General features: G+C 35.9%; 1 protein-coding gene, 1 non-coding gene and 1 pseudogene across 2 annotated transcripts; 1 reads left to right on the forward strand and 2 right to left on the reverse strand.

The window, feature by feature from the left end:
* Window positions 1–31,711: 31,711 nt before the first annotated feature.
* LOC112296556 (pyruvate dehydrogenase (acetyl-transferring) kinase isozyme 1, mitochondrial pseudogene) lies at window positions 31,712–36,718 on the reverse strand (annotated as a pseudogene).
* A 6,156-nt stretch (window positions 36,719–42,874) lies between these two features.
* Window positions 42,875–43,004, reverse strand: LOC112296629 (small nucleolar RNA SNORA31). The gene has a single exon (XR_002973951.2). It is a non-coding gene; the product is annotated as a small nucleolar RNA SNORA31 (small nucleolar RNA).
* A 955-nt stretch (window positions 43,005–43,959) lies between these two features.
* On the forward strand, window positions 43,960–44,595 carry LOC112296594 (synaptosomal-associated protein 23-like). Its single transcript, XM_053928881.1, has 2 exons — window positions 43,960–44,224; window positions 44,384–44,595. The coding sequence occupies exons 1-2, from the start codon at window positions 43,960–43,962 to the stop codon at window positions 44,593–44,595; spliced, it is 477 nt and encodes a 158-aa protein (XP_053784856.1).
* The last annotated feature ends 27,494 nt before the right edge of the window (window positions 44,596–72,089 follow it).

The raw sequence follows: 72,089 nt of genomic DNA on the forward strand, positions 1-72,089 counted from the left end.
TTCACACAACTCCACTCTAAGAAGACAAGCAACCCAATTAATAAATGGGCAAAGGACTTGAACAGACACTTCTCCAAGAAGGACATACAGAGGGTCCAGAGACATATGAAAAGATGCTCAGCATCACTAGCCATCAGAGAGACGCAAATTAAACCTACAATGAGATACCACTTCACACTGTTGAGAATGACCATCATAAACAAATCAACAAACAAGTGCTAGTGAGGTTGTGGAGAAAAGGGAACCCTAGTGCACTGTTGCTGGGATTGCAGACTGGTGAGGCCACTATGGAAAACAGTATGGAATTTCCTCAAAGTTCATTATAAACAAAAAGCAGAAAAATTTACAATAGTAGCTTATGCCAAAGCAAAAATATAGATCTGATGTATACAAACTTTAAAAAGCACAGGCACTGGGAATACAAATTACCTTTAAAATATTTCCCATGACATAGTTACAACTTAAATTTTAAGACAGATATAATAACATTACTTAATATGTTTACATATTTAAACTCTCATATTTATTTCTATGAGACAAAAAGGGATGAAACTATAGATGTCATTGCCTAGTAGTTCAACTATTGAAAGGACCACGTGATTTTTTTTAAGTACAGCAAAGACTGCTGATCTTTCTATATTATTGGGAACATGTACTGTCACTGTTGCAAGAGAAAAAGACACACAAAGGCAAAAATCAAAAGCGTTTCCTACTGAGATCATATCAATCTTCAGCAAAATCAAGACATGCAATTAGGGAGTGTCTTGTATCCTTGGCCTTTTAAATTGATACCTAAACTTTAGAGAGGAGTTTGTAGTATATCACAGAGCAGTTACATATATTGATATACTTAGTTCTATCCCATTAATGTGCCTTGTTTTACAAGGCAAAGGAAAACTTAATTAAATCTACAGATCCTTTCACACCAGAAAGGATTTTATTTACTTTGAAATACCCATATTACCTTTTCAGGTTTCCTTTCTTACTAAACCACGCACAAAGAATATGCTCTGTTTAAAATCTTTCTAAGACCAATCATTGGAAATACAAAATTAAAGAAAATGATACCTAGAAATTTAATATATCAACAAACTAAAGTCAAATTCATTTATACTGCATGTAAAAGGAAGTGAGAAACCTGAGTATATTTATTTTCTTCAATATCACTTTCGATTACCAACTTTAAGTGTCCAAACTCCGAAAGCTTATTTTGTCATATCATATCCTTTGTTTCAGAGTAAACCAACATTATCATTCTTGGATGTTCAATAAGTGTAGAAAAATGATTGTTGAGCATTTCTTTAAGGTCATCTACTAAAATTAATTGTGCTTACTCTGAGATAATCAAGTTTAAAGCAGTGCTAGGAATAAATAATGCTGGGGAAAAGAACCACTATTCTAAATCTGAATGTGGTCGTCTGTCCTCACGTTCCCTCACGTCGGCTGAGCATTGTCATAAAATGCCTTAATATGTTCATAGCTACTGAAATAAGCTTATGAAAACATACTAAGTCAAACTAATAAAATTATTTTAACAACGAAGATCTACATATAGTAAACAAGAATGCCATAAAGGAGTTGAAATAAATGTAATTGGTAACATGACCGAACCATTCCCTCGTTTCTGGAAAACAGGAGGCTGGTGATGAAACTGCACTTAATTCTGAAGCAGTACCGATACAGCCCCTCACTCCTGGCCTTTCCAACGGTGCTCACCGCCTGGTCCCTACCTCCTGGCGGACAGGCCCCGCACCGTGTCTTCAGCACTGGGGCGCCACCGCTCTGCGGGGTCCCACAGTCTCAGCCTCTCGCTCCAGCTGGTCTGCATCAGACTGCTTCGCGCCAGAGTCGGGCAGTCTAGGTTTACAAATCTAGAACACTCGGAATCTCTGTTCTGGTCCATGTCCGCACCCACAAAACGGCTCTCCCACTCCAGCCGGCTGCAGTCGTCGGAGGACGCAGCGCAACTTCCAGGCTTCCTGCCGAGACCTCTGAGCGCTGCCCGCGGGGTGTCCGCCTGTCTTTGACCGCTCCCTCCCCGGAGCGTCCCACTCGTTACTGCTCATCTTCCCACGCCAGACCTAGGGTTGAGCCCTTGTCAGTTCCGCTAGTTGATTCGTTCTGCTCAATAAATCACAACTGCTTTCCGTGTTTGGTGTCAAAACTGTGCCATGTGACGAGTGGCTGCTGCTTTGAAAAACTTTGTATTGTGACTTTACATTTCTTGAACAAGATCAAAGCCGTCTTCTGTACTGGCTTATCTTAAAGTTCACAGATCGGCATTTTCCCGAGCCAATCATTTTTTAATTTAAATAATTCAATCTTATTTCCAAAATCTGCACGTACTTCTCTTTTGTATTTTGTGTTACTGTTTTGAAAGTTCTTATCTTCTGTCCTTCATGTGTGTATTTTCTTTGCCTCCTGAAGTATAGTTATAGGAGTTGTGTTAATACCCTTTTCTGGTAATTTCGACATCATGCCATGTTGCAGTTGGCCTCGGTTGATATTATTTTCCCTCAGAAAGAGTCATATTTTTCTGCTTCTTTGCATGACCTTTGATTTCAAATTATAACACAGATGTTGTAATATTACATCATGAAGATTCTGCTTTCTGATATAATTCTGTGAAGACTGTTGCATTATTCTTTAGGCAAGCCATTTTCCTAGTTTATGCAAACTGCAAAACCTGTTTTACCTTGATGGGCATGGCAGAGAAGAAACCCATTAATCCTTTTACCCTCCTTGTTCAAGTCCGTCTTGGGGCCCAGTGGAGGCAAAGCTGAACGAAGATGACGTCAGTCCTGTCAACTAAGAAGCCGTGTTGTGAGCACGCGCAGTAGAGCGAGGACTCGGAATGCTGCAATCTGCTGAGCACATGCAGTACAGTGAGGTGGACAAGGGTGCTTATCTGAAGGATAACACTGCAGTCTCAGAGCACGCACAGTAGAGCGACATAATCAACTTGCTCATCCAGGTGATGCGAAACAAAATGTGTTTATCAAAGTCTGATGCCACACTGCAAGGTATTAGAGTATGAGAACAAAGGCATCAGAACAGAGGCTGCAGCTGCCCGGAGGAGCTAAGGCGGCGAGCGACCCTGCGCTGCTCCCTCAGCTCTGCTCCAGCTGACTCTGAAGCTGCCTGGACTCGGCCCTGCAGGGCGCTGACCCGCCGCCGCCTGGCCCCGCCGATCTGGACTCTGGCCGGCTGCGTGATGTTGTAGCTAGCTGTTTCTGAGTGATTATTATTTCAGTGGGTTATTATAGATCTGGATTGCACCTGCATTAACAAAAGCTGAGTGAATAGCATAGTCACCTGTGTTGTCTCCCTGTTCTTCCTTGGTACGGGTGTTGTCTCTAGGGCTGGTGGCCGCGAGGCAGCCTGGTGCCTCTGGTCCATGACGAGGCTGGAGGCTGGCTTGTAGGGAAGAAGATATCGAACAGACACTGTTAAGGTTGGAGTATCACCCAGGCAGGGTCCGTCAGAGACTTGGGTAAAATTGGTTTACAGAATTTAAGACTACCATCATACTTTTTCTTCTCCCCTCACAGTACCCTCTTTCCACTCCTCATGGGTCATGGTTGTCCAAAATTTTATGCCCGCTTTTCCTGGGCCACAAAGGTCATGGACTATCTCTCTGGGATCTTTAGCCACTCTGTATCACATTTTTAGGCTTTCCCCACAGCATCAGCTCACACCCTGCCAGCATTTTCCACCAAGATTCACACATCCTCCAAAATTTGCCTACTTTGTTTTGCTCTCCAAATTCCTCCCATGGTTTGTGTGTGTGTGTGTCCTGAGTTTACATTTATTAATCAGAGAATCATTCTGTTAAAATCTCACTAAGATGTACTAGAAGCAGAAACAATATTTAACCTTTTTCTTTCAGGGGGGAATACAATGAGAAAGCCCTGGAATAATGCTGGACATTTTCATGTTACTGTAGTGCCTCTGAACTACTAACTGCATGGAGAAAAAGTCTCTCAACAAGATTTAATTGCACAATTTATTCTTTCGGTGTTTTGATGGGGAAATTATCTTGTGCTTGTAAGAGAAAATGGCATTGGATATTGGTCACTCTAATTTCCTTATCCAGACATACAATAGTGAACTGGTTTTAGGCTTTTTGTTAATTCTGGAAAGTAAATCAATGTTAGTACAATGTCTTAGTGTCATATATGAAAAGGATTCAGAAAACTGCTTTAACTGTCTCTTACCTACACTGGAAATCATTGCCATTTCAGTGATTACTAACTGTGCTAATAAAAAAAATTACTGTATTATAAAATCATCCCTCAATTTCTAACCAAAAGCACGAGGATAATGCACATTCCATGCTCTAAGACAAATTATTCCATATCTCAAGAATACTCAGTAGATAACTGTGAATTAGTAGTCCTGCTATTTCATGTGCTCACCAAAAAGCTGCTGACTAGTGAAAATGTCTAGTGTTTAATGACTAATGAAATGAAGTGATCAAATTATACCTGAAACCACTGCAGAGTTTCCATAATTGATCTGCCACTGATTCAGAGAAACTCTGTCATTTTCATGGCAGAAAACTCTGCTTAACACATAACCATGTATTAGAAGCTTTTACCCTCTAGACAAGATGGTTATAAAATAGAAGATATTAGATGTGGGGGAGCTTTGTCCAGCAGAATCCCCCGGCCGTCATGGATGAGAATAAGTCTACCAAGACTTGATCAGCGTGGGGAGGAAAGGTGGCAGATCTCTCAAAGGAGAAGGGCCTTGAGCCTGTTCCTCAATGGGCTTTTTATTGGTTTCAATTTGCATAGGAATACAGGTAAAGCTCATCAATCATTGTCAGGCAGTAATGATCAAACAATAGATAACATTCAAAGAACTATGAGGGTTTATCCTGAGTCAGGGTCAGATAGCTAAAGGGTCATAAAACTTTGGGAAACAAGCTCATTTTACACTTGGACCCTTATCAGAAAATTGAGGGCATCCTTAGCAAAGCAGGTTTCACAGGAGTTTATGCATTCTTTCTTAGACCTGATTGCCCTTGGGAACCACCTGTTCCTGCCTAGGGCTGCACTGCTCTCTGGCATTGTTTCAGGCTTAAGTCAGGTGGGGGAAGTAAGGTAGCCAAGAGATTAGGAGACTTCTTGCAGACAGAATGAGGACTCAGGCTCTGTCAAACCCGAGGGGTGAGGATCCATCACCCCTTTTTCCTTCCCTGATGGTTCCATCACAACCATGCCTGTCTTAGGTCGTCCCTCCCTTGAGAAATCTTACCCATCATTGGCTAACTAGTCATCCACCTGGGGCCAAGCAGGGTGAGGTAAACTGGGCAGAGGTAGAGCCCCTGGGGAAGATAAGCCTTGTCTCCTTAGTGACTTATGGTCCCAAGGTCTTTTACTCAGCCTTAGCCATGGGGGGTTACAGCTTCTGAAACCAGGCAGGGTGGTTCCCAACAATTAGAAATTTTTCATTAGTGAAAGTAGATAGCAGTTAACATTGAGCCTTTGTGAGGCACATATCTGCAGAAGGACCCTTGAAGGATCACATTGATTCCATCACCAGAATTAACAAATTGTTTTAAATAACTCATAACATTTGCACATAAATATTGGACATTTTTTTAAAACATCATGCATTGTATTTTTATAGTAACAATTATTTTCATTATGCATAAAACAGTGAAACACATCAATAGAAAATTATCACTGTTTTGTTATAAAAGTGTACATAGTTCTAATTTTTATGTAATCTATCATATTCTACTCATCATGATACAAGCTAACTTCATATCTAACTGATATTCTTTGTTGACAGATGTAAGTAATTCTAAAATTATTTGATTTTATAGGCAATGAATTAAAGCTTGAAACAAAACATATAGAATATTAATTGGGTATGCCTTATAATGCATGACTCATCGAAATATAAACAAAATTGTAATTTTCAAATTTTGATTTGCCTGAAGAGCTGGTGTTCTACAATCAAAAGTTTTATGCTTAATTGAAGATCATTCTCATTTCATAACATATCTAATTTAGTAATCATTTACTCATAATTTTCTAACAAAGATCCCATAATTGAAATAGTAATTTATTTTAACATACATCCATCTAAAAATGACTTTTTAATTCTAAACAGAAATCCAAGTCATTTTATGACTAGTCAAATTTATATGCTCAAGACTTATTAAAAATTATTTAAACATTTTTGTCAATTCTAATTTTACATGACTAATTTCATCAATTATTTTTTGCCATTTGGGAAGAAATTTCTTATTAAATTCAAATGTGTTTATCGAAAACATCTTAATATTGTCTACACTACCTCCAAAGGAATTTGCACGACACACACCATTTTGTTTGTCACAGAAATTTGCTATTGTCATTTTATGAAATTTGTTACCTACGTTTTTCTAGTTCTTGTTTTTCTTTGATGTTATGGTCTTCATACTATCGCCTGCATTCCTGACCATTCAGCACCAGCAGTAAACCTTCACCTTAAATTTATACATGTGTTTATACTTATGTTTTTAACTATAAAAATCACTTATTTACATTATAATTAAAATAATGATTGTTTCATTTTAATTACCACTGAGGATTTTTATAGGTATCATTATAATTCATGTCTGAAAATAAATATTCAAATCACCATATGACAATTTTACATCAGAGTATAGAAAATATCATTCATACTAAATCAACCAATTGACACGGAGTAAGTAAGTGACCTGTTTCTGTGTATTACTGGAAACAAACTATTCATCTGACAGGCACGCTACAATACAGCAATAATATCTTATACAAACAGCAGTTAAAGTGAATTGCAGTCTTCCCAGAAAAGTAATATGGAGCATGATACAAAAGTAATTTTATACTGCTTCCCTTGTTAAATTTAAACTTACATTTCCTAAAAATAAAATAAAATAAAAAATTAAATGGCTTAGTTGGAATAGCCACGTAGTAAGTGCTGAATATTCACATGTGGCTGTTGGTAAAATGTCCTGGACAGGGCAGCTCTAGATTCCAAGTGAGCCCTGTAAGTATAATTTAGGAAAAGTTTCTTATTAAACATGAGGAAAATATATTTTCACTTGAAGCTTATGAATTAACCTGTTGTTATTGTGACAAAATACATATAATATTCATCATTGGAAAGTAAAAACTCATCATTTTAACCAATTTAAAATGATAATGTCATTAAGTATATTCTTGTGTATTTTTTAATGCTAAGTATCAAAACCTTTCATAATGGAGAATTATATGAATAAAATATTATACAATTGTTTCTTTTTCTCTTTAGATGATGGGTATTCAGTAACCATTTGTGCATTTCTTTTTTTTTTCCATGAAAATTCCATTTTAGTTTTTTTATTGTTGTTCAAGTACAGCTGTCTCTATTTTTTACCCCACCATGCCCTGTGCATTTAATTCTTAATAAAAAACATAATGAAACATACGGGGGGAGAACCAAAAATGGGATTAATTTATAAAAAAATTGTGTATTTACCCTTACATGTTTAAATTTCAGTCACCTTCAAATACTCTTCATTTGATGCAATACACCTATTGAGATGTTTTTCCCACTGCTCAAAACAATTTTTGAACTAGTTGATTTTGATGCCTTTTAGTGCTTCAGCTGTTTTTTGTCTCACTTCTTTCACATCAGCAAAATATTTCCCTTTGAGGACTTTTTTCACCCAGGGAAACAAATAAAAGTTGCTCAGGATGAGATCGGGTGAATGGGGAGGGTGGGGCACAGGGATCATGCCATTTTTGGACAAATACTGCTGAACACTCAGTGCACTGTGGGCAGGTGTGCTCCTAAATCACCCATTGTGAAATGGGCAAACACAAGAAAACATCTCCAAAAATAATTCACTGAAGCTGAACACAGACTCTCACAACAATGCCAGCTGGTGCACTGATACAGATGGGTTCCTAGAACACATTTAGCAAGAGAAGCTTGTACTACAAAGGGCCCACCATCCAGAAGATAATTCTAGTTTTTGGAGGGTCCACCTTCATCTAAGCAATAGACCAGTAGAACCTGAGCATCAAAAGCAAGAACAAAGGAATAAAAGAAGGTATCGCAGTTGTAAATGTAGGATAATGCTGTGTGAGGTAGTTAAATGGTTACAGGGCTACAGAAAAAATGGATTTTATAAAATGAAAAAGATCAATAAAATTTTATTGCTGGCTCTGAAGCATACATTTGGTATTCATAGTTGAAGATAGTTGTATTGTACACTAATACAGATGGGTTCCTAGAACACTCACCTGATGGGGGAAGCATGTACTACAATGGCACTGCCATCCAGAAGATAATTCCTATTATTTTGGGGTCCTCCTGTGTGTACACCAATGAAAATTCCTTCAAACATACTTTGCTCTCTCTATCAGTAAACTGCTCAGGTCAGAAAACTATTTTCTTTTTTACTTCAGAAGGTAAAATGCAATGAATAATATCATTTTTTCCTTTTTTATTGTTGACACTATTACAGATGTCCCATTTCCTCCTTCCTGTACCCCTCTTACCAGTTCCCCCTTCCCCCTTCCCTTTGACAAATGTCAGTCTATTCCATGTATCTCTGCCTCTCTTTCTATTTTGTTAGTTTATTGTGTACATTAGATTACCTTATGGTATGAGATCATATGGTGTTTGTTTTTCTCTGACTGGCTTATTTTTTTTAGCATAGTAATCTCCAAGTCCATCCATATTTGTCACAAAGGGTAAGATTTTCATCTTTGTTATGGCTGTGTAGTATTGCATTGTATAAATGCACCACCGCTTTTTTTTTTTTTTAATCCACTCCTTCTACTGCTGGGCAGTTGGGCTGTTTACAGATCTTGGCCATTGTAAGTAATACCACTTTGACCATAGGAGTACATATATTCTTTCAAACTGGTGTTTCACGGTTCTCAGGACCACTGGCTCAAAAGGCAGATCCATTTTTAATATTTTGAGGAAACTCCATACTGTGTTCCACAGTGGCTGTACCAGACTGCATCCCAACCAACAGTGCATGAGGGTTCCTTAATATAATTTTTTATACTTCTTGGCATTTGGGTTCGTTTCTTTGTTTTTGTTTTTGGCGTTTTTTTTACATAGTCAATTTCAGAGTGATGGATGACATTCGCACTACCTGCTTCTGATTCTCTTCTTGAATTGCTGTCACTGGAAGTTGTGTGTGTTCCCTATGGATGGAAAATGTATCTATGCTTTACCAAAAAAATTATCTCTTGTTTTTTCTCTGTATTTGTAGTCTGTCATTTATTTCAGCAGACTGACTTTTATTTAAAAGTCTACAGTAAAATAGCTTAAAACTCTCTTAACAGATAGTCACTGATAACTTCTGAAAACATTTTTTATGGCTTTGAGAATATAATTTTTTGCTTCTACCTGACAGTAAACTATTTTAAAGTTCATATACTACTATTTATTTTATTTATAGTCCATTGTTTTAGCAAAAGAGATTTCTGATCATTTGGGGTAAAGCCTGAAGACATAGTAAACTATGAAAATATTCAGATTAGAAGTGTCAACTGCACTGATCAACAAAGATTAATGAGCAAGTCTACAGGGCATAATTAAATTAAATTGTATTGAAATCCACTTGGAAAAAGAGACTAAACATATTCTATTTCCTCAATTTTTGTCAGTTATAGGGAAGACAAATCTTGAGAGCATTTTCAAAAATTACATTTTAGAAACAAAAGATGTTTTACCTGTTGACAAGAAACAGTCCATAAGATAGTGCAAGACTGATGGATGTAAACAACAAATGCTACTACAGAAGCAAAGGACATTGATCTACTTCAAAGGGGTATCTCCATCTATTCTCTTCTGCAAATGACAGTAGCCCCTGGGATTGGTAATTCCACCATGTTGCCACGAAAGAGTGGCAAAATCCTGCAGTGGTTATATGTGCCTTAGTCTTTACTCTTTATTTTCAGATCAAATAATTTCTATGACAAATAATATTTTTGTCTTTTCTTAAAGTCTAGACCTTGTGCATAGAACCTTCATAATATCTACAGCAGGTTTTAACCACCTGATTTTATTATGCATTTCCATCCTCTCATTCTGTTTATACTTACAGAAACACAGGATAATGAAAACCACTAAGCTGACAAATATCAATTATCAGAGACCATATTAAGAACATGAAACAACATATTTTTACAATAAGTAATGAACCAATGAAGAATAAATTATAGAGAGTTTGTAAAAAATTTTATCGTAGAACTATGGACCTGTGAACCCAGCCGTCCATAGTATAACGAGTTTTTCTTTTGATCTCACCAGGTAAGACTAAGTCTCTCTATGAGGCACAAGTGCGGCTGTCTGTTTACTTTATATTCCCATGAAACAGTTTTAGTGACCATGGTACTGAATAGTTATGACTATATAGGTCAAAAGAGTGGGATGAAGAAAATGTCACTTTTTTGACATCTTTTGACTCATTTTATCTTTTCATCCAGTTTTAAATGATCGGTCATATCACACTTTTTAAGACAGGGCCAATGATGAATTAGTAAACTGAATATTAACATTACTGATATTTTATTTACTGTACTGCTTATGAGAATTTTTCTTCTGTTAAAAAAAACACTGCAATACTAAAGACACTTAATATTAAAAAGAAAAGTTAAACATATTTAGAAAAGTTATAAAACTCAGATGAATGAAATAAAAGAACTAAATAAATAAATATAGAGATATTCAATGTTCATGGAGAAGATTAAATACTGTCAACTTGATTTATAGATTAAAATCCCATCAAAATCTCAAAAATTTAACTTGACTATAAAAACTAATTCTAATGTATATTATATGTAGAGGCAAAAGACCTAGAGTAGCCAAAACAATATTGAAGGACAAAAAAAAAACATTGAACAACTGACACTGAGTGATTTGTAGACTTAATATAAAGCTAGAGTAATGAAAACAGTGTAGTATTGGCAAAGAAATACCTAAATAAGTCAATGAAACAGTAAATGGAACCCAGAAATAGACACCCCAGAAATAAAATAAACTAATCTTTGACATGGGAGCAAATGCAATACTATAGAGCAAAAATAATCATTTTAAGAAATGCTTCTAGAAAAAAAATGCTGCTGGAACAACTAGACACTCACATGCAAATTAATGTAGATCACAAACCTTATAATCTTCCCCCACATTAACTCAAAATGGGTCAAAAATCTAAATGCAAATAATAACATATCTCATTAACAATAAGATAATGTAGGATAAAACCTAGATTACCTTGGGTATAGTGATGATGCCTTTTTAGATACACCAAAGGTATGATTCATGAAAGCTATGTGATAAGATAGTTTTGATTAATATTAAAAATTTGTGCACTGTGAAAGACAATGCCAAACAATTAAAAGATAGTTCACAGACTAAAAGAAAATAATTTAAAAAGACACACCCGATAAAGAACTGTTATTCAAAATATACTAAAAGTGTGAAAACTCACAGATGAGAAATAAAAACAAGTGAATTGAAAAAAATTGGCCAAGATCTTCATGGACACCTCACCATGCAGGTGGCAAATAAGTGTAAGCAAAAGTGCTCCACGGCATATTTCATCAGGGAAATTAAAATTAAACCAACAATGGTATGCCACTCACACCTATTAAAATGGACAAAATCCCGAGCACTGCCAACCATGCGCTGGCGAGAGTGTGGAGCAACAGAAACTCTCATTCATTGCTGGTAGGAATGCAAAAGCACGCGGTCTCTTTGGAAAATAGTTTGGCAATTTCTTACAAAACGAAACATACTTTTATCATACAGTTGGCTTCCTTAGTATTTAGCCTAAAGAGCTGAACCTTATGTCTACACAAATGGTTGAACACATGTCTATAGCAGGTTTACTCGTAACTGCCCAAATTGGAAACAACAAAGATGTCTTTAGTAGGTGAATGAATAAACCTGGTACATCCCCAAAATGGAATATGGTTTTGGGCTAAAGAGAAATTACCTATTAAGCCATGAAAAGATATAAAAGTACCTTAAATGCATATTAGTAAGTGATAGAAGCCAACATGAAAAGACTACATATTGTATGATTCCAATTGCTTGACATTCTCAAAAAGCAAAACTATGGAGAAAATAAAACATCAGTGATTGCCAGGGGTGTGGGTCGACGGAGGGAGAGATAAATAGGCAAAGCACAGAGGATTTTGTGGTATTATAATGATGGATATATGTCATTGTTTACTTGTCCCAACCTATAGAATATACAGCACCAAGACTAAACTTTCAGGTAAACTTTCAGGTAGACTTTGGAATGCCGATGTATGATATGTCAATGATATGTCCATGTAGTTTCATCCTTATTAAAAAATGTACCACTCTAGTAAATGATGTTGATAATGGGACAGTGTATGTATGTATGGGGTGGGAGGCATATGGGAAATGTCTGTAATCGCCTCTCAATTCTATTGTAAACCTAAAACTATTCTATAAAATTAAAGGCTTATCAAAATCAATTTATTAAATATTGATATTTAAACCATCTTTTCCTACTGGATAGGTTGTGCTTTATTGCTATTTATATGAAAATAGTTTGATCCAAAGTTGCCAACTGATTGAGTGTAGAGTTGTAGCTACTTATCAGTGGGACAGCTTTCCTTCCATAAAGGTGTGACATTTCACATTTCTTCCAATAATGTAAAAATTTCATAATCCACCAATATTTTTCTCCTTTTACATCTTTCTCACTCTGATGAATTTACACTTCAATTCCTTCATATTCTTATTTGGAGTCATTGTCTGATGAATATTCCCTCTTGAAAAACTTGTGATATACTTTTTAAATTCTTGCATATTTAGAAATATCTACCATCCACACTAAAAATAAAAAGATACCTTGTTTTCTACTAGACATTCCTAAAAAAGTATAGGACTTTTGTGTTCTACTTATCAAACTTTTCTTAATAGACTCCAGATAATATTCTAATGTCTTCTAGCTTCAAGTTTTTCAGACTATCTGGTGGTGATACTCTAAATATTTTCCTCCCAGTTATTAAGCTATTCTTTTATTTTTGGAAAATGACATGTTTTCTCTTTACCCTCAATTTTTTCCCAGGAATTCCATGAAGCTTTCAAATTTAATCATGAATTTACACATAAAAATATTTTTGAATTAGCTAATTTCTTTTCTCATATGTTTCCATTTTTAAACTCGTTTGCATATCAGACCTCCTGTATTTGTGAAGCTCCTAAGATCTTTCTTTCTTTATTCTTTCTCTTCCTATTTTTTGTTCTTATTTCAGTAAGAATCTCCCATTTGATGTTCTATTCTACTTTAGATCATTAACTGCAATTGAGTATTTAATGTCAGATCCTCAAAGGCAACATCAGTTTATTCATTAACTTGATTGTTTAAGACCATGTCATCTGCTTCCTTACAGCAGCTCTGCTTTAGGGACTTGGGGGCTTGTTTCCCCTGTCTAATATTGCTCTGTTGTTCTGCAGGGCTCAATGAGGGGGCAATTTCTCATTTGCTTCTTTGCTTAATTATTCATATATTCATTTATATATTGGGGTTCAGGTCTTTATCCTGGATCACTCTAGGTGTCTTCAGTATGGAAGTAGAGAAAAGAAATCAACAAGGGAAATCTCCATGGTGAGCCAATTCTAACAGAGTAAAAAGGTCTCCAGGCTCTTACTGAAGTCTCTTCTAGTTCATTTTACTCTTCTATAGTCTTTGCTCTCCAACATTCATGGACAAGAATGAATGGGAACATCCAATCAGCATTTCTTGTCCTGTGTTGTCCCTGGGGAGTCAAAGACAATTATTTGTCCTGTCAAAGCAAAAATGCACCAGACAATGTAAGGAAGACCTTATTCAAGGACATTGCAATAGGAAAGAGAAAGAAGACAATCTGAATTCAACTCTACCAAAAGAAAATGTGGGACAGTTTTTAAGAGCTATGTTGGGGGATAGCAGGTCATCTATTTGCTCATTGACTTTCCTCAAAGGAAAACTATACTTCATCCTACTTCATAAAAGGAGGTAGTTTTACAACTTGGAGCAAAGTGGGCACCTAAGTTAGGGTCCCAGCTTTCAACAGAGACTAGGAGATATGGGCGCTATCTTTCTTGATGATTAAATCTATTAAAGGGATGATTCACAAGTCCTTGACTAAGTCAGCCCTGGGTTATAAAGTTGAACAAGAAACTGTTAAAAAGATTTACATATTAAAGTGGTAGAGAAATAATTTCCCAGTTTTCTAAAATAAATGCTCTAGCCCTGGCCAAGTAGATCACTTTGTTAGAGCGCTGTCCCGATACACCAGGATCGCAGGTTTGATCCCGGGTCAGGGCACATACAATAACCAACCAACAAATGCATATGTAAGTGGAAAACAAATTGACATCTCTCTCTCTCTCTCTCTCATCAACAAATAATTCCAAAAAATAATGTAATTGCTCTAAGAAAACGGAAGGGAGGGGCACTTGTTGTTAGGCCATGTGGCTGAGGGGGAAGCACGTCAGGTGCCTAGAGGCAAGAAGAAGCCTGTCTAAAGTTAAGTCAAGCTGAGGGAAATACGAAGGCTACCTTTGTCAGGACTAAATTCCCATTTAATAGCAAGCAAGCATTGTAAGCATCTGAGAAGAGAATAATGTTTGGAGTTAATGGAGTAAGTAATGGAAGAGGTGAAAGCCAGATTCAGAGTGCCATTTGCTATCCTGAACTCAGCCAACACCTCACTATGGTTGATTTTTTTTTAAAGAACCAGAGGAAATCTTTAGATTCACAGACTGTATTAGGTGATAAATGTAAGAGATTCTTGAAATAAGAGAAACATTTATATGTCCAGTAGCTATATATCTAAATTTAATGGCAAAGTAAACTTACATGGTAAATCCAGAATAACTGTCTAAAAAATGTCATTACAGTCAACATAACACTATCTATGGTATTCAATAGCATATTTACATCACAGAATTCTCACTACTAATGACTTATGTAACATTTTGATTACAAAACAGTGGTTTTAATTAAGGATATATCTCACTCCTTTTAATTCTCTAATACAACAGATTGATTATATATGTTTGATAATGTCTTGTTTTTTGTTCTTTATTCCCTTAAAAGTGACTACCTTACTATGCACATAATTTTAATATATAATCCAAGCAAATGACATTCTTAGAGAGCTATGCTATACTGTGCAATGATTAAATTATGCAAATGTAACAAGACAGGATTCTTGTTACATTAAAAATGCTGACTCCTTCAAAAAATGCTAATGTCCAATTGTTAAGAATTTCCTCTGAGAATAACTTTCATGTAAAATTAACTGTTCTAACAAGATTCGACATAAATGAAATGTGCAAATGAATGAATAATTTATAGGTACGGTATTGGATGCCAGAAGATTTCCTGGATAGATTTGCTTATTCTGAATTGCCAGGATATGTTTCTGAAGGGAAATTAATCTTCAATCCCCAACAAAATGTCTGTTACCTCATCTATTTAATGAGTGAATTTAGCATATTTATCTCTTTGCCCCTTTTTCACTTTATACTCTTAGCCGAACATTTTGAGGATGCGATTCACTAAAATCACTGAATTATTATTCTTTTAAGCTATTTGGAATATTGGATAAAAATAGATTAAGAGCCATGAATGAGCAGGCTAGCTGAAAGTAAATGGCTTTAATAATGTCTCAATTGATTGATGTTTATGATGAAGTCTCCAGTGATCCCACTAAGGAAGGAAGTATGGAGTCATCTGCCTTGTTTCAACTTTACTTTCTTAAAACCTGCATAGAGGAATATACCATGAACACCAGTAAGTAAAACATCCTATTTTTAAATATTTTAAAATTAAAAGTTAATTTGTTTAATAGGGAACTTATAGAAAATATAGAAAAAATGGTAAATGAAGATAACATAACAATTAACTTGACAAAAATCAAAATGAGTAAAGGGGATAAATGTAAAACTAAGTTTTTAGTTATATGAGGTCCTATTTTATGTAATCTCTTACTTCGAAGATGAGAAATATTTTTAAATTAAAATCAATCAACTCTTTGGGAAGAAAAAACTTTTAAATTGATGTAAAGACAGAACTGATTGGGAGTTGAGTACAGCTTGCCATATGTCACGGGTTTTCCTAACGGAAAGGACCACAGCCATTGTACAGGAGTGGAAGCTCTGGCAGCACCTTCTCACCAGGAATGGTGGTAGAGGAGACCACCCTGATGAGAGTGGTGCCTCCAAGCCATTGGCAACTTCCACCCACAACACAATGTATGTTAGTATTTTCTTAGTATTTACATTTAAGAAAAGTTCTGCTCAAATAAACTTCGTGTTTCTTTTTAAAATATATTCTTGGGGGATAAAATATTTTATGTATATGATGGTTATTAGAGATAGCAATACTTATTTCAAAATTGCCAGGGACTGCATACTAATTAATAAGCAGTGCATATTTATGAACCAATTATAATATTTACACAGTCCAAACAGATCCCTGTTCATTTAATTATAATCTGATAACTCTTTCAACTAAACTTAACAACAGTGACAAACCTAACAGACTATATTTGGATTTTACAAATGAATTACAATTTGTAAAATAGAAAATTATTTTTTGAATTTAGGATTATAATCAAAATTCCATGTGTCTGAAGGCAGGAATAACTGGGATATCTTATCAGTTGTCATGTACATAGATAAAATAAATTATTTTACAAGCCATGCTACATAGTATTATTATGCTTTGACACATTATCTTGCCATCATATTGTTTATTTGGGTGCATTTTAATTAGTTAATAGGAAAGCATTAATTCATTTGAGACCTAACACATTTGAATATTTATTTATATTATGATCTTCAAATACTTACTTTTCTGAAAATATGTAAGGAATTAAAAATAACCATTAAAGCCAAGTGAGGAGGTAAGCAGTTATAGGATATGAGTACATACTCTTACCAAACCGAAGTGTGGCTCCAACTGTCTGCCACCATCCATCGGCAAACTCCGGAGGCAGAGGTTGGTGAGAAAGGAAAGAGGTCTTTATTCCAATGCTGCACAGTCTGGGAGAACGGCAGACTCGTGTCTCAAAGCCCATCACCGCCAGAGGAAACCCCAGCCGCCCTCAGCCAGACAAAACTGAAGGTGGTGTCGGCAGTGTCTAGGCAGTGCCACTCTCCCCTTCCTTCCCTTAGGGTTATATTAGTACTACACCATATGGTACTTTTTAAAGTACCATTCCTTGGGAATCACAGGCAGCCACTGAGTGGTCATGTTGGCAGCTCAGCCCTTTGCCCAGCCACTGTCAGGCCTCAGTCTTCCATCTTGACCGACACTGGCGGGGCCAGCGCCACCACTGGCCACGTGGCTTACAGGGCCAGAAGTTAACGAGGTGGGTTAGAGGCCATCCCTTCCTTCCCTTAGGATTATATTAGTCTTGGATATGGGAAAGGCCAGTTGCTTTCTCAAAATGCCCAAATAATTCATAGGCTTTCACATGCTCTGGGAGAGTCCAGCCCCCACCCCCGCCCCCACCGCCCGCAACCAATCCCTTCTTTTTCCCAGGCTAGACATACAGGATTCTCCAGTCCCACACCTCCCCCTGCCAACATTCTGACCTCTACGGCGCATGTGCCTGCCTTGCCCTGGTCCTGCCCCAAATCAGGTACTGGAGGGGGGTAGGAAGGCTTTGCCCCTATCCAATTATTTCACTAGCCTTGTGATGCCTGTGCAGCGCTTCCTCCTGCTGCCTATCTTGCTGGAGGGCAGGGAGTCAGCCACCAGGCAATCAGTATCAATACTAACTTAAGTACATCACTTTATCTTATGCAGATTTAAATAAAACAATTTATTAGACCTTATAAGAAAGTTTTGACTAGAGAAAAGCTTGGAATGCAGTTATTTTTTCCTCTTTTACTTTGTATAACTTATTTTTGCAACAACACTTTTGTTTTACTTTTAATGCTTTTTTAAAAATGTTAGCATGGTATATCTTTTTATATCATGTTGCTTTTAACTTCCCCATGTCCTCGTATTTAAAGTGGGGTTCTGGCTGGGGTGGGGTGGAGTGATGGGGAGAAAATGCAGACAATTGTAACTGAATAAAAATAAATTAAAAAATTTTAAAAAAATTAAAAAAATAAAGTGGGGTTCTAATAGACAACAAATTTCTGTTCAACACTTTCCTCTTCCTCTGCCAAAATCAGGGTTACTTTGGGGTTTTCACTGTGAGATCTGATGGATTCCTGTGGGTGAACGCAAGGATGTGTTAAGGTCCCTTAATACTGCATTCCCCCGGGGGTTCCTCACTCCCGGGAGAGTTTGCCCTCGCCTCCAGCAAAGTGTCCTCATTTAAGTTTTTCTACTACATATGACTTCAGCAGCCTCAGCCGCAGGTAAAGTGGTCTGGGTGTGACTCTGTGATGTTCTCGTCTCCTCAGAACTCAAGGTGACTTGAGAACTCAACTTGCCCTGTGTTCCCGATTTTGTGACAGGTGCAAAAAAACCATTACTTTTAAGTTTGTCCAAGTTTTCCTTTCTGTAAGGAATAGAAACATTTCTGACAGGAATGTATCAGAAAGGCAGATGATCTATTGAAGCCTTAAAAATAAACTAAAAAAACTTCACTTTCTTAAAAAAACACACACAAAATCAACCTATAGAAAGAGTAATTAAACCTGTCTAATTTAGTGATTAAACATTTTGAACTAAAAATGTAAATGATACATTTACAAATGATAAAGAATAGGAGATATGTGTGTGAGTATGTATGAATGTAATATCTGAGAGACTCTATTTTCTCTTTTTAAAGTAAACGGAATGCATGATCATGCAAAGAAAATGTCTAGGTAAACTCTAAAAGTATATGTGATACTGTGATTTATAGAAAGAAATATATATTTGGTCTTCATCACGTTTCTGGCACAGAGCTCCTAAAACTCTTGGAGTTTTTGTGGTGAGAGTATTAAAAGTGTCTTGTTGTGCTCAGGAGGTGACATTTAGAAATCCGCTAGATCATGTAGGGATGGGGCTGGTCACCAGAGGAACCAGTGATGTGATTAGATTACATAAACATTCTCAGTTTCTTTAGAAAGCACAGAAAGAAACCTGACACAGTATCAGGAGTTTGGGAAGGAGCTGGAGGAGAGCATTTCCACTGAAGGTGAACTGCTTACTTTCAAAACCATAATGAAGCATCTATCAAGGGGTTTTGACTCTGCAGGCTTTTTCTATTTCTACATGTTCATCGACACCAAAGAAATCAAAGAATCTAAGAGGATCTAACAAAAAGAGATGGCATTCATTGAGAGTATCTCCTGCTGCAGAAACTGTACTCTAACGGCTTTCAACAAAGCGAATGTTGATGCTGGAATTCACATCCAAGCATCTAACTCCAAACCGAATATATAATTTGCATTCTTTATTATTTACCATGTGTAAGCAAAAATTGATAGTATCTCCCCCATCAATATATTTATAGAAAATATAATGAAATGCTGGGTTACTTTACATGTTATATGATATTTAATTATAAATACATTTACACATTACCTGACAATTACTTTCTTCAATAAAATAAGTGTTAGTTGTCATTTCACTTTTGTTGCTGCTACCTGTTACAGGATTGTTTTCCGCATCCGGTATGCTGACATCTGTCAGTTGTGCATGCTGACAATTTATCTCGAAGTTCGAGGACTGTTCTTTTTTTTTTTTTTGATGGATAGATGCTCCTATTTTAAGATATCCTTAATTTTTGTATTAGCCTAAAGTTTACTAAAAAAAATTAAATGTATTCCAAAATGCATTTATTAAAAGTTAAAAAGAAAATATTTTATCTTTCATGTCATCACTTCTAGCAGTAATTACCATTGATCTTTTGGTATATGCTTTTCTAAATTTTTATAATTAAAGTTATGTTTTGTGGTACTCCATCTTCGCACATATTACTGATAATATTAATTATACATTTTAAATTTAACTCTATAGTCCCAAATTATAACTGGAGGGAGTGTTTATTTAATACAGTCCACCCATTTTGATCTGTTATTTCTCTTTTTGTGGCTAGAATGATGTTTGTTACAGCTAATATTTATCATGTAGTTTTAAGATTAATTCATATTTACGTTGGAAAGAGCACAGTAACAATTACACGCATCGTTGTTTTATTTTCCTGGTAAGCCTATGTGAGAGCTATGGTTTGCTGCAAGAGAAAAGGAGGCTGTGGGGTTTTTTTTCCCTAAATCAAGTAAGTAGACAGAAGAGGATGAGCAAATACATGTGCTGAGGGGAGCAGCTGGCAGCCAACCAACGGTTAAGGTCTACCTCCTGCTTGGTGAGTGTCTACATGGGTCCTTACTACAGTGGACTAATAACTAGATTGAACTAAAAATGACCTTCTCTGTAATTATATCTATAAAAATATTTAGGAGAAAATGCAAGTAGAAATACAAACAATGAATTTTGTATTGGAGATAGACATGGGCTACTGACAATTCAGAGGAGGTACTGATGTAGTAGGCAGACAGATATAAGGAGAGCAGGAACGATAGACCAGGTACACAATGTCACTAGGGCGGACAGCCCCGGGGGGCTGGCAATAGGCAAAACTGGGAAACAAGTATGTATGATGAGCCCTCACCCCAGCCCCTAGCATGTCTCTGGGCGTGTGGTTTAGACACCCTGACTTTTCATGTCAGTGGTCATGTGATTCGGACCCTCCCCTGACCCTTCCTCCACTGGCATGTCGCCAGTCATGTGGTAGACCTCCTTGGAGGAGAAACAAGGAGGCTAGAGAAGAGCATCATAGGAGTCCCATGACCATGCCCTTATATGACCATGCCCTTAAGCTAATCCCTCAGGACAATGAGGCTCTGGTCTGCATCAGATAATCTTAAGAACAAAGCCTGGGGTCTTTTGAGAACAGAGATGGACTTTTGCTCAAACTAGAGATATCATCTAGGCCTCAGTTGTTTTTCAGCTGTAGGTCCAGAAAAGCAGAAAACAAGATAAAGAGATGTCATGGCTGACATCAGGACCAGATGCAATGACAAATGACCCCCTACCCTAGAGCTGACCAATCAGTAACGACTATGACCCTGAAAACTAATACATATATGATTGAGAATCTCCCCTGAGACCTCGCCTAAAGTCCTCACCTTAGAGAACAGATAAAATCCCTGAAGACAGAGGACCCAGCGCTAGTGCTCCCTCTTGCTTGCCCTCTCTCTCTCACACTCAAACACACACACACACACACACACACGCACACACCTTTCCTCTCCCTTTCTTATCTCATGGCAAGTACCTTTGCTTTCTTTCTCCTAAGCTCTTTTGTCTCTGTAACTTGTCTTCTAAGTCCATGCAGACCTGCTGGCTTACTTACTCGACACAGCTCACTTCTTTTACCTCTGTGACTTTCTAAGTAAACTTTCAATTGTATTTGAGTCTTGCCTCTGAACTCTTTCTTAGCCAAACACAAAGACCAAGGTCTAACTACCCTGGTAGCAATACTACTTTAGCTAATTTTTTTAGCTAAAAAGCTTTTTAGATTTTAATCAGTAATGAAAGTGCATGGTAGTATTATATTATATATTATATGACCTTTTAACATAGAAAGGCAGGCTTCTTTTTGAAGAGATCTATATAAGAAGTATTTATTATGAACTGTATAGTTTTGAAATCAAGAGTTAGAAACTTTCACAGATCAAGAGCTGTGTCTCAGAGTAAATTGAAATTAAAGAAAAAAACTGAAATCTGACAGAATCCCATTTAGAAGCATCAACACCTAATCAAATACAAATGTAGAAAAAGGTTAAAAAATCTTTCAATCTTAAGAAACTGACAATGGAATTTATTTTTCTTCTGATGTTGAGTTTGACATATTTACAAATTTATTAAATGTTTCTCTTGATAAATTTGACTCAAAAAATCTAGCTCAGTTATTCTGCAGAATCCTGGCATATAGTAACCCATAGTGGAAATGCAGTTTCAGTTTGAATCCTCCAGTTCAAAGCTGATTTTATTCTAAAAGTAAAACCATACCTCTGTCATTGGATGAAAACAATAATAACAGTTGGAGATGTATTAGGAATATATGCAATATATAAATTATATAATTATATAATATATAAAGATATGTAATATTTTATAGTTATACTTTCTTGCAAAAAAAGATGTTTAACTGAGTTTTGCTCTTTAGGAGTTTTATTTCTGAACATAATAATTTCCTTAGTTCCTCTTGTTACTTTAAATATTTATGTTGATTAAAGTTAGTAACGCCTTAATTACTCAAAGGTATATATTCAGAGCTTTCACTTGTAGTCAATACTACTTAAGTGTGCAATCTTAAGTATTAAAAGTAAGGAGGTATACAGTGATTTTTATGATATTACTATTTCTTATTGAGACTGATATAGTGCAACTAAGCTTGTAGTTGATTTCTAAGTCATTTAGCATGATAATCTATTAAGCAACATCACAAAATATTAATCAACTCTTACCATAAATTTTGATTTAAAGAAGAAAAAAGAACAGAATGAAGTTTTAAATTTTATTTACTATCTATTCATTAGAAAATATTTCAAATAGTTAAAAATTACATTTTAGTGGCATATCAAGACCTTTATTAATAATATTAACACACTGGATACTGAACAGTAGGCCATAGTGTCTTAATTAAGTCCCACCTGGGATGGGTATAAGACATTCATAAATGTGCAGTTGACAAATATCCCATATACTTTAAGTTCATTTTCATATGAATATTCCTCACAGCAGCCACTATTCGAGTAGGCTTTGATATGGTGACAACTCTTTCATCATTTATGACACGGGAAGTTTTATAAAGCAGTCGTCCTCGTCAATGTCTTACCTTGTGTTAATTTGTTTGAGGCTGTTCTATTGCCGTATCTTAATTTTACAGTTAGTATATAACTGTATAGTTCTTCTTCCTTAAAGAAAGTAACCCAATAAATGACCAAGTCTGAAGGATAATCTATTATTCAGTTGGCTTTTTTTGTTAGAAAAGTCTTAAATTATCTTTACTGTTTTCAAGCTGATTTATCTCTTTTCATATCCATATTTATTTTCCTTTATGTAAAATTAATACCTTAAATAAGGTAACCTTTATCATAATCAAATATAGCAGAGTAATAATACATTTACATAATTGAAAGGTAACTTTTAAATATTAAACTAAGGTAGATCAATCATATAGAACAAATTAATATTATAATTTTTAAACAATGATTACTTTGATCACTAGAACCCATGGAGATGGAAAAACAGCAAAGTACATGTTGCCTTTTTTTCAAATAAGAAAATGGAAGCCTCTCAGATAAAGTGTGTTTCTGTGCGCCTGTGGGGTTAGAAGTTAACAAATGAACTACCTTCATAGGGTTTCTTTCATAGGCTTTCATTTTTTAAAACTTATGGTATCGATTGCTTATCTTTTTTTTAAATAGTGTGCCAACTTTGTAACATAAACATTATTCTTCAGATAGTAAAACACCAACATGGGAGACAAAAGTCACCATTCAGAATTCTCCTTATCCCCTCAGCTGAATTCAGGAGCTTCCTTTCTTTCTTTGTCCAGTTATGTAAGGTACAGTCCTCTTAAACTAAGAAACAGAGTGAGTGGTTTATAACAGTGGGATCAGAGTCATTAACCACATATACTGGGCCAAGTTTTAATATCTAGAAACCTAATTTTTAACTCTGTAACAAGGATAAGATAGCATTTTCCTTCCTATTTGAGGGAATATTCTGTGTCCAATGAAATAATCATAATTATAAATATATTTGCATTCACCTCTAATATTGGAAGATATTTATGTGCTCTCTCTTTTAGGTTAAAATTATCCTATTTGGTCCTTAGTAGAATAATAGCAAGCAGACCCAGCTGATATGGCTCAGTGGATTGAGTGCCCACCTGCAAACAAAAGGGTCACATTCCCAGTCAGGGCATATTCCTGGGTTGCAGGCCAGGTCTCCAGCTGGGGGTATGTAAGAGACAACCACACATTGGTTTTCTCTCCTCTCTCTTTCTCCCTCCCTTCCCTTTTCTCTAGAAATAAATAAATAAAATCTTTTTAAAAATAATTATCACAAGCATTTGTTTTGAATATTTTTATTTTCAAGCCCTTCTGCTCATTCCTGTCCATCTCGAGATCCATGCTCACCTTTCAGGCATCTTTCTACTTGCACCATAATTTCTGAACCACCTATACCAGCAGTACCCTCAAATTACTTTCAGTTTCCCTAGTGAAAAGTCCCATTCCCCAGACTGATGCTCTTCGTCATATCTTATGATTCTAATATTTATCTAAACTGAATGTGTTTCTTTTTTAAAATTTTACTTCATTGTTGTTTATATATCAAAGAATATTTAAAGTTTTCAGATATTACTGCTAAAACAAATTTTAAAAACTAAGTGGTTAATATCTAATGATTGAGTTCTGTCAGTTCAATAGGGCCAAATATTTTGTCAGGGTAATCTGCTCACATATCCTTAGAGTTGTCACACAGGAGTGAATAGCTACTCTGAACAATTATGATGTATTCATTTCAGTCACCTATGAGGTTAGTTCAAAAGATCCTTCAGGGCAATAGGCTTAGTAAGTGGATGTCTTAAATTATCTATTATTTTGATAGAACTGGTTCCAGTTCTGAGAGAGAGAATTTTATAATAAACAAACTAATAAGGTGTTCTTATATACAATATTTCTTACTTCTCAATGGTAATCACTGTTAGTATCTGAAAGCACATAATTTCTTATAACATTTTATAAAACTAAGAAAATTAAATCCAGCATTATACAATGGTTCATCAAAAATTACAAATACTAGAAAATGTCTTTTTGTATCTTTTAGTGCTTCAATTTTATTTCTGAATTTTTAAGCCTTAATGATTTTAGTTTGCTTTTCTACATAATTCATTTAACTTTTATTTATTTATTTTAGCATCAGCTGTATATCTGGAACCATCAAGATTGCTGATAATGCAAGGGCACCAATGTAGACAAGATGCGTGCTCTAATAGTGATCCAGTATAGGTAAGAGAAGCGTATACTAAACAAACAATCAAGTGACAGAGATAATTTCAGTTAGGAGTAAGGTATAAGAAGAAAATAAAAGATGGTGATGAAGTGTCTGTGGAAGAAAATTAGTTTTGGGGAAATCCTCTCTGCAAGAATTCATCTCTGAAGAAGTAACATCTGAACTGAGACATGTATCACAGAAAGATCTGTAGAGCTGAGTGTACCAAACGCAAAGGCCATAATCAGAAAAACATGCAGAATGTAGAGGAAATATAAAGCCTGGTGTGGTTGCACAGGAGTGATCAGGATGGACAGTGATAAGACCTGAGGATGGAGAATGATCCAGGGGTGTCCAACCTTTTGGCATCTCTGGTTCACACTGAAAGAAGAAGAGTTGTCTTGGGCTGCACATTAAATACATTGTGACATGTAATTATGAAAAAAATCTCATAATGTTTTAAGCAAAGTTATGATTTTGTGTTGGGCTGCATTCACAGCCATCCTGGGCCAGGGGCTGGACACCCCCGATTGTAGACATTAGGACTCATAGTGCCTGGGGAACAAGGCAGAGTCTTGAATTTACATGAATTTTAATGTAATGCAATGTCAAGCTACAAGAGGATTTTAGGTAATATATAAAAAGCTGTGACTGTCATTTTTTCAAAGATTACTCTGGATGCTCTGTAGACAGTAAATTTAAGAGAACAAGAATGGAAACTGAAAGACCTTTAGGTTCAGTGGTTCCCAGAGGAGAGAACAGTTGCTTCTACTGTAATGCTAGTAGAAGAGATGGAAGGAAAAGGCTGAATTGCCTACAGATTCAGTCATAGGTTAGGTGTGGGTGCTAAGGGAAATAAGGAAATCAAAAATTTGGGGCTTGAACCTGTCAGGGGAGAGGGGCGCCATGCCTGAAAGGGTGAAGAGGTGGGGAAGAATAATAGCTTTGCCTTATTCTTTGACCTCTCACTACTCAAATCTCATTTTATATGGATTTATACATGCTGCATTTTTAAAATTTCAAATCAATTCAATTAGTTGTATATTAATTAAAAAATTACTATATACCAGGTGTTAGCTTGATAAGAAATTGCCCTCTTCTGGCCTCCAAAATTAGTCTGCAGGAGGCAGACATGAAATTTTACAGTTATCAACAATTTTAAATTTTTATAAAGTACCATGCACACAAAATAATTCCTGACACTTGTAGCACTTACCAGAAATTTCTAACAAAGGTGCCAAATGATTGGTCCGCTCACATTTTCTCCCACAGCTCCATCCACATATTTTAACTTGCACCTACTACCACTTATGCTTAATGTGCCTCTATGATTACAGGTAAACTTTACTTTCAAACTCTGTAGAAATTTAATATAATATAAGCCACAAATAAAAGCCACGTATGCTGTTTTCTAGTGACAACATCAAAAAGGTAAAATACATAGATCAAATAAACTTAATACTTTATTTCATGTTCCACAATATATAAAAATATCAGTTCAATGTGTACTAATATAAAACATAAATGCAATTAAAGTTTTTTCTCTTTTTATATCTGTACTATGTCTTTGAACTCCAATGTGCATTTTACACTTACAGCACATCTTGACTTGGTTAACACATTTCAAGATAGTCTAGCCCCACGTGGCTAGAGACTATCACCATATTGATGGTACATCTCTGGAATTTTGGAACCATGCAAAGTAAATGAATAATATTAGCAGTTCACTCAGAAGAGAACTTTCAAATTTTGCTGCCATATGATTGTCTCAGGATAACAATTCCCCAGGATGGTACGAATCAGATGAAAATTTCAAGGAAATAACATGTAAAATGTCAATGACCTTTAAGACAGTATGTGATAACAGTTTGAAGAATGACTTCCAACAATAGACCTGTAGATGAGAAAGAAAGGAGAGACAGCAACGAGCCTGAAAAGCGACTGAACAATAGCCCATAGACAATGTTACAAAGGGGTCAAAATCAAACATCTCAATGTGCATTCAGGACACAGTGACCACTCTGAGAATAAAGACACAACATTTGGTGTAAGGCATCAAGGACGGGGCTGACACAATGACAACGAATGGAATGAGATGTGTTCTAAGGTTCAGGCCACTGTGACCTTAGTGGGAAAGCACAACAGTGCTGGGAGGTCGAGAAAGAGTCATACAAAAAAGTAAATAGGTAGTGTGGTATTGGAGATAACATGGATTTTCAAAATAGATAGCCTGTCATTCACTGTCATCAACTTCACATCTGAAAGGGAATAGAGAGATTACTCCTTTCCTGTAAATTCGTTGTTGGAATTGAGGAAAATAATAGTAACAGTTTATTTAGAGTTCCTAGGACATAGCAGGTGCTATGTAATAACATCATATTCTTCCTCTCCCTCCTCCCCCGCCCCGTCTCTGTCTCTCCTTCCTCACACACCATAGATCAGCTATGCACAGAAGGGAAATGTGCAATTGGTATTGTGACAAATGTTTAAATGAGCACATTTTGTCAGCTGATAATTTTGACATATCCACTTTGCCATGCAACATGCATGGATGGGTTCTGTCATTTTAGAATAGAAGTTAAAAAATACATTTTTCTCAGGAGTCAAATAATCGCTGGGGATGTGAGTTACGACCAACATTGTCAACTCCTAAGCAACCCACCTGGCGTGTTCTTACGTACGCTCTGATGCCAAGAGTCCTTAATAGCAAGACTTATTTTCTTTGATCACTAAGATGCATATGTGACAGCAATAGGCACCGGAATTCTGAGTTTCCATTGAGACAACTCTGTTTTAACAGGATCAACGCTGTTCATTATCTAAAAGATATGTGGATTTTTGGAGGCTGTTAGCTTTTGGCTTCGACTTTAGAAAAGTACAGCCTTCTGGGAAATAAGTACTTACTAGCTGATAGGGAATGAGCAGAAGTAAACTATATCATTAATTATACAAGGTATCTGTGTAAAATGTTCTTCTGGAAAATGAAATACATGATTTAGAGGACAGAGGACCTCAGATCTTTCCTTTTCCCACAAAGGCCCCACGCTCAGATCTCAGCCCATTTACAAGTGATCACAGCAAAATTGCCTAATTTTGTTCTCCTTGCTGATGCCATGTTTCCATAAATCCTGACCTCGTTTTGTTGCTGTTTCCTTAGTGAAAATGGCAATTTATTAAACAGTGGCCTAGTTTAATGCGCCTTGCCAAAGTGAGTCATTTGTTCCTTCTTTGCCAAAATGACCAGATTGATTTTGAAAAATTGCACGAAAGTTAACTTTCATTCTTATTCACTTTAGTTGTTTTCTACATGAAGACTTTGAGTTATTTGTTCAAATAAAAATCCAGTTGTCAGAACATCTGGGGAACATTGAGTCTTGGGATAAAATGAAACGTTGTTTTCATCATCTCTCAATGATTTCTTCTCTCTAGTTAGATGATCAACTTTAATGTAAGTTTTCATGTTATTTTTTAAAAAGCTTTTTTGAGATAACATATTAGGACTCTATACAAAAATAATAAAGTATGTTGTGATTATGCTTAATCTTGCTCTTCTGTAAGATGTATGACTTAATAACAGAGAAATTGCATATAAAATTGCAGGTTTAAAGTAGTACTATTATAGAAAATAATATACTTTCAATAAACAAAGGCTGGATATTAGTCTAACATGCCGCATGGGAAAACAATATTGTTTTCGGATTTGAAGAAGAGTCATTTTGTATAAAGTGAGAATAAGAGAAATCCTCTGTGAAGTTTACTTTTTAGATGACATTCAAAAAACATAATTCAATAAAATCTGCTGAAGTTAAAAAAATCTGCTTTGTATACACTGCATTTTTCATAAAAGTCTCATTATGTTTTATATACAGGTGATCATCTTTAATAGTTTTCTATTTATATTAACACACAGTAATTGTATTTGACCCTAATAAAGTGGAATAATGTTATCTGAGGAACCTAAAACACTTTACAGATACTACAAGTTTCCATTTGTTTTATTTTCACAAGACATGTAGAGATTATCCTCCACCCTCAATTATCCAAATTATTTGTGCAATATTTTTAATGACATTATCCTAATTGAGTCTCATTATACTTCTTTTATTATGATTGCTCCTTCTTTTTACCTTCTAAAACTTTTAGGATGTTTCTTAACTTAATATTTTATAAGGACAGATATATAGTATAGGGTAATTTTCTTGAATAATTCTCTCATTTTTCACTGCAAAGCTTATCTTCATAAGAAATAAACCTGAAGTTTAGATCTCATCATAGAGTCACACAATAGGTTTTACTAATTTAATCTAATTTAGAATTAACTACTAGATTGATTATCTTCTGCATAACAAACTACTCAAGAGCTAGTACCTGGAAATGACCGTTTTACTACTCAGGATGCTGTGGCTCAGGAACTAATCAGGCCCCCCCCAGGCTTGGCTGGTCTCTTCCTGGGGTGTTAGCCGGGGCCGCTTAACCGGGACTGAAGGAGCTAAGAAAACTTTACTCACATGTGTAGTAAGAGGTGACCCAAAAGTCCAGAGATTGGTTAGTCCCTTACCTTTTGTAATCTCACATCTTCCAAAGCATGTCCCTGTGTCTATTCTGAAGTGGGATTGGGGTGTGGGGTCTGAGATTTTTACATAATGACTCAAAGTTCGAAGGGGATGACGACATTCTATTACTGAAAGCCCAGTCACAGGCTAGCAAAGTGCATCAGGGGACAGGGATAGTACACTCATCCCTTGATGGGAGGAACGGCATGCGGATACAGAGAAGGAGGGACTTACCAGTGGCTCTCTTTGTAGACAGTCTGTCACAGCCACTACCAGCTGTATTCTACCCCACACAAACTGTTCTTTATTCCCTGTCCCTCTGCTTACGCCTCCTACTGTCTCCATCTGTTAAAATCTTATTTATCTCTCAAGGATTGTTTCAAACACCCTCTCATACATTGCCTTTTACATGATGGCTTTTACCTGTATCTTTGAAGACTTTTTTATCCTCAAATTGAAAAGAGTAAAAAGTAAATATGTCTTTTTTTTTCACTTTAGGTAATCCTTCTCGTCAACTGTGTAAACAAAACTAAAGCACTGAATCCAGTGGTCAACTATGTCATAGTTTCACCTGCGTTAGCAGTGGCATTTCCTTAAACCTTTCTTTACTTGGCTTCAGTGATAGATTCTGATTTTCCTGCTATCTCACTAGTCTCCTGCTTTTCACTGTCCTTTGCTGGATTTATTTCATCTCAAATCATTAAAAAGTCTCAGGGCTCAGTAGTACGATCTCCTCTCTTCTCTGTCTGCAATAATATCCTTGTTTTCATCTACACCCATTGCCATCTATAATCAGCAATCCAATTTTATGTCTCTTTAACTCTAGACGCAGGAGTGTCCCACCTTTTGGTGTCAATGGGCCATCCTGGAACGAGAAGAGTTGTCCTGGGCCACACACTGAATACACAAACACTAATGAAGCTGATGAGCAAAAAAAAAAAAAAAAGGTTTTAAGTAAATTTACAGTTTGGTGTCGGGCCCCATTCATAGCTGTCCTGGGCCACATGTGGCCTGCAGGCCGCGAATTGGACACCCCACAAGAGGTGTATATGCAACTGGTAAGTTAGCATCTCTACTTGTAGGTCTAATGAACACTCGGTATTTGCAAAATTAATGTCTTTATTTTCCCTTTTATTGACTTTATTGGGGTGACACTGGTTAACAAAATTACACATGTTTCAGTGCACAGTTCTCCTACACATCATCTGTACACTGTATTGTGTGTTCGTCACAAGCTAAGTCTTCATCCATCACCAATTTTTAAACTCCTCTTCCATCTGTTGTACTGCTAGCTTCCCCATGTCAGTAAATGGTACCAGTTGCTCAACCCAAAAATCTTATGATCATCCTTAAATCCTCCATTTTTATCTCATCCTACATCTCAACCATCATTAAGAATTATCCTTTAGCTTTACTACCCAAATATATCCTGGGTTACATATCACCACATTCATTGCCAATGACCTTGTCCTTGTGACCCTCATCTCTCAATTAGACCAGTACAGAAACCTGTAAACTCCTCCTGTTTCTACTTTTGTTCCCTTATTACCTATTCTTCACAATGAGTGGGAATAATCCTTTAAAATTTTATGTCATTGTTTTTATTCTTAGCTCAAAACCCTACAAAAACATTTTATTACACTGATAGTATTATCCAAATTTGTTTTTTAAAAGATTTTATTATTTATTTTAGAGAGGGGAAGGGAGGGAGAAAGAGGGAGAGAAATAGCAATTTGTGGTTGCCTCTTAAGTGTCCCCTACTGAGGACCTGGCCCACAACTCAAGCATGTGCCCTGCCTGGAAAACAAACCAGTGACACTTTGGTTCACAGGCCGGTGCTCAATCCACTGAGCCACACCAGCCAGGGCATATTATACAAATTTGTTATCACAAGATACATTGTTTCCACATGCTTTCAGTTCTCACTTATAAATTTATTGCTCATTTAATATGTCCAGCCACGCTGTCTGGCTCCTTTTCTAATAATATATGTCCAGCATGTTCTTGACTCCAGGCCTTTGAACTTGCTAATTATTCTTTCTGGATTTTTTTTAAAGTAGGCATCGGCAGAATTCAATTTCCACTTATTCTACCCAAATAGCTATGAAAAGGACACCTGAAGTATTTAATATAATATAGTTCCAAACACCATGCCTTCCAAATGTAACACAAAAGCCACATTTGGATTTCCTAGGAGTCCCAAGTGTATCTGAGCACTGTGAAACATTGTGATGTCTTTCGGTTCTCTGCTGGGGACACACCACTCATCAGCCTCATGGTGGACATTGTAATGCTTCCAGGCATCTTTGTTATACGCTGGGAGTCTTTCTATTAATTGTGTTGATAGAGCCTTAGTTGATCACTGCATGTCTCATAGCCCTCAAGGGAATACAGTTTGGGGTCTTCTTGGAAGGGCCTGCATACAGAGGGGAGATGGGCAGTCCACTGCCAAAACCAGCCAGGGAAGCACTTGGGGCGTCTGGACACGAGGTCAGGGTGCAGTTGAGTACACGTAGTTGAAGAGTCTGTCAGTTTTCCTCAAAGGAACACCACCTCCTCCTTCACTCATCTTCACAGTCAAATCCTCATTAGTGTGACATGGACTTGAACTGGTGGATAAACACCGTAGCATGGTGTTCCATGGTTGCTCTCATTGCATTCTTGAAAAGTTCAAACACTATGTGATAGAGACGGGGTGGCACATGAACCACTTGTGTGGCTCTCCTGGTGATTTTGCATTTAGTTCTTCAGGCTCTAGTTCAGGCGAGTTAATATGATATATATAAATCGCATAGACGCCTAGCATTTTCAAAGCCACCTTGAATAGCTTCCACTACATTGCAGTTTGGGTTTATGCTTCCCACGTGTTTCCAAGAAATGATCTTCTTTTGTCTCTCCCACCAAACAATAGTGTGTGTGGAGTAAGATTCTGACTGAAATGCGACTCATGAAGAAGTGATCCAAAAAGTACTGAACATTGTGGCTGGTGACAGGATCCACTGCCCCCCGCCCCCACCCCCAAACTCTCCCTGTAGTCTATCACACCCTGAGCCGTCCTGGGGGTGATGTCACTGCGTCGGTCTCTGATCAGTATCATGGCATCTATAAAGTCATGGATAGTTTTAGCATCTTCAGCCCTTTTGTACTTAAAATCAAGAAGCTCCTGAACGCTCTGGATGTACCAATTTGTACCAATTGAACTAATGACGTCCTGAGATTATCTGGAGAAAGACATTTCTTTCATTATATTTGCCAATCTAACAGGCAACTCTTGCCGCAGAAACTTAAATGAGGTCCTTTCACAAGTATTCACAGATCCTAAGTCCGGATACTACTTCATGGACAGCAGGGGGCCACGAGGGGGTGGGGGGCAGAAAGAAGCGCAGGTACAAGTCCACTTGGCCCAGAATGCCACAGTTGGGAGCCAGGCCGGAGCCTGGGTCCAGGTGAGGCCTCGCTTGGCTGGCAATGGAGCAGGGGGCACGCGGTTGCGGGGCTCACCAGCCCAGGTGCCTTCATACAGCAGCTGAGAACCAGGCCAGAGGAGCTGGAGAAGCCAGAGCCCCGCGGGCCAAGTGGCCGCTCCCTGGAATGTTCTTTTAAATATTTGTTAGAGCTTGCTCAATACCTCCCTCAGGTTTTAGCTCTTTAATTTCATAGAAAGGTCTTTCATGAATATCCTATCTCAAGTAGCATACCGTTCTTATCACTCTTTTTTACATTGTCTATTTTTATTTTTTGAAGCATTTAAAACAAATTGGCATCATACTTAATAGAAGTTAAGTTTTCAGGGACATATATAATCTCACAACCCAGAATTCAGGAGAGAGTTCTGAGCTGAGAAATGAGATTTTAATTGACTGTGCAGTAAATTAAAGTAAAATTTAATTTACTTAATAATTTTTCAACTTTAAAAATTCATTTTAAAACTAAATCATTCTACTGGATTATATATATATAACAAAAGTCTTTATTAACCCCAATCCCATATCTATATATACATTTATGTTAATTTTTTACATATGTATAATTTTAAAATTTATATACTTTATATATATATTTTAAATCAAGAGACTATGAGACTTAAAGTCTGTGAATAGGTGTGTAAATGCTTGTGCAGCATCATTCATTGGGGTGCAACGCTGGGAAAAATTTCTGAACTTAACCGGATGTCAGTTTACTGACATTTAAAATAGGACTAAAAAAACAACTGTTCTACACTGCTTTTTTAAAATAAGATTGTAATGTTCGGAGCACAGTGCAAATGTTATCATCACTTAATGACTACAAATCTACTTATATTCGCAGTTTTGAGCTTCCTTTCTATGGGTATAATAATAACAGGTGTCTGTGAGAATACTTGGGAGTGACTCTCTGCTTCTGTCTCAATTTAGTTCACTTTTAAAAAATATTCTTTATTTCTGTCTTTTGGGGGGAATAATATAACTCATTTTCAAAGAAAGCAAATGAGAATGTCTTATTTAAAAACACTGAGTTTTGCACATCAATGTTTACTAAATCAATTTACTGTTACAATTTTAGCACATGAAAATGTTATAAAACTGACTGACAAATATTTTGAATATCACTAAATAAATGGGTAAGAGTAAGTGTATTTAAACCCTTACTCTTATTTTCCCATAGCAACCTTCTCTAGAGACACTTTATCCTTTCAGGTTAAAATACAATCACAGCAAGCCATAATCCTCGCTTAGTATCTGACTCATTCATGTGGCCGGTTATTTAAGCTTGAAATACAATTCCATTGAAATAGTAACAACAGCACTATAAATGGATAAAAACCACTTTGAACGTTCCAATACTCTCCTGAGATTTAGGCCTTCCATGTTCCAAGGAAAGAAAATAAATAGGTTGGCATTAAACATCGTTTATACAAATAATAGTGAATTTTGCAGACTTCTGTGGAGATTGAGCAATGAAATGTCATTGAAAGTAAAAAGAATTGTTTTCTGTTGTTGTTGTTGAATTAATGAAAACTTTTATTCTCTTAATAGGAAGCTATAAAATACACTGCAGGTTGGCATCTAACATCTCCGATTGATGGAATTTAGCTACGTTATATTTGTAAAGAAGGTCAGTTTGAAATTAACTTTTCACTATTATATTATTTATCACTTTAACCAGACATGCAATTTTTCAGACATTTCAGTTCAAAATAGTATGATTTTTGTGATGAAAATCATGTATCACACACACAAAAATAAACCCTGGAAGGTGAGCGGACATAACTTGGTAAATGTGGCAACTGCATTCTTTTTGATGAACTTCAATCAGCTTCATAGACTGCAAAGTTTTCAGTGTTTCCATTTGTTTTCAAAGGAACAGCCTCCAAAACTTTTCAGTTAAATAGGAGTAGGCCTAATTAACTATCGTAACAGTGCATCTGTATTAATAGGACTCACCTGTTTTCAGCAATTCAGTCTGCATTCCACTGAAGTGGCTAAAATCTTATTTTATTTTCACTGCTGCCTCTCCAACGAGGTGAGTTTAATGTACATTGAGTATAATGAGTATTTCACATTGCATACGTAGTAAGTTTATCTCAGTTCATTTATGTTTGAATTTATCTATGACAATATATGATGGATATTTGGACTATTTAGAGAAAAAAGGCAAAAGTAGTATGGTAATAGAAAACCAACCATTGCAATGTAATTAAGTCATTTTGACCATTTTCAAATATAGTTGAATGTCTTTCCATTTAAAAAGTTGGGGGGGGGCAGGAAATTGGATGATATAGGAGACCGTTCCGCATGGTGTGGGCCCAGCTCCCACTCAGAAAGGCCAGTGGGGAGCGAGGTCCAGCACCCAGGACCCACACCCACAGATAGATTCTCCCGTGGGGAATCAGGCCTGCGTTGTACCTAGGCTGCTATGAGGCTTGCTTTTGCTAAAACTCCCCCACCCTGAATTGAGGCAGCAAACATTTATAGCATATCTTTAAAGTAACTTTTTAAAATCTATGCTAAACCTTCCAAGGAAGAGTGTAAGCAGTTCAACCACTTTTCCCTTTACATTTGCAAATATCCTTCCTTTTTGATGTAATTAGCAATGTCCTCTCTTTGTTTTCGGTGAAAGGTAACCACCTAAAAGCGAACCTGTGCATAGTAAGTGAGGACCATCCTCAATGTAATGTGCCCAGAAAAGCAATAAAAGCCTGTCAAGGCAAGGGTCAGTGGGCTCTTCCCTTGAGAGAGTGGCCGTGCCCTCCCTTTTCCTCCACAGGACTCGGTAGTCCGTGTGAATGTGTCTGGTCTCAGCCACAACAGAAGGATCCCACAAGGAGCCCAAGGATCGGGCAGGACGCACATCAGGATGACATACCTAAAGTCAACTATTGAAAGCAAAATTATTGTATATTTGCCACTTTTTAGTTACCACAGATCTGACCATTTATGTCCATTATTAAAACTTTATATTAATAACATATAATTTCAAGGAAAATGAGTGTTTAAAATGTTTTAAACCTAAAGTAAGTTCTATGTATAAGACATTTCTATATTATTGTATACACATATGTCATTTTATTTCCTCAGCATAAAAATGTATGCTGTGTGTCTTTTTGTTGTTGTTGTTTTAATCCTCACCTGAGGAGTGCTTATTGATTTTTAAAGAGAGTGAAAGGGAGGGAGGGAGGAAGAGGGAGAGAAACATCGAGATGAAAGAGAAACATCGATTGCTTGCCTCTTGTACACACCCTGACAGGGGACTGAACTCACGGCCCAGGCATGTGTCCTGACTGGAAATCGATTCCGTGACTTTTCTGTCTACGGGACTACACTCCGACCAACTGTGCCACACAGGCCAGGGCTGGATGTTGTCTTCTTATAACAGTAAATTGTAATCCTTTCAAACTGATAATGCAGGACACACTAAGATTTTCTAAAAAGTATAAAGTGGATCTGGTGAAATTATAAACTTATAAATACACCCTTTGGTAGGCTACAGCTGATTTATAGATGGACAAGGAAAAAACAAAACTTTCTTCATCACTGAAGAGATCTGGCTGTCTGGTTTTGACCCTTGGCCATAATAATAAGGCAGTGGGACTTACGGTATGCTTTAGGAAGTCTGAAATTCCCCTGGCAACCCTCAGGGTCGCTTTGTTCATTAACGGTTTTTATCTGACATAATGGCTTAGGTAGCCTGGCTTGCCTGTGTGGTGAGAAGGGCATGAAACTCCTGGGAATTTCCGCTCTGAGCTCTTCTGAAGCCAAGATTCCTAGCACAGATCTCTGTGGTTCGACTCAGAAGCAAAGCAAGATCTCTTTGCAACTAAGGGCCCTAGGGAACTTGTCCCTGGAAGGAATAAATTTTACAAATTCAGTGGAATAATCCATCAAATTTACATGAGAAAAGTCACTAGAGAAGCTGCATTTATAGAGGAGATTATTTAGCTACAAAGAAATCTACACAACCCGTTTTTATAAATAACAAAAGTTAAATGGCACTTTGAGATTGTTTAAAACCCAGAGTAAGTGATATTAAGGGACACTTGGGCTCAGATGTCCCCTTGTTACCTAAATGAAGATGTGTACTTGTTGATTATGATGGTCAAAATGGGAAAACCTGTTTCCTCTCCAGGAAACACACAGCTTATTCATGAAAGTTATTCTTCACTGGACGCTTAAACATTGAATGTTAAAAGAATTGCCAGCCTGTAAGAACTGAGCATTTCCTGATTTGTATAATCCCAGCCTAGCGCAGGTTAACTTGCTGCTGGGTGAACGTCCTGGAGCCAGGAGTCAGGGAGAGCTTTGCTAGGGTGGGCTGCATGTGCTCCGCTCTTGGTTAAGTGTCTAACTCTCCAGAAAATCACACCATACACTAAGTGTGTGGGTGGGGTCTCTTATCCATTCGCATTGCACATGAAAAGGTGCAGTGACATTCAAAATGTTATGCCAGGTACCATATTTCTTAAACTTGGCCTATTATATAATGAAAGAACTGTGGGAGGAAATGGGCAGCTTGGGAAAAGGGAATGAGTCAAATTATTTTTCTACCTATGTTTTATTTTGCCCCTTTAAATTTTACGTAAGTATAAGCAATACGGTTTCTAGAGGATGTGTTCCAGACGTGAAGCTCGGATGGAGTTAGGTCACGTGGACACAAGTTAAAACCACCTCAAAACTTATCCGTGTTTACATATGTACTTCTCAGAGATATAGAGGACACCACGAGACTCATTCCTTATACATCTTGACATTCTTTGGAGGTGTTAGTTGTTCTAGAAACACTCGACCCTCTCATCAAAATTTGTAATTCTCCATCCCCAACTTCTACAGCTCCATTCACTGCAAACACATAAAAACTGTAAGATGATAGTCTCTCCAGGTCTCAGGAGGCAAAAATGTTGGGGGGATAGTTATTACCAATAAATTTCATGTATTATCATTGAAATGTAAACAGTCCTATGAAACGACTGAAGAAAATGAATGGTTTAAATAATTTCTTCAATAAAAGCAAGATTATTATAAAATATACCAAATAATTTTCAGTAAGTGTATCCAAAGCTACATTATTGAGAAAAATTCTAGGAGAAAGCACAGTTCGATATGACAGTTCTTAATAGCAAAAAAGAAATATTTTTTAAACAACAAATAAAATTAGAAGCTTTTATTTAATATATCCATATTATTGAGCAAAATGAGAAAATGCTGTGTGTACCATATAACAAATGTAGTAAGCAAATTATTAAATCTAGTTTAAAACATACTTTTGTTCCATAATGTCAGCCAGATGCAATATTTTTATGCTCAATATTTTTGTGTTGAAACATGCTTTTAGCCTTAGGGAGCTCATTTATTGTGATTTGTACTAGTCTAGCTTGCTTTTTTTTAAAAAATAAAGTGCATTATTCAGTTTTTTGTACTCTTATAAATAACAACTAAGCAAGTGAATATTTAAATGAGAAAATACATGTAGTGTTATTTATTTTTTAACATAACATATTTACGTATAACATATATTTAATTACTATGTATAGTATAAATTTACTCATTTTGAAATTTGTCAAATATATTAATGTACCAAATTAAAAACTAAAATAATTTCTTAAATTTGGCATTGTAGTCTATATTTCCAGTCATTTCCTTCAAAAAATATGGTTTTTAGGTCAGGCTAAAATTGAGAAGCTTTGCTCATTAGATGCTGATTGCTTTCCAGGCTGAGGGAAGAATCTTCCTTCAGGTGCCACTGTGACCAAGGACTAGGACACAAAAAAGGCCACCTCTGAGATGGACTCCCAACTCAGCCTTCGGGACATTTTGGGCACTAGTCTATTTTTATTCATCTCATACATACATAATGAGTTAAAAGTCAGATTATAGATTTTTTCATCATTCTTGCTTTCCTTTTCAAGAAGCTGGGTATTTCTCAGTTCAATGCTTTGGAAAATTATTTGACCCCCTTTTTAAGTACAATCATTTGCTCTACCACATTCAGGCACAACATCAACATCGTCGGTGTATAGAGTTTCAGGAATTACTGGGCTCCCAGGCTCTGTAAAAAGTTCCTGTTCAGCTTTGTTATTTTGTGTAGTTGAGTTTCTGCTTAATCTCTATAATTTAAATTTAGTAGTCTGCAATGTTCTAGTGAATTTATTATTCCTAGAATTGCTTTATCTCTTCTTGTCTTTGCTTCCTTTGACAGGTTTTATTGTTATTTTGATTTTGGTTTTGTTTGTTTTGTGGGTTTTTTTTTTCCTTTTAGCCATAGAGTCCGTGTCCCTCCTTTCTTCCCTATAAGACATTCTAGTTTAGTTTTATTCAACTCGGTTTAAAAATCTCTTTCTGGCCCTGGCTGCTGTGGCTCAGTGGATTGAACACTGGCCTGCGAACCAAAGGGTCACCATTGTGATTCCCAGTCAGGGCACGTGCCTGGGTTGCATGCCAGGTCCTGGTCGGGGGTGCATGAGAGGCAACCACACATTGATGTTTCTCTCCCTGTCTTTCTCCCTCCCTTCCCCTCTCTATAAAAATAAATAAATAACATATTTTCAAAAAATCTTTCTGAAATCATCCATGTCATTATCCAACACACATCTTTATTTTTAATTACATGACTTATGTACACATGCTGCCCAATCTACTTGTAATTTCAACGCTACAGGAGAAATGTTAGGCAAATTGTCTCCTAAGGCCAGTGTTTGCTCCCTAGAATCATATATATTTTCTTGCTTTGAATTGGGTTCATATGTACGTTCTTCAGATATCACTTCTGCTTCAACCATCTTTGACTTCATCTGTGAAGGAATTAAAGAAAATAAAGCAGTTTTGCTCAAAGACATATTTTGGTCTGTCAGGGAATAGCAGATTAGCAGAAGGGTACCCCTGCTTCCAGCTATCACACAGCACTGCATGGCTTGTTATAACAGATAAATGTGTGTTCTCCCAGATCGTTAGGCACATTTGGAAGAGAGGCTTTGGAATTTGCCATTTTGAGTACTGAAAAACAGAGTACTAGATAGCAAATTAATACATAGGCAGTCATTTCACAAGTATTTATTGTTTTTCAAAAACTATTTTTTTAAATATGGCCATTGGACAAAGCTACAAGAGGCTTTGATACCCTCAAGATGATATTCTTTGACTACTCATTCTCTGAAAATATTTTTGTGGCAAACTACTTCAGAAATTGATTTTATTAACATTTTTCTTGCCTTAATGGAGATTGTTTAAGAAGTTTATACTGCAATTAACAGCAGGAACTGATAGAGTAATTATTATCAATATCTTGCATATTTTACTCAAAAGAATTTAATATATCCAATGGTCATATTTCAATAAGTATCTTGTATATTTATATCCTTATATTATTTCTCTCAAAACAGAGAATAGATGTTTTATGTGCATTCTCACTGTTGTCCATGGATAACTGCTTATGTGTTTAATGTTTTATTAAATTCTGTGTTTCCCATGGTATCATTAAAGAAATGTTCATTATTCTGGCTATTTCTAAATAATATTTGGGATGCTAAAGAAAGTCAAAGGACATATTTCAAGAAATATAAAAGTTTTTAATTGTATATCTGGTTTTAATAATAAACTGGTTTGAAGATAAATGAAAATTTAAAAAGATAATTTAAAAACACCATAAATTACTACTAGAAAGACATGTGACTCTTTTTTCATAAAGAGGCATTTTGCACAGTATTGTAATTTTCTGTTTATTCCCATGTTTGATCTATTGCTTTCTAAACTCCTTAGGTTAAATTTTTAAAAAGGTTTATTTGTAAACCAAACTCTAGAAATAACACATTGACCAGCCTGTGTTTGAAGCACAGGTATTTTTTAAATAAACTGAATAAATAGACAATTGACTTTACCTTCAATTTACCTGTTGGGTGGCAAAAGTGAATTTTTAAAAACTGATTTTCATTATGATGCACAGTGTTATAAATTAAATGGCTTTTCTTTTTTGGGTGGAAATCAGAGGGGTATTCCAGGCATAAGCCACCTGACTACTGTAAATATGAGGACAGTCTAGAATGGGTGAGGAAATACATGTGTGTGGTCCCGTACACGGTTTGATGTTGATACATTAGTAACTGGGTACTCTGAGACTGGACGTTTATATGCCTGACCCATTAAAGTGGACAAAGTTATACTTGCAGGATCACGGATATATTTCCTTGTGCCTCTGAGGATTGGATGTGATATCTGTCTCAAGAAATAAGTTACTTTTGGAGGTAGTTATATGACACCATTATTCTATTCCTACATCACAATATGCTTCCCACCTCTATTAGGTTTATCTCCCAAATATAAAAATCAGCTCCCAGAAAAATACATGAACACTCCCATACCATACACGTCGTGAAGCTCAGTTGTATTCATGATATAATATGTAACTCCATGGAATATACAGTTTAATTCTATCCCCTCAGTCACCATTTCTCAAACTTGATGAACCTCTTAACACTTCCCAGGTGGATTAGACAACTGAGTGCCTCAGAGTCACAGCTCTTACCATTGCCTGGGGCTCTTCACTGCACTTCACTTGGCAATTTCTTTTTTTAGTCCTTAATACTCGGCTCAAAATGGATCTTCCTCAAATAAACACTCAAGTAGCTGCGTGAAAGTAAATTACGGGACTCTCTTATCTTGTTCCTATAGCATTTGCCTCACACTTATAACACTGGACCTCCTGTGAGGCTAACACATCGTCCGGAACTGTCACTCTGCTCTGTGCTTTGAGACCTAGCAGACAAAGACCTTATGTTCATAAGCTTCAAAGTCCATACCTAGACTAATGAGACATTTAAAAACTAACAAATAAATAAAGACAAGTTTTCCAAAAAGGCCATAAATTATTTTTGTCCTGTTTTAGTGTCTGTTAAATATTTATAAGCTGATAACCGGTTATAAATTGTTTTTAACTCACCTATAGTATTAAAGAGATCATTCATTAAAATAAGTGACTATATGATCTACCTTTGACCTAGTTATAATTTATACGAATAAGAAAATTAAAGTATTTATTCATTAAAATATTAAAAAGTTAACTACTTATTTAACATTTGAAAGAAAAATTGTGTCTTTTTTGTAGCTCTGTTACAGAGTCTATCAGATCTATACATTGTCGTCCTCTTGTTCAACTTTCAACATCATATAAATTAATTTTTATTTTTACAATTATTAAAATTACTGTGTAGAAAGGCTGTATTCTATGAAGTGGAAGCTTGGTAAACGTAATTTCCTCAGACATATTCTTCAATCAATAATCTCTCAAACATCTTATACTCATGAATAAAACATGAGATAAAATAAGTCATAATTGAGGAATATATGCCTTAGGAGGAAAAGTATAGTAAACTTAGATTTTATGTGAATTTATGAGAACCTTAATATTTTCATTTTCATTAAAAAAGAAAACATTAAAGTCAGGTACTAATCATAGAACATATATTGAAAACACTTAAAATAATGAGTATTTTACAAATAATTTATATGTACATTGCTTCTTTCCTAAACATATTTTAATGTCAGTTTTGGTGTATTTTTAAAATTTTATTTTGAAGTACTTTTAGATTTACTGAAAGAATTCCCACATACCCTTCAATCGGCCTGCCCCAGTCTTAAAATCTGACAAAACCATGGCATATTTATCAAAACAAAGACCTTAACTTTGACATAATACTCACTAAACTGCAGACTTTGATTTGATTATGCAATGAATGTCTTTTTTTCTGCTCCAGCTCACAATCTATGTTCATCACGTCTCTTAAATCTTCTCTAACTGTTTTTTTTTGGTTCCTTTTTTCTGCATATGTTGTCCCCTATTCAGTGTGGGCTGCCACAAAGACAGACAAAAAGCGCAGGGATTTTTTTCTTTCGCATCCTAGCGCAACCCGAAAGAACAACATTAGATTGTTCGAGGTCTGTGAGTGGATGCAGAAATCTTCTCTAATCCTCGACAGTCTCAGTCTTTCCCTTGATCACTGTGACTTTGATATTTTTAATGAGTTTGGTCTTTTATAGAGTGTTTTTCCATTTGGGTTTATGTGACAATGCCTCATAATTAATAAAAGTACTTTTAAAGATAGGTTTGTAAATACATTCTGCTTTATTACTCATGTATCCACTGATTTTTCCTTTTATATAAATGTTCTACAGGGTCAGGCACAAATAACACTCTGTTTATTACACAGTCTTTTATTACAAAATTATGAGCATGTAATTCTGTAACATAACAATATCACACACACCGTATGACATTTTAGGTGGAGTGTTCAAATTAAAACTATAAATTATTACACCCATAGTATTACCCTACCAGCCACACTCGAGGAGGCCTTACCTCTGCTGGACCCTGTGTATTCAGGATGGTCCGTGCAGAACGTCCACTGAGTAACGCTGGAGGCTCCACGTGTCTTACAGGGCTGTATTTAGTTTTCACATGCTCAGAATGCGAAAATAGTTGTATTATGAAAGTTTGATTTTCTTGAATTACTAATCAACCTGAGTGTACAGATGTATTATGTTTTAACAAACTACTTGTTTCTATGACAACGACAACTTTAATAATAGATTTTTGTAGAATACCTCTGAATATGACTTCACCTTGTAAGAGCCTCTAGCCTACACATCACAGGCATCCTAAACAAGGGATAGCAGGATGCACTGCCAAAATTCAGTATTAAATTTCCCCAATTGGCTTTACCTTTCCAGGGCCTCATTGCAGAAATTTCTCGATTTCCATTTTGTATCTTTTTTCTAGTTAGTTCCATTCTCCTTCTTTACAAATCTGACTTGCTGGAATTGAAAATCTCAAAACTGGGGAGATGAGTGACCAAAATTGCTTGAATATACACATTTCAGAGTTGGTGCCTATCAGGACTTTTAATTCATCATGGATAATGTGTCATCAGAAGAAACTCAGTTGAGGGCTGACCAGGTTACTGATGAGTCTCTGGAAAGTATGAGGAGAATTCTGGATTTAGCCATAGAGTCTCAGGTTGCAGGAATCCAGACTATCACTATGCTGGATGAACAAAGGGAACAACTAAACCGCATAGAAGAAGGCATGGACCAAATAAATAAAAACATGAGAGAGGCAGAGAAGACTTTAACAGAACTCAGCAAGTGCTGTGGCCTTTGTGTCTGCCCATGTAACAGGACAAAGAACTTTGAGTCTGGTAAGGCCTGTAAGGCAACATGGGGAGATGGTGGAGACAACTCTGCTAGCAATGTAGTATCTAAACGGCCAGGCTGAGTGACGAATGGTCAGCCTCAGCAAGCAACCGCAGGAGCAGCAGGTGGTGGATACATTAAACGTATAACAAATGATGCCAGAGAAGATGAAATGGAAGAGAACCTGACTCAAGTGCGCAGTTTCCTAGGAAATCTGAAAATCATGGCCCTGGACATGGGCAATGACACTGAGGCTCAAAATCGACAAGTACAACGGATCACAGAAAAGGCTGACACCAGCGAAGACTGTATTGATATTGCCAATGCCAGAGCAAAGAAACTCATCAACAGCTAAAGTACCGCTGCACTTCTTTACCATTCAGTCACTTGCCCAGCTCTTCCCTCAGAGTCGTTGCCTTTTCAGAGTCAGAAATTTTGGTTCCACACTCTTCTAATCAAGAGAGAATGTGGAGGAAGGGCAAGGAGTAACAGCCCGTCTTTTCTCTTTTTCCCTTACGAAGACTGCTCCACCTCCCTTCCAGTATTTTCTTTCTCAGTTTGTATTCTTAGCTCGGTTTTTATACATCACATATAGCTTTGGTTTTCACCCTCCACATTTACTGTAGCAGGTCCTTCTGCTTTCAAGATTTGGAAGCATTGCCAAAGACAGCCATGAAAAGGAAGGGGGGGGGGGTAGTACAAGGAGAAACAGGAGAGAAGAGGTTGTCACCTCAGTAAAACCTTCAGGCCACTAAGCAAGAAGTTGCAAAGCCACAGTGAAGATCTAGTTGGGTTTAGATTTTAAATTGCAGTTATTGCCAATTGAGGCTGACACTTGGTTTTAGAGCTTTTATATACAATATTTTTGTTCTATGTCACAACTTTGCAACCTCTGCCTCAGAAAAGAATAGATTGAGTTTTCTTAAAGTGAGCTTAATTCCTGAACTCCTGGTGATTCATATATGTGCATAGATTCTGTGATCACATTTCATATTGTACCACACAGGAACACTTTGTACAAATGAATGGCTTTTATTTTCACATTATTAGTATCATGTTTGCAGTTCAAGCCTATTAACCTCATAAATTTGTCATTAGTCTTTGAAGAAAAATATGTAAATATGTATCTAACAGGAGACTTTCTCTAAAGCAGGGCTTAACATTTTTGGGGAAAATTTGACAAAATATGTCACGTGATTTCAGATTTACCTCAATGCCAAGAATTATGTTTAGATAGGAAAAATAAACTTTTGATCTCAGGTAGAAAAATTGTTAGACTGCTTTGAGTTTTATGTAGATTTAGACTTTTAAAAAGCTAGAATTCTGTTTAACTAGAAGTGATTTGGAAAATTATGCCTTTGGTTTGATTATTTATGATTGCAGTCTCAATCTCTTAGCCTTGTATATTGGACTATATTCGGAATCATGCTTATTTAGGCCCTCAGCAGTGTTACAAGAATCCCATTGCTATTTGTCACCTTTATTTAAAAGCTATCTGCACACTTCAAAGCTGTTAATGTGGATTTGTTTAACCAATAACCGCTGCTTGATCCTTACAATTAAATTTTGTAGCCAAAAAAAAAAAAAAAAAAAGAAAATCTCAAAACTGTAAAAAGTACGTATAGGAAGTACTTTTTATATAAAGTAGTACATAAAAGAAATTCAAATTTGGGGAAGAGATGAAAAGAATTCATAAATTCCTCAGGAAACTATAAGACCAAACATTTCATGGTAAAATGCATTAAGGAAAAATGATTATACTATTTACTATCTTTAGGCAATATGCATTAAAATCTTAAATAGATTTATGAAATAAACATCAATGAAGTCTTCCTATCCTTCCTCTTTTTATCAATGGTTGTATAGTTTATAAATTTTATATGTCAATCTTAGCATTAAAATTATGCAAGATTATGGCATTATAAAAGCTAACTTTTTCTTAAAACTCTAACATTCTGTTATTGCATGAAGTTTTGTAAATAGCTAATTGACAATTTGAACTAGAAAGCGGTAAAAACCAAAGTCTATTTCCATTCATTATTATGTCTATAGGTGAGTGAAAGATTATATACATATTAAAAGATTTTTAAGATTTTTAATATAATGTTTTAAATATTAAATATATTGGCTTTCCTAAGTAAAAAAGATGCACTTTTTTCCCCATTTTCTTTCTAAGTCATGGAGACTCAAATGAATGATTAGATTTTTCATAGAATTCTATAGCACATGTAAAATAGGGTACTACAATAGAAATTACTAGACTTTGCATTCAGGAAAATAGCAATTACCTCTAATTATTGTCACTTTGAACATTTACTTTTCAATACTTTTTTCAGGAAGTTTTGACATCTCTGTATACAAATCTTGTGAAATTTGTTTGCATTTGGTCAGTCATTCTTACATAAACTTCCCATTATAAAACATAGATCCTCGATCTTTATCTAATCAGTGATACAATCTTAAAATTTGTGGTGTGTTTTATAACATAATATAATATCATTTTAACAATTTTAAAGTTATTTCTAGACCCAGAGTCCTGATCAAATCAAAATGTTCCAAAATATAGATGCATGTTCATCAGTGGTATTCAAAAAAAATTTGAAGTAGGACAATTTATTTATAACTGATCTTTCTGCTCTTTCTGTATTAATCTTAGTACCACTCTGTCCTGGGCCTAGTGATCATATGTTTCTACTTTAGAAAATATGTCTGTCCAATAGAGCTTATATCTAAAAGTACTTTCTTCCTACACATTAAACCCTAGAAACTATGACCTACCCTGGATGCTTTCCACAGATGCTGAAATTGTCACTCAGACCATATTCAATGTGTTCAACATGTTCATGTGCTGTTATCTACCCAGATTTTGATAAAACTCAGATTTTAACCCACAAATGAATTCACAAATTCTCCTAATGGGAAAGATAGTTGGGATCATGTATATTTCTCAATGATTCCTTTTTTTTATGGTTCTGATCTCAGTCTGCTTTTTCTTTCTTCCTTTTTTGTTGTTGTTCAATTACAGTTGTCCCAGTTTCCCCCCCATTGTTCTCCCCTGCCTCGCTCCCTCTGCTCCTTCAGTCAATCCCCATTCTGTTGTCCTTTACCATTGGCCCTTCATATACGTCCTTTTACTACACCCTTTCCCCTCTTTCCCCCGTTATCCCTCTTCCCCGTTCCCTCTGGTCTCTGTCTTGTTTCTGTTCAGAGCAAATCAATCTTTTGCCTTTTACCAATGATACTTAAATTAAAATTCCTGCAATCGAGATGTGTTGTTAAGATAATAGGTCTTGCAGTCTACTTTTTCAGAACTGCTTGTAAAACTATTTATCACACATAAATTTATGTTCAATTTATAGACTACTAAACTATTAAAAATAAAGGTTTTCCCGTTGCTAATTTAATTTCCAGCATTTCTTCACAATGACTTTAATTCTATTGCATTTTTCTACTTAAGTTATGACCTTGCACTCATTTAATTTTATTCACCTCATTCAAAATAGCAGTTTCTATTTTATAGATCTTAAAAAATATCAGTTAAAGAGCCAAATTCTGATATTGCAATGTTTTATTTTTAGTTCCTTTTGTTTATACTATTAATTCAGTTACTAATATGTTAGAATTCTTATAGTACAATTATCTCACCAGGGGGTGAAATTTATTTTATTCAATTTTTGCCTTTGATGAGAAGAGCAAAGATATTTTTGATACGTTGAAAGCTACTTATTTAAGCTGGAAATAAAACACTAAAACAGTGAAATAAACCTACTCTACTAGTCTGAAAAATAAAAAAAAATCTAATATAGTAGATTAGAATAAACTTTTTTTAAAGCAAAACTATGCAAGTATATATATTTCTCTCACTGATAAAAAACAAACACTAACCTTTTTCTTTCATTTTTTATTGTTTTTTCCCATTAATATTTAGTCCCTTATACCCCCTCCCCCCACCATCCAGGTATTCAATCCTTTAGATCAAAGTTCTTCCTCAGAACAAAACTTCTCTTCAAGTTTTCTCTTTCTACTTTCTCTTGAATTTACTCCAGGCAAAGTTTACGCTCATCACTCCATTGGAAGCTTCTTTGTCAAGACCGTCAACAACGGTCTGCGGATGAAAACCAATAGTCATTTCTCTGCCTCATTGGATTTGACTTAATAATAGGATTCGATACAGTTCCTAATTCTTTCCTTGACACACTTTTTTTCTGGTATCCTAGACACCTCCTCTGTTCCTAACCCTGTCACCCCCTCGGTTTACTTTGCTAATTCATTAGCATCTACCTGATCTCTGAACTTAGGAATGTTGGTGCCGTGGATCAGTCCTTATATAGCTTTATAGTTTTTATTTATGGACATTTACATCGTTTGTCATCCAATTCCACGGCTTTGAATACTGTGTCTCTGTGCTGATTTTTCAGTTGTGCATCACTAGCCCACCTTGTCCTCGTTTATACATCCACGCCCTCCTTTAACTTCGGGGCCAAATGCGGCTTCTTATTTGCTTTCCCTCAGACCTGTTCCTATCAGTTGTCGTCAATCTCACCTCCCCAAGTTGTCAGGGCCAAGCATTTTTCCTTCTAGCAGCATATTTATTTCATGAACACATCCTGCCAGTCCTATTTTCAAAATATATTCTTAACCCAGTCAGTTCCTACCATCCCCACTGCTCACTTACCGTCCTGAACCATTACCATCTTTAACTAAAGTAAAGCAAGTGCTATGTCTGGCTTCTGTGCATCTTCCTTTACTTTTTTTCAGTTTGCAACACAGCAACATAATATTCCAGGTAGAATCACCAGATTATGTCATGATTCTGCTTGCTCAATACCTTCAAATGGCTTCCTTTCTCACTATGATTTAAAGTCAGTATGGTATGGTGTAATTCATTCTTGATGTTTGCTGACAGACTTCTATTTCCACCGTCCTTTCTAGCCATTTGCCCCACATCTGGGCAAACTGGTAAGAGAGCTGGTATGCTCTCTCCCCAGCAGAGGCAGGAAGTTCAAGCCATACAAGCCCCACCTTCACGCACAGGAACGCCTGCCTCATCCCTGCTCCTTAACCACCATACAAGCCGGACCAGTTGTTCCTTCCTGCTCTCTCAAGGGACTTTCAATTCCACTTGGGAGCACACCCTGCTCTCCCCAGAAGGCTACACTATGTGAGTAGTAAACTCGTACTTAACTGCCATGCGTGTAGCATCACCATTTCAACATCTGAAACAAATTTTGGGTAGAGGGTCTATCCCACTGACACAGAGTAATCACAACATCTGGTCACACATTACGTCTCTGATGTCATTCCCTAATGTCCTAAACTTCATCCATTTCACTACAATTCACTGGATTCTTTGTTACTCCTGTTTCACATCGAGCAAAATTGTTTCCAAGTTTCCTTCCACATGCTCTCCGCTCTAACTAGAACTTCCCTTTCCCAGATATCCACGTGGCTAACTGCCTCATACCTAAAATCAATTTCTGAGACAGGCGCTTCTTAAGAAACCTTTATATTCCACAGCACCTATTAGCATCTAAAATAATTAACACTGCTTAATTAGTTTAGCATTGGTAAGTCTGTGAGGGCAGACATTTTCATCGATGATGTCCACTTCTTTATTTATAGCTCTAGAATAGTACATGTACACACAATAGGTGTTAATATTGGTTGAATGAATAGATGTGTATTGGTGACGGTAGGAGCATATTCATTCAAAATGAACATATTTTATACAGATAATTTCTGTAAAAATAAAAGTACCAAAGTTTCATGGAACTCTTTGTAACTTCCCTAGAAATCAAATAAACACTCATTTTTTTTTTCATTTTAGTCACTAAAGAGAAAGATTAGTAGTAACAAAAATACTGAATCCATTAAAATTCTATGAAATAATTGCTCGTGTACTTTACAGGTGGAACAGAATGTTAACATCATTCTTTTGGACAGAAATTTAGAAACACGCTAATAACTTTATAATTTTTTATGTATTTCAAAAAAGTAATTTTAATTTCAAATGTCTTTTGTTAAACAATATAACAAAATTATGGAAATAAAAAACTTATGTTGAAAGAAAAAAATTCCTTCATATCATTGTTTCAATAACAAAAATGATAAAGATGCAGCTCCATACACAAAAAATAAAATTAAAACATTTTTTTCTAAGGTCACACTGATGATCATTTTTGAGTGAAGATGCAAAGACTGGTCTTAATAAAAAAAACCAGACAAAATAATTATCCATAGGTCTGAAGAGTGTTTATTATAGAAAAGAGAAATATTTTTTGAAGCATCAACATTCTAAGTACTATGTATGCTATACTTTTAATTAAATAAAAATATTACATTATATTATTTTTATTAATGTAATTATTTTGAAGAAACAAAAGAGATATGAAAATTAGGAAAGTGACATATTTTCTGAACAAAAATAACAGAACATATTGAATGCTTACCATGTCAAGCACAGTGTTAAAAATGTAAGTGAATTATTTAAATGTATTCTTAGAGTGGCTAGAAAATTATAAAAGTTTCAATATGGTTAGTTTATCATTCTCCTCAATGGCATCAATACTGTAATTATAATCATATATATCCACATCAAAAACTTTATGTATATAATAAAAACCAAGATAATAAACAGAGAATTACAAAATTAAGTATCAGATAAATCCAAATGTTTGGAATAGAAAAATCATATTTCCTTTGCAATAATGCTGATCAAATTCACAATATTATTTCAAATGGATTGCTGCCTTTTTATTCATTTATACCAGAAAGCAAAGGAAAATGTCCTAAATGGGCAATGTGAGTCAATTTTAAAAATCATCTCTATTTAAAAAAATAGTTTGGATATAATCATGTCACTGAGGACAAAATGTTAGAAAAAATTGAAAATCAGTAAGTAACTTTGCAGTGTCTTAAAAAAATAATATATTTTATATAGGATGGGTATGGCATGACTCTGCCTGTGGCAAATATTTGACTCAATTTCTCCTTTAAAATCTATCCACTTGTGTGATTCAGCCCAAATTTGTTCTTCCTCCATTGGAGTTCAGAAATGCTCCCAATTTTCTATATTGAAGCATGTTATTTCCTGTTCTCGATAACCCTTATGATATTCCTTCCTCTTGAAATCAATAAGATATTAATAACTTTGCCATAAAAAATACATATCTACATTTAACTTTCCCAAAGACACTATCAGAGATATATAAAATATTTATCTCAAAAATATTGTTAAAGTAATGTGTCAAAACTAAGAGGGGGCATGCTAGAGGGAAGGGGGTACTGGGCAAAGGGTGACAAAGGGGGAAAATTCAGACAACTTTAGTAGCATACTCAGTAAAATATACTTTAAAAATAATGTGCCATATCATTTGCTCCTGTATTTAGCTTTTATATTTCAATGAAATGTATTGGAGAAAATATAAAGTTTATGATGGAACCTCAAAATGTCAAGCTTTGCTGGAAGTCATTTATATTACTGCCAAATTTCAATTCTATGGTCTGTTTCTTACCAATACAGTATCCTGACAACTAATAATTTATTTTATTACTCAGTTGCCATCCATTCCAATTTCTCTAGGAGAAACAGTTACCATTGAGAGTTATTAAATGTATTTTACTATTGATATAAAATATACCAAAGATTTAGATTTCCAAAAATAATAGACTTTTTGAGTGTAATCTAAACATCATTGTGTAGATATAATGTACTGTCTGTAAAAGCAAATAAACTTTTTTTAAAGCAGGATAGTAATCTTGACTGTCCTTTATAAACAGCAGCAAAAAGTAATTACATGTCATTCTTATTTGTTGAAGGGCAAAATTACATGTACGTGTATAAAATGCATTTTGCATAATGGCATAAAGCATACAGAGACATAATCATCTTTCCTATCAAGTGTTGAAAATTTCAACAAAACTTTCAGTACTTTAATTCACTGTCTTCCAAATGCTAAATCCTGAGGACATAACCAAATGCTAAATCCTGAGGACATAAGCATCGAATTAAATACACCTTTCCTAAAGGCACTGCAGGAACGTAGAGTGTCAGACACATTTATGTCCACTGGCACACGAGGTAAGTGTTAGAATAGAGGTATAGAAACAGCAAAGGCATTTGAATGGTCTTGAACGTGAGTCAAAAGGATGGAGACAAATTACTTTTATTTTAAATCTTATACAGCTTTTATTTAGTCATTGAAAAAATAAAACTGTTCTTATGTTGAATTTTTAATTTAACATTTTAATGTAGACATATGCAATAGTAGATAGTATTAAAAATCTTATAATTTTTGTGTGTATGTGTATAGTTGTATAAAATTAGGATTATATCATGATAGTTTTCTACTATCGTCTTTTCCCCCTATTTTTATTTTTTATTTGGGTTTTCTGAAACTCCATCCATCTAGGAAGACTTGCCAATACCATTCCCACCATGTAATTCCATTTCAACATCCTAATTTTTATTTTTCCATAGATATCCTTCCTGAAATTATCCTATAAATTATGTATTATTTGTTCACTGCCTAATTCAAACAGATTGATTTTTCTGTTACAGAATAGTAAAAAGAAGAAAAGTAAAAAAATTGATGAAAAAAGAAAACTGTGCTTTACTTGGTTTTCAGGCCACGTTTTCAGTGAAGTAAAACTTCATAAAAGTAAATAAGTCCTAGGCTCTCAGATGCCAGAATCATAAGACTGCAAAGCCCGGATTCTTGAATGGCCATTTCTCATTAACCAGGAAGAAATGTATTTTATTGTTACATGATTATAAAATAAATAGACATTTTTAAGCCACTAAATAATTGCAGTTTGTTCATTACAGAAGCTAGAAATCAACTAATAGAGTTGAAAAGCATACACACACAAACACACAAAATTAAATCCCAGATAGGAAGGAGGAAGAGTGTGGGGAGCAAGCATTTTGAAGGAAACCTGGCCAACACTTGCTGAAAACTCAAAGAAGGACATCTAAAATACAGAAGAAGCCCTGGCTGGTGTGCTCAGTGGATTGGGCACCCGACCGCAAACTGAAGCGTTGCCTGTTCAATTCCCAGCCAGGACACATGCCTGGGGAGCAGGCCCAGTCCCCAGTGGGGGTGTGTGAGAGGCAACCACACACTGATGTTTCTCTCCCTTTCCTCTCCCTCCCTTCCCCTCTGTCTAGAATTGGATAAATAAAACTTTTTTAAAAAAGTAAAATTCAGAAGAAAAGGGAAACACAAAGAAGTGAGCCATTCTGTTTGTAATTACTCCTCAAGGTCTTCGGTGACTTCTAAGATCCTTGTATGTGATGCAAGACTCTCAGAAACAAAGCAGAGCACAGATGTTAAAAGGCTAAAAATGCTAAGGGTAATTGTTGGCAATCTCATAGGATGTAGACACGAAAATTGGAGTTGGGGCCACAATGGTAGAGGCATCGTACCAGGCACTCCATACCCTCATTCGAGACTATTGAAAGGTTTCACTTAGGAAAAAGAGTAAAGTATAAATAAATCACTCTCAATCCACTTTTATTCCACCTACATACTAGAATAAAATTTTAACTATTATGGAGGAAACTATCATAATCCCAGAGATCCTCCATATTTTTAAACACAATATCTGGCATATAATAAATTACAAAACAATAAAAACAAATACTAATGACTAAATTCAAGAGTTAAAAGGGACAAAGAAAACACATCCATAGGTAATACAGACTTGGAAATAATTGAACAAAGACATTAAATAACTATAATTAATATTTTAAAATATATTAAAATATAGACATTTTTACAAGAAATCAGAACATCTATTAAAAGGTATCACAATATTTTTCATTGAAATATTCATAACATCTGAAATTAATAATTCAATCAATGCATTTGAAACTAAGTTATAAAAAGCAGAATTAAGAATTAGTGACTTTGGCTCTGACTGCTGATGCTTAGTAAGATGGGCATCACCCCACAAACCTAAAGGTCACTGATTCAGTTTCTGGTCTGGGCACATGCCTGGGTTGTGGGTATGTGCTTCAGTTGGGTGTGTGTGAGAGGCCACCGATTGTTTTCCCAGTCACATTGATGTTTCTCTCTCTTTCTCCCACCCTTCTCTTTTCTCTAAAAATTAAATAAATAAAATCTAAAAAAAGGAATTAGTAGCTTTGAATGAATATTAGTGTATATTAAGGATTAGTGTAACTTAACAACAATTAAAAAATCAAAAAAGAATTAGTGACTTTCAATATATGTATTATAACAAACTCTACACTTTGATTTGAGTTTGCTTGCATGAGTATATTTGCAGCTGAAAAATATCATCAGATTTGTACTTACAATGGGTCTACCCTACAGGTAAGTAAAAAATATGTTTTACTTCAACTAAAATGTAAAATAAATAAGTAGGTATAGTAATTTACCTTTATACCTGAAGAAGTTGTAGAATATGATTTTAAACGATTTTTGAATCTTTTCTTTACATAGAAAATTCTAGACTGGCAATTATTTCCTCTAAGAACTTCATTGTAATGATTTTACTGTTTGTGTTTTCCACCGTTTCTGGTGAAAAGTCTGCTGTAACTCAAACTGTTGCTACTCTAATTTTTAATTAAATTTATTTTAAACATATTAATACCATTCAAAAGTAGTAAGAACAACTAAAACTCTTCTCTTAAAATAAATCAGTACTATCTTGTCACCCTATATGATATGTTTAATTCAGACAATTTATAAATCCCTAAGGGAATAATTTCATAGGCTGTTGTCAAATGTTGCAAACTCTAACTAGAATACAGCAAGTGTTTAATAGCTACAATAATATTTAGCTCTAAAACAAAATATCCCATCTTCCAAGAATCATGCAAACATTAAATAACTAAATTTTACAGCTTTCTAGTGCTTTAGATAAGTACACATTCATGATAATGTCTGTTTAAAAAACAGATATATCATTATACGGGTAGTGGACTCAGGGAGAGAAAAAGCTACCTTGTGTATGGAAGCATATGTCCCTTGGAAATCAATATTTTAAAGTAAAAATATTTAAAGAAAATTGAAAACTCTGCCTCTCTTTATGTACACAAATTTAGAGCAGGTTTCCTCAAAATGCTGTCTGAGTAGGATGTCTATATCATAATTACTAGGCGTATTTGATAAAAATATAGATTTCTTGGACAAATTAACAATACACCTACAAAATCTGCATCCCTAGAAGCTGTGTAGAGGAATTTCTATTTATAACATTACCTTGAAATTCTTCCATAAAGAAAAATTTTAAATGACTGTTTTAGAGTTTATATATACATAATACTTATTAAAATCCAATTAAAATATTTTAAGAGGAATGATCTTAAGTGCATATGCTATGACATACACACATTTGATGGAACGGGGTAATTAAAAATGAATAATTTCCTGTAAACAGCAGAGAAAACATTGACTAGGGTGGCATCTGTTTCCACCAGTTATGTGTAGTGCTGTTCAAACTCCCCTTTCCTGTCTATCTTCACAGCTAATAAGAGAATGATGTTTTTCCAAAGACATCTTGTTTTGATCTCATTTCCGTCTTTACCCAAGAATCTTGACATTTATAAATAAGTTGTCTGAAAAACCCTACAAATTATTTTGCTTGAACTTAGCTATGAAGACTTTATAACGCTTCAACATGTTTTAAATAAGTGGATTTATTTTGACATAGACTTCTGTGAACACCTGCAAAATCATAGTCTTAATTGGGATACAGCTGTTGCTGATTGCTGTGAAGAGAGCGTGTTTGTGTTGACTGATTGGCCATTTTTATTTAATACTACATTGAGCTTGCTCTCTTTTTCCCAGCTTGTAGTTTTCTTAGAAAATGGTTTTAAATGATTAAAGACCTAAAATGGAGTGTCACTCTGCCAACAATCAACAGTAGTAGATGAACTGCTTTCAGTGAATAAACATTGCCAGACACCTGTGCATGACTTCTTCCTTTTTGGAACAAGAATATTGATCTGAAGAACCAATTTGCTCAATGGTTCAGCTGTCACAGAAGTAAATGTTTTAAACTGATGAGACATATAAAGTAGTAAAAATGTCAAAGCAGCAGGAACAATTATGTTTGCTCTAAAAAGTGCAAGAAGGATCGGGCATGGTTCTAATAAGTGTTAAATAAACGTGTTCCAATCCCGTTTCTAGTCAGGTCATTGAAGTAGTTGCAATTTCCTGTGATTCCCATTTATTTGTTGACCTTTAAAGCACATAGATTTTTAAATTCTTAAGTAATATTTGGATTTCTACCCTTATATAAAATGTAATATTTAAATGATGATTAGTATTTTTACCATTTATTCCTTAAATAATTTTTGATGGTTCTAATAATCTGACCCCTCAATCAAGAGACAAGGATTCAAATTGAACTTCTTGAGGACCCATAAATATGTATAATTTCTGTTACCAACACTCTAGGCCCTAAAAAAAAAAAGTGTCAAGCCTGAGTATCTCCATCACTGGCAATAATTGTATCACACGATGTCAATTCCTTGTATCATCATGTTTATGTTTCTAGGCATTTAATGGTTTGAATTTCCTCTTAGAATATATTACTAAGAAATTAATATAATCCTCCAGAAATATTGTTTTAAAATCTATACTTCACATGATATAGTTTTAAAGATTGAACCCTGTTTAGAGCCTTAGAGAAGACTAAAAACTTACTACTCTTAAACTAAATTCTCAAAACCGCACTTTGTTGTATAAAAACATGTATATACTTTTAATCCACTGTTTTGCTTAATAAACCTCAACTTCTGTGACATGAAGGCACTTCATTCTATTTGGATCTTATTTTTTAGCATGTTAGTTTTACCCTTAAAAACTAGCAGAGGCGGCCCTGGCCAGTGTGGCACAGTTGGTTGGCACATCGTCCTGTATCTAGATTAATAATTAAGCAATACAGAAATTTGGATTTTGTCCTTAGAGTAATAGGAAGGAAAAGCATAAGTTGAAGCAGAAGAATACACTGGCAGAAGGCATTACAGGAAGTAGAAGAACAAAACTGGTCAGTAACTTTCAGAAATATGGCCCGAACCAGAATGGCAGTAGTGGAGATGAAAAGAAGTCACTGGAATATGTAGAAGTCAGACTCTACAAGAATTCTGATGAGAGAGAAGTCACTAACTGACCCAAGGTTGACTTCCAGGGTTCTGACTTGGGTAACAGTGTTGCAGTTTCAAACACACAGTTGGAAATGATTCTGTGCCGAGAGGAGAGCTCTAGAACTGAAGACAAAAATGTGGAGGTTGTCATCTAGGAATGTTATGCAAAGTCGTGTGGCTACATAAGAGCTTCTAAGGGAAAGGCGCAGAATCAGAAGAGATCCCAAAATAGAGCTAAGATTGGGACATCTAAGAGAAGAAACTGGGCTTATGACAAACAGAAGATTGCTGCATCATAAAACTCAACAAAAGAGATCGCTTAAAGAACCAGGAACTGTTGATGAATGACCAAAACTCCAAGAGATTAAATAAAATTCATTTACAAAGAAATAAAAATTATTTAATATACAATTAAATACAGTTTTATTAATACCAAACTCTGATACATTGGGAATTACCTATACTTACAGTCTTGGAAACTAAAAACTACTGATTACTTTGCTCCCTATTTCTTTCCATATTGCTGACAAGGTAAAAGGGAAGAAGGAATGACGTGTGTGAGAGCAAGAACTAACAATGACTCTTACACATATTGGTAAGTCATTTGAATGTCAAAGAGTGGGAAATAAATCTGTCAAAATCTCAGAAGCCCCAAGACTCAGTGAAATTTCTAGGAGTTCACATGTAGAAATCCTTTCTATGGTGAAAAATAAGTTGTTAAATCTGACCCCTCCTATTACCAGAAATGAGGCACCATACTGAGTGGACCTATATGAATTTTGGAGGCAACATATTTTTCATATTCCATCCTACTTACCAAGGAATCAAAAGAGAAATTCATTCTGAATGGGGCTCAGAACAAGGAAAGGCTCTGCGACAGAGCCAGGCTGCCATGCCTACCGTGCGCCTCTTAAACTGCATAATCTTGCAGATCCAGTGGTGCTTGACGTGGCCGCAGCAGAATGAGAGAACATTTGTTGCCTTGAGCAGGTCCCCAGAGGCCCCAGTCTCTAAAAGTTTTGGAGAAAAGCTTCGCTATCCTTTGAGGATAACTGTTCTTTTTAGAAACAACTTTTGGCTAGCTACTTGGCCTTAGTAGAGACTGAATGTTTAACCACAGGCCAGGAAAATATCATGTTACCTGAGTTACCCATCACTGATGACCCATCAAGTCAGAAAGTTGGGTGTGAACAAAAGCACTTTATCATCAAGTGATAATGAGTTTGAGAGGTCCAGAAGGCACCAATAAGTTACTTGTGGAAGAAGCCCAAATGCCCATCATTGCTGCTCTTACAGCATCACTTTCTCCTTTGCGGGAACATCTATGGCCTCATGGAGGGTTCCCTATAAACAAATGACCAATGCAGAGAAAACCTGGCCTTGTTTACAGACAGCTGTGCCTGCTATGCTGGAACCACCCCAAAGTGGATAGTTGTAACAGTGCAGCCTCCTTCTGGGACATCCCTGAAGGAAAGAAGTGAAGGAAAATCCTCCCAGTGAGAACTTTGAGTATTATGCCTGGTTATTTTTTTGTTTTGTTTTGTTTTTAATTTCTCATTACAAGGAGATATGGTCAGAGGTACAGGTTTATATCAATATGGCCAACGGTTGAGCTGAATGGTCAGAGAACTGGAAGGAACATGAATGAAAAGTTGGTGGTAAGGAAGCCTGGGAATTAATATGTAGCTAGGCCTCTCCAAATAGGCAATGAACATAAAGATATTTGTGCCCCATGTGAATGCGCATCAAGGGAAAAATTTGATAATCAAATGCATATGATGACACATTCTGTGGATGCCAGTTAGTTTTTTTCCCCAGGTAGCCCCGTCATCACCCAATGATAACTTAAACAAAGTGACCGTGGTGGCGAGGATGGAGATTATGCATGGGTCTCACTAAACAAGGCGTGCATAGGCAGAATCATTGCCGAGTACCTGATCTGCCAGCGTGGAGACCAACACCGAGTTTCTGATAAGGGAACATTCCCTAGGGTAATCAGCCGGATATCTGGTGTCAGGTTGATTATATACATAGAACTGCTTCCATCTTAAGAGGAGCAATTCTTTGTTCTTACTGGGATTGACACTCTAGCTATGGATTGCTTTACATGAAAATAATGCTTAGACTAACTACTCTCCGTGGACTTACGGGAAGTCTTGTCCACTGTCACAGTATTCCACGCAGCATTGTTTCTTCTCAAGGAAATGACTTCACAGCAAATGAAATGTGGCAAAGGGCCCACACTCATGGAATTCGCTGGTCTTACCAGGTTCCCCATTATCCTTAAACAGGCAGCTTGTCAGAATGGTGAAATGCCCTTTTGAAGACTCAGTAACAAAACAATTCCACCTACATCTCAGTAACTTCTGTGGTTGGCACAATGTGTTCAAGGAGGCTGTGTATGCTCTAAATGAACTTCTGATACATGGTTCCATCCCCACATGATCATGAAACACAAGTCCAGGAACAAAAGAGCGGAACAGGACTGCTGTTACCTCGAGAGATCCAGGTGCAAAACCTCTGCTTCCTGTTCATCACAACCTTAAGTTGTTCTTGTATAGAGGTCTTAGGTCCAAAGGGAGAGACGCTTCCATTGGGAGCCACAACAAAGTTTCCATGGAATACAAGTGATAAATGTCACTGTGCCATTTTAAACTCCTTATGCCTCTGAATCAAAAGATAAAGAAGGGAGTTACAATACACAGTGAGTGAGGGGGTTGATTCTGCTTACCACGGGGAAATCACACTGCTTCTACACAGTGGAGGTGGTGAGTGTATGCCTGGAACAGGAGATTTCTTTGGGCTTCTTTTATTAATATGGTGTCCTGTGATTAAAGTCAGTGGAAAATTACAACTCAACTCAAATAGCATTCTATTATCATTACCTCTCTGAGTGGTAATGACCAAGACCCTTTAGAAGTGAAATTTCAGGTCATCCATCCCACCAGGCTATGAACCATCACCAGTTGAGGTGCTTGCCCATGGCAAACGGAACATGGAATGTGTAGTGGAAGAAGGTAGTTATAAATAGCAAGTATGACTATGGGATCAGCTGCAGAAACAAAGACTGTAATTGTCGTGAGCATTTCTTCATTAATATTATGAATACTTGCTTATGTGAGTGTATGTATGAGTATATATGTACATATAATATTTTATGTCTTTCCTTACTTATGCATTTATGATGTATTATTAACACATCACATAAGATGTATTAATAATAGTTTGTATACACTTAAATGATGTTATGTTGTGTGAATATGACCCAAGGACTTTGAAGTATTTCCTAGAGAAAACTTTCATATGGTTTTGGTAGAACAGGTGTATCATGTTCAGGGGAACTGTGACTTTGTATGTCTTCCTTTGGAGATTAGGTGTGGATTAAGGACACCTGCATGGGTGGCAAATTGACAAGGGGTGTACTGTGATGATCATCAGTCTTGTGTCAACTGCTCTAGGCTGTAGTCCCAAGTTATTCAATCAAACACTAAGCTAGGTGTTTATGTGAAAGTGTTTTGTAGATGTGAGCCATCTCTTCAATGAATTGACAATGCAAAGCCGATTATTCTGTGCAAATCTGATATATAATAATTAGTTGAAAGTTCTCAAGAACAGAACTGAGATTTCCCTGAGGAAAAAGAAAAACAATTCATCTCTGCTCTGCAGCATCGACTTCTGCTTGAGAGGTTCAAGCCTACACATCTCAGACTTGCCTACCCAGCCCTACAAATACATAAACGACTTCCTGTAACAAACAGCTCTCTCTCTCCCTCTGCTTCTCTCTCTCTCTAACTATCTATCTGACTACACAGGACTCACACATATTTCCTACTTTTTCTGTTGGAATCCTGCTGATACAGAGATAGAGCCACTCAGAAAATTTCATAACCCAGCATTCCATGTTTCTTCTGTAGTGCGTCAGGGTATAGAAATAAAATTGCATCTAAATCTGTTTATCACAATTAAAAAGAAGATATTTGTCCCCAGTTCTTTTTGGCCTATTTCCTAGTGTTACTGGTGTTACTCAGGAATACATTATTCCTAGAATTCTCTAATAGCCCACAATATCATGTCCAAGGACTGAAACATCAGATAATCGATTGTCTGCCTTGCTAGATACACTGGAGCTGAGACTTTTCCTGTTTCAACGTTTTAAATTTTTGCATTGATTTAGTGGTTAACATATTTATAGATGCTGGCACGCTTATACATTGTTCTAAGCAATATTAGTGGATTGAAATTTGGGTAATAACTAAATATTTTATTTTTCTGTAGGGATTTGGGGTATATCATATGCTGAATATATATCTGTATTCATTTAAGATATAATGCTTTAGTGTGTAATAGATAAAATGTTTGAATAAGGGGTAGGCAAAAGTATGTTTACAGTTGTTCATATGGGAAAAACATGCAGGTTATGATTATTACAATAGTTTCATTAACTCAAAAGAATGTCACAATGACATAGCAAGCCTACTTTTGCCCACCCCTATATAGTTTAATATAACATACAAAAAATGTACAAAATTAGCATTACTAGAGAATTGTAAAAGTAAAATATCCCTGAATTACCCTTAAGATTTTCTATGCTTAAGTCCTGTGAGAATGCTTCCCTCGCATTCACATGGAATGTGCATTTCTACAACATGCTCACTGGAGAGAGAGAAGACAGGGGAATACTGTTTAATATTTTGCAACTTCCATAAATCTCTATAGAAATTTATTGATTTGAGTTCTGCTAGAGATACAGTATTTCCTGGTCTCATAATGCCAGTAAACACAAAAGGTAGAACAATTTTTTTCTATTTTCCAGTAAAAGGGGATGTGTGAGAAGTAAGATGGAGTTCTAAAGGCAGAAATACTTTGTATATTCTTCTTCTACTACTGCCTGCCTTGGTTAAGTGACAATATAGCTTATTTGAAATAGCATTGACTTTGATTTTGCATATAAGAAAATATGATTATCCATTTGAGCTCATTTTGAATACACACACACACACACACACATATATTCTGAGCAATATTTTCTCCAATGAAGAAATAGAAATGTACCACCTCTCAGAAATACTGCACTTACTGTGACTAACAGAATTTTGTTATATACTCAATAAAAAATAGGTTTTTAAAAATTGGTTGCTCTCTGTTTTTGTTTTTGAGGTAGAAAGCATTTCTTCAGACTTCTTGGCAGTAGAAATAAAAATGACAGGTCATTAAAAAATAAGTAAAACCAAAGGAACAAATTTGGTATAATTAAAAGAGTTCCATTGGCCAGCCTAGAAATTCTTAATCCAATTTTAAGCAGAGTCATATTTAATAAAGAGGTAGGATTTTCTAAGTTCTCAAAGAGCCATAATCCCTCAATGATTATTACATTCATATTTATGTATGACCTTGTACAGTAGTAATAAGTTAATTTTTCCATCTACTAGAATTTATTTTTAAAATATTTCAAAGTAATTGTGCAAGATGCTATAGCAAATAGGAGGCAATGCCTTGTTTGGCAATCTTTAAGATCAAGTTATTTATTGTAGAATCTGGGAATGTGAGAGAAGGTATAACAGCAGTTTTGGTGATTAAATGGTGCTAGCGCTTTCAAACAATAAAGACTCACGGCCAGGAAATTGAATAACTGTCCCAACATGATAGTTAGTAGGAAAAAAATGGAGGCAAAGAGATGGGGGCAGCATGTAGAAAACCATAAAAATGAGGAGGATGACACGTTTCAACATCTCTGTGATAATTAAAATTACCTACCATACGCAAGATATCACTTACAGTTGTAGTCATGTAATAAATGCTCAATAAACCATAACTCTAAAATAAGATCATGATTGCTAAGTAAGCAAAATATTGCAGGGAACCTGAGGAACAGGCAGTAGTCTCCTACTAAATGACATTTTGATTTTAGATAAGCCACTTACTCACATGGGTATGAGTATTATCTGGGGCTCTAAAACTCTTCTTATAGACTGAAGTTCTCAACAGTTTAACAATATTGATTAATTCATTCAAAACTGTTATGCATATGCTTTATGCCAGTCATCATTCTAAGGTCTAGAACCTCATCATCGGGAAAAGTGTAGGTAACAAAGCAGATAAACTCTCTTTCTTAAGGACCTTAAATTTTAATGGTGTAGATATAGGAAATTAATTCAATAATGAATTATTAAATAATAAAATAGAGTACCTCTGATGACAATAAATGATAGGTAAAACTAGACCAGGGAAAGGGTTGGAAAGGGTCAGGGCTTGCACCTATAAACAAGGGGACCAGAATATTCTTACAGAATGCGCAGTTGAGCAAAGACCTGGAAGAGGTGGGTTATCAGGCCAATAACAATACTAATAATAGTAATAATACCGTTAGCTGTTTTTTAAGCAATTTTCTGAATGGTTTACATGTATGTATCTGGTGTTATATGTAAGTTATATGCAGCCCCTTAATTTTTTCAGCAATCTCATATTTTACAAACTAGGGAATTAAAGCTTAGAAAGTTAATTAAAATTTTCCCTAGGTCACTGGGCTAGTCTATTGTGGAGCTGGAATTTGAAGCTAAATTTACTGGACCAGAGCCTGTGCTCCTAACAATTACAATGCGCTTGTATAACTGAATGAGACTTAAACATCAAAGCTGACCTAACCTCTCCATACGTGGATGTCTGTGTTTAAAACTCAGTCCTCATATGTGTCTAGTGAACACAGCATTCTCTATTCGAGAAATTTTCTCAGCTCTGTCTGCCTTGCAATTTCTTTGGCTTTATCTTTTTTATGAGGTACAACATTACTTCATAAAAAACGAAGAAACAACAAACAAAGCAAACAGTTTCTGAAAGACTCTGAATATTCGCCTTCTCTCCCGTTCTCATTATCATGTTCTGTGGCTCTTCACCTGTGACCGTCAGGAGGAGCAAATGTTGTAAATGACTCTAGTTATCTATTCCTACAAATACATCTGTGCGTTCTGAATTGCTCAATTTGAAAGTTGTAGACTTTATATATTTTTTTTATTTTCTGGAGAGTAAGGGCCCAATAAATTATTGGTTGAAGAATTTTAATTAAACTCAGAAATGTTGAAATGTTGATATTTACCCCCTGGCCTACATCAAAGGTAATCATTTTAAAATGCAAATTTTCCATCAATATGTTGGGAACATGATAACAAATATCTGTTAATGAATGGACAAAATGTAATGTGTTCCAGTTCGAGGCAGGTTACAAAATTATATTATCAGTTAAAAGTTGGTGGTGAATTACATTTAATAACAATGATAATTGAGAACCATGACATAATTATACTTGATGAAAATTAGATGACCCCTTATAAGTAAATTATATTTAAACATTTATATTAAAATATGAAATATTTGTGATCTTGTCGCTGGAAATTTGTTTCCTTATAAATCTTGTAGTTATTATTTTATTGGATTATAATTTTTTAATTTAATTTAAATTGTTTTTAGAGAGAGGGGAAGGGAAGGAGGAAGGGAGGGAGAGAAACATCAATGTGTAATTGCCTCTTGCGTGACCCCTACTGGGGACCTGGCCTGCAACCCAGGCGTGTACCCTAGACTGGGAATGGAACTGACGACCCTTTGGTTCACAGGCCGGCATTCAATCCACTGAGCCACATCAGCCAGGGCTGTATCACTGGATTATAATTTATACTGAGGTCTGGCATTAGTAATTTTTGGTGATAAAATAATAATACTTCCAAGAAAGAAAAACACATTTTTAATGAGTTTTAAATGTAGTTTGGCATCTCTGTTTTGCAGCAGGATGAACCTGGATGGCAATGTGTGTGCCCCAGAAGGTCCCCTTGTGGTCTGGGCACAGGTCCCTACTAGGCCCAGACTCAGGGAGCCATCCCAGGGAACCCAAAACCTGTCCTCATGCATCCACGGCTCCATGTGTCTGTGTGGACAGGAGCCACTTCCACCCACCAAGCACTTTGGTGTTTCCAGCTGTTCCCTTCACTGCACTTCTGATGTGGAGACTGGGAAGGTTCTTACAAGAAGCACCAAAAAGAACTTTAGGATGCCTTTCATTTTGTGTTAGATATAAAATATGGAAAATCTCAGAATAAAACATCTTAGAATACATCATAATGTGGATGAACGATAATGACGATACCATTGTCTGTATTTTTGTTGATTTTTTTAATGCCCTCATTGAAATGCTGTTATCAGTATGCAATTAATTTAACTTTGATAAAATACGGATGAGATGTGAATGAAATCAATACATTGATCCAGGAAGGTTTGAATATTGGCCCCCAAATAGGCCCATGCCAAATCTCTGGAACCTGCAGACATTACTTTATTTGGGGAGACAAAAAAGAGTATTTGCAGGTAGAAATAAATTAAAGATGTTGAGATAATAAGATCATTCTGGCTTATTCAGGTCAATCCCGAATCCAATGACGCTCGTCCTTGTGGAATACACACAGAGGAGACACACCAAAGAAGAGGAGGTGGTAATGCGAAGATATGAACGATGTGGCTACCAGTAAGGAAGCCAAGAAATGCCAAGAACCACCAGAAGCAGGAAGGCAAGGAAGGATTCTCCCCAACAATGGCTGAATACCACAACTGTAAGAGAAAAAACTTTCATTGACTTAAGCTGCCAAGTTTGTGGTAATTTATTACAGCGGTTACAGGGAGCTGGGAGCTAGTGTAAATTCTCAAAGACTGGGTAGACAATGACTTCCATCCTGTGGATGTCAATAGCACTGTGTCCTTAGCCTCTAGTATTGGCAAAATAGGCTAAAGATGTAGGCATATGATGTGAAACTAAAAATATGGGCTAGGTATCTTCAGTAGTTACCTAACTATTGCTACTATGAATATCCAACCTGCTGGTAGCACAGAGCTTGTGGAGCCTTTTATAATCTAAGGGTTAAGGTCACTCAGGGATGGATGAAGTCATGCTCCGCTACCAGACAAGCAGCCAAAACCAGTCACATTTGTGATCAAGGGGGAGCAAAGTTAGAAGGATGGTGGAGGAACAAGGCAATATATATCAGTTATGGCTTTGGGAGCAGCTTCAGGGCATCAGCCAAAACTACCCAGTCTCCTGTCTGAAGTCATTTTTATAAATTGAGGTCAACATTTTTAAGGTAATTACTTATAGTTTTACCTCCCTTTGGGGTTTGAAGAGAACATTTGTTTCCATTATATAGAAGCACTCTATTGTACGGTAATATGAGAGCTAAATACAATGAAAAATCAAATATGAATTTGCATGATGCAAGAAGTGAACTACATCAGAACCTTCCCTCTTTCTAGGGCAAATGAGTAAATATGTTATATTTAGGACATGGAGTTTTCATTGTGGGAGAGGTTTAATATAAATGTAAAATGTGGGAAGGAGAGGTAAAAATCATGTGGTGCTGGATTCAATGTAGTATCAGCATGAACTTGCAATATAAAAAAATACTTTCCCAGTTCTATTTTCTGAATTGTGCTATGTAATGGTACTTACTAAGAATTAGGATGACATATTTTTCTGCGTATAATGCTCACTTTTCTGCCCAAATTTTTGAGGGAGAAATAAGGATGTGCATTATACATGGGAATAATGATTACATATCATGGGCATAATAATCCTGTGTATAATGTGCACAAAATATGGGTGCGCATTATATATGGGAAAATACGGTATCTATTGGCACCCAAGTATTATTCCTTACTTAAGTGAAACACCATTCCTTGAGGAAACAGCTGATCCCCTGTCAGGAGCAGGGAAAGTATGAGACAGTCTGGAACTTCTTTTACCAGAAAGTAAGAAAATGTTCAAACAAGAATATAAGTATGTCAGAAAGAAATGACACTTCTATTGCTCAAATTTGTAACAATCTAAGATGATATTCTTTACCCAAATGTCCCAAAATATTATTGATAATGAATTAACACATTCAAAAACAAAATAGGAATGTATGAGTATACAAAATAAAATGAAAGAAAGATTATTCCCTAAAATAGAATGCAAACTAAATAAATGTAAAAGTAATGGTGGAATTAGATAATCACTAATTGTCAACTAACACAGAAACAATTCAGATAATATTCATTTTAGCAAGAATCATCAACTGATGCAATAATTAGTGAATGCAAATTTGTTGAGGAATAGTATATCACCATATTTATAACATTTATTAATTAAAAGGGAAAAGTACTACTTTTACATGGTAGTTTTGTTTAGGTCCTTACTATAAACTTATTGATAAACATATATTTATGGAAGTGTCCAATTCTATTATTCATCAACCAACATAGATTGTTATTATTATTATGATATAGAGTATTACACTTTGGACACAATTTTCTGCACAATGATAATGATGCTGATGTTTTTATAGCTGAAGTTCTTATTTTTTCTTTAAAACTATTAAGTCAATAATTCCACAGAGACAAAGAGTAAAAGGTCTATATCATTTTATAAGGACATTTTACATATTTCTTAGTACCTGGTGATTTAATATTGAGATGTCAGCCTAAGATAATTGTGAAAATGTGAATTTAAGACAAAAGTGTTGTCTACTTAGAGCTTAAATTTAATTTGTGGTTATGGAAGAATTATTTTACTACCTTTCCAGGTGTATGCACTATCTACAGAAATTATAACATGGAAATATGTATTTTTTAAATGTCACATAAAAAGCAATCACTTAAGGGTATGATCTTCACCCAAATGAAAAGCAGGCATGGTCTTTGCATCATTTTTATCCTCCTCTGCTCAAGGATGCTGATGGAAGTATCCTGTCAGAGTAAGTAAGCTTTCCTACAGGTCATCATTAAACACATAGAATGAGGCAGAGTCGTTGGTAGGGATCGCGCAGAACCTGTTACTACTTTGTGATGCTATTTCTCATTTAGAGAAAGCATCTCTATTATAAAGAGACAGGACTATAATAGCATTACCTGTCTGAGAGGGCAATCCCAGATAGATCTCTTTACTTCAATTCTTCCTTTGCAAAATAGTCTCATAGCATCTGCAGTCCCATAACTGATATTTTTTTCCTTGTGCCATGACTGCTCCATTGAGTGAATTTGATTAAAAGTATTAAAGGATCCATCATTTAAAACACAATTCTATCACAGTTAAAACAAAATTCAAGACGTATTTTGATGTCAAAGCGGTTTTGTGCTTCACTGAGTCCACTTCCCAGTGTAAATTACTGTGCCCTTTAGAATGAAAAGATCTCTTCTTCCACAATAAATACATAAAATATCTGTTATCACTGCTCCTCCAAACTAGTCCCTTGTTTCCTGTATGTGTGTGCTATTGAATGCAATTCTGTGATAGTTATATGGTAGGGATTCCATATTACCAAATTAAAATTCAGATTAATTCCCAGTTAGCACCACTGACAAAGAGAATCACAGTTTGATGAAGCCTCACACTTAACCAATTTAGGGGGATACTCTTTAAGGAAAATAATGCAAACTTGTAATATAAACACTTGTATAGTACATGTAAAAAATTAAAACTTGGACACCACTGTGTGGAGTAAAGAACAATAGAAAGAAGGGGGCGGAGATCACCCTGATGCATATGAAAGGAGTTAGGACCTCTAAAGAGCTTCTGGGGCCAGCATGGTGTTGAGCCACTTACTCAGACATTGGAGCAAGATTTGCATTCTCACCATAGCAAAACACATTGGCTTCAACGGAAGCAACTTACTTGACCTTCCTCAGACTTCTCATTAACAAATAATAATAACTAATTCATTGGATTATGATGAGGACAATTAATATAGTAAATGTTAAGTCACTTGTTTTTCTGAAAATAATATTTTATAGAAAAGAGGTTCAGGATATAGAAATTCACAAGACAAAGTACTCCTACAACTAGAAAAGGCTATGCAATCTCCCAAATACTCAATATTTTTGAGTTCCCCAGAGAGCTGAAGTTTCAAGGCAGCCAGATAAGGTTCAGTAAGCCCTTCCTGGGGGAAGCTGTTGAACCTTTAGCATTGCATGGAAGAAAGAGGCAGCAGCAATGAAAATACGTATGAAAAAAGCAAGTAAAAGTTTAATAAACTTTAAAGGCCTAACGTGGCCTGCAATAACAGTTTAGAGTGACCTGGAGTCCCAGACACAAGAAGAGCCCTCACCCCCTCACCAACTCTGTGAGTTTCTACCTGGTGTTCACAAGAAGGAAGGAGGCAGGGCAGAGGACCTGGCAGAACTTTGGAGGTACACAGACACATAACCCTACTTGCTTTATGAGTCTCTCAAACCTCTCTTAAGAAGCAGCAACTTTCTGCCCTGAGGAAGTGGCATTAAACTCATTAGAACTATGAAATTAACTAAATATATACCCTCCACTTCCAGGTCACATGAGTGACCACATTTATTAAAGTAAACTCTGACCCTGCTGTACTTACTACTAGATTAAAAATTGCCCAGATAAGCTCTGGCAAGTGGCTAAGTTAGTTGGAGCATGGCCTCATACATTCAAAGGTCACGAGTTTGATTCCCATCAGGGAACACACCTGGGTTTGGGGTTTGATCACCAGTTGGGGCATGTACAAGAGGCACTGACCCATGTTTCTCCCCCACATTGATGCTTCTCTCCCCCCCCCATTCCTCCCTCCCTCCCTCCCTCTCTAAAAACCAATGAAAACATATATTCAGGTGAGTAAAAAAAATTAAAAAATTACTCAGATGTACAAGCTCTCAATTGCTTCTTTCTACTATCAGCATCTTCTCTAAAACAGTCTCCTATTTCTTTAACTCTCCTCAGAATCACTCAGAACGTGCCCAAATCCTAAAATGAGCGCCTCACAACTCCCTCTTTCTGTGGTGCTCTGTCCCACTACAACAAATTAAAAATTAAATCCACCTGTTGTTGTTTACTCCCGCTATGCTTCTGTAGCTTTGGACAGAGGATTATGGCAGTGTAAACACTAGTGTGATTTTCCAGGAAATAGATTGTGGCTTCTGTTCTTGCCTTATATATTTGCACCCTTTCCATGGGCTCGTGGTAAGTAGAGTGTACCTCCCCGTCTCTTAATTTCAGGCTTGGCTGTGACTTGCTTTGGTTGATATGATGTTAGTGGATGTGATATCAGCACAGACTTGGACGGTGCTTTGGTCTTTTCTGAGCTTCTGGCAATACCATGAGCAAAACATATCCTGTGTAATTGCTGGCCATTCAGGCTGGACCGCATATTGAGGCACATGGAGAAGATCCAGAATTCGGAGTCAAGCCTAGCCAAACCACATCATGAAGCAGTCACACCAGCTGAATTCCAGACCTACAGGCCAAAACTGAGCCTCTCCAGCTGACTCGTAAAACTGTGATGAAAATAAAAAGATTATAAATATATACATATATTTATACATTTATATATTCTACCAGAGGAAAAATAGTTATCCTTCTACCCTACTAAGTTCTTCTGGCTGGTCTAATAATCAAATAGACATTAAGACAGATGAACAGGACAAATTAACTTAAATTATTATGTATGTATTTATAGGGGCTCCATAAGAATATGGGACTGAAGGACAAATGGGCAATGAAGGTTTATATGTCATGTAGAGCTAAGAAGAAAGGGGATGGGTTTTGTGGTTTGGGACTTCACAGGGGAGGAAGGCTACTCACATAGAGATTAAAACAAACAAATGTTTGGTCCATAAATGTTTGCTCGGCCATCTTTAACAATGGCACACAGAGGACTCTGAACAAGTGGGCTTTGCTGGTTCCTCCCTGTCAATTACACACTATTCATTTTCCACTGATACTTATCTACGATGCTAGCTTCCTTCCTGGATCAGGTTTTCTGTCTAAATGTTTCTATGCAGTGATGAGGAAGGTTAAAGGTTCTCAGTGAGTCCTTTGGTTTTTAAAAATAACCTGCTTAGAACAATCAATACCCCTCAAAAGACACATATTGGATATCAAATTCCTTTACCCCTCAATACCACCAGACTTGGGGGAAGTGTGTTATGCAATATTGTTATGGATGCAGATGATCGATACAGAAATCGGTACTAAAAATGGGAGACAGTCAAAGGGAAAAGATCCTGAAGTATGTGGCATTTGCTGTGGAACCAGACAGTGGGCGGTGAGGAAATTGTTATAAAAGTTAGAAAAATGCTTCTACATACTATGTAATGTAGAAAATGTGGGTAAAATAACACCCGTAGTAACTAGAAGGACAAAAAATGTATCTAATAAATATTCAGCATGTAAAAGCAAAAACTGTACCAGATATAGTTACATAGAGAAGGAAGTTTCATTGAAGACTATTACAACATGAAGACAGACTGAGCTCAACTCGGCTAAAAGAAAGAGCAGGAGGTGAGCTCCTGAAGTACTGAACACTTTCTGGGGGAAGCTGATGTATGGCTGTGTCCAGATCTCAGCGATATCCCTGAGTGCAGCTGTTTTTCTTTGTGATTAGGCCATCTGAGTTTCCTGGTTGAGTTTAGCTCCTAGCCTCCCAGAGACTGGGAGACTGGGTGCTATCTTTTCCAATGTTTATATTTCAAAGAGATGGTTTCCAAGTGCTTGAGAAAAACATTTCCTGTTATAAAACTGGCAGGAGGCTAGGACATTTACATACATTCGCAAAAGGGCCAGAGAGAATTTAAAATGACAAATCTAAAGAAAATGTTAAGTAAATTCTAAGAAAATGGAGGCCCAGTGCCTATAGTTAGGAAGAACCTGTCTATGTTTAGTCGAGCTGAGGAGACCATTAATGCCATCCCGGCCAAGCGCTAGG

This window comes from Desmodus rotundus, chromosome 7 (genome assembly GCF_022682495.2).
Source record: "Desmodus rotundus isolate HL8 chromosome 7, HLdesRot8A.1, whole genome shotgun sequence".
Taxonomy (NCBI): domain Eukaryota; kingdom Metazoa; phylum Chordata; class Mammalia; order Chiroptera; family Phyllostomidae; genus Desmodus; species Desmodus rotundus.

What these genes read in the sequence shown, in the direction of transcription:
- LOC112296594 (XM_053928881.1), top strand. Translation starts at nt 43,960, where the DNA reads ATGGATAATGTGTCATCAGAAGAAACTCAGTTGAGGGCTGACCAGGTT. An exon ending in TTGTGTCTGCCCATGTAACA is followed by an intron (nt 44,225 to 44,383) that starts GGACAAAGAACT and finishes GATACATTAAAC; the next exon opens with GTATAACAAATGATGCCAGA.